This window comes from Prunus avium, chromosome 1 (genome assembly GCF_965620075.1).
Source record: "Prunus avium chromosome 1, drPruAviu1.hap1.1, whole genome shotgun sequence".
In the NCBI taxonomy this organism is placed as follows: Eukaryota; Viridiplantae; Streptophyta; class Magnoliopsida; order Rosales; family Rosaceae; genus Prunus; species Prunus avium.
In genome coordinates, this window is record NC_142284.1 from 17,753,374 (window position 1) to 17,814,321 (window position 60,948).

General features: G+C 37.2%; 2 protein-coding genes and 2 long non-coding RNA genes across 7 annotated transcripts; 3 read left to right on the forward strand and 1 right to left on the reverse strand.

The window, feature by feature from the left end:
• The first annotated feature begins 5,452 nt into the window (after positions 1-5,452).
• Positions 5,453-7,122, forward strand: LOC110746673 (uncharacterized). Its single transcript, XM_088246026.1, has 2 exons — positions 5,453-5,759; positions 6,275-7,122. The coding sequence occupies exon 2, from the start codon at positions 6,281-6,283 to the stop codon at positions 6,980-6,982; it is 702 nt and encodes a 233-aa protein (XP_088102152.1). The 5' UTR covers positions 5,453-5,759; positions 6,275-6,280; the 3' UTR covers positions 6,983-7,122.
• A 6,558-nt stretch (positions 7,123-13,680) lies between these two features.
• On the forward strand, positions 13,681-48,955 carry LOC148297466 (uncharacterized). 3 transcript variants are annotated; one of them, XM_088246017.1, is made up of 5 exons: positions 13,681-13,905; positions 14,091-14,143; positions 25,847-26,327; positions 48,577-48,753; positions 48,921-48,955. In XM_088246017.1, the coding sequence occupies exons 3-5, from the start codon at positions 25,859-25,861 to the stop codon at positions 48,953-48,955; spliced, it is 681 nt and encodes a 226-aa protein (XP_088102143.1). In that variant the 5' UTR covers positions 13,681-13,905; positions 14,091-14,143; positions 25,847-25,858. The 3 variants fall into 3 exon arrangements, with proteins under 3 accessions (XP_088102143.1, XP_088102147.1, XP_088102138.1); XM_088246021.1 differs by lacking the exons at positions 48,577-48,753; positions 48,921-48,955 and having other exon boundaries at positions 13,694-13,905; positions 25,847-26,736; XM_088246012.1 differs by lacking the exons at positions 13,681-13,905; positions 14,091-14,143; positions 48,577-48,753; positions 48,921-48,955 and adding an exon at positions 24,635-25,340 and having other exon boundaries at positions 25,847-26,736.
• Positions 48,956-56,523: 7,568 nt separating this feature from the next.
• Positions 56,524-57,858, forward strand: LOC148297467 (uncharacterized). The gene is made up of 2 exons (XR_015833149.1): positions 56,524-56,658; positions 57,303-57,858. It is a non-coding gene; the product is annotated as an uncharacterized LOC148297467 (long non-coding RNA).
• Positions 57,859-58,076: 218 nt separating this feature from the next.
• Positions 58,077-60,459, reverse strand: LOC148297468 (uncharacterized). 2 transcript variants are annotated; one of them, XR_015833147.1, is made up of 3 exons: positions 60,204-60,459; positions 59,578-59,638; positions 58,077-58,366 (listed from the first exon to the last, which is right to left on the reverse strand). It is a non-coding gene; the product is annotated as an uncharacterized LOC148297468 (long non-coding RNA). The 2 variants fall into 2 exon arrangements; XR_015833146.1 differs by lacking the exon at positions 59,578-59,638.
• Positions 60,460-60,948: the final 489 nt, after the last annotated feature.

Here is a 60,948-nt window from a genome sequence, read left to right on the forward strand (position 1 = left end):
GAAACTTTCCGTCTTTGTCTGCAAATTTTATCAAACTTGGAAAGAAAAAATGTAAAAAGATTTAAAAAAACGAAAATGATATGCGCATGCAAAACAGGAACAAAAATCCTTCCAGAAATGCTTACCCTTTGCGTGCAATGGAAGCTTTCTCCTGGAGTTTGGTGTTTCAGTTCAGAGACGAAGACGAAGAGGAGAGGAAGACGAAAAGTTTTCTCTCGGAGATAAACTTGAAAGTTTGAAACAGCGCTTTGAGAATGAAAAATGAGAGAAGCTTGAAAGTTTTTCTCGGGTTCGGAAACAGTGCAAGTATGGGTCAGGTAGGCGAAAAGTTAAAAATATTAACAGACCGTTTCATAAAACGACGCTATTAATAGGATGCGCCCTAGTATGCAACATTATACGGCGCTATAGGTTAACACCGCCCTATAACATGACTTTACACGACGCCAAGTTTTAATGAACCGCCGTTTTTATATCGAATTACAGGACGCAATTTTTCTTCAAAAAGATGAATCACGTCATTTTCAAATTTACCCAACGACCTTATACTCAATAATAACGACGTGAAAAATACATACCACGTCGTTTTAATTACGCATACCGACGTGTACCTTTTTTAATTACACAATAAATTAGTTTTCCAAAAAATGACAACGTCGTTTTTTATATAGCGTCGTTGTTAATTTATTTATACGACCTTATTTTAGGTTTAAACGACGTTTATGTTTTCATATAAACGTCGATATTTTAATATAACCGACGTGGTATATAAGATTTGTTTATAAATAAGGGTTTTTCTGTCTTTCTTTCGTCTTCATTTTTCAATTAGGGTTTCAACTTCTTCTTGCCCTTGGCTCTGTCTCACCTCTCTAGAGGCACATCACCTCTCTGTCTCACCTCGCTTTCATTTTTCAGTTTGGATGTTGATGTGTGTGCGCGTTTGTGTATCTGAAAGACACAAACACGCATACATCATCTAAAAAATTGTCTTTCTGCTGCGGCCATCATTTTTCTAAAAGCAAATATTTTGGATGTGGATGTGTGTGCGCCTTTGTGTATCTCAAAGACACAAAGACGCACACATCATCCACTTCTAAAACATTGCCTTTGTGTGTTGGTTCGATTATGATGAGGAACAGAGTTCATTCTGGTAATGATAGACGTATAATGGTAAAAACAATTTACGTCGTTTATTTAACAAACCGTCGTGGTTAGTACAATTATGCGGACAGTAGAGTTATGGATACCGTCATAGTATAGTATAATTAAAAAGTCAATAAATTTATATTTACAGTCGTGGTAACTTAATTTAAATTAGCGAATTTTTTTGTAATTAACCGTCGTAGATTTCTTTGAATTTATGCATCGCTGACTAAGAAAATTGGGTCGTGTTTATTAATTAGTTAACACGGCGTCTTATTTTTATATCGTCGTCTTTACTTTCTACGGCGGTGATTTCATAGCTGCAGTCGTTGTTTTTAGGTTCATATTTTAACTCTGAAAAATACATTTGTAATAAGACGACGCTTTTTTAATTTGGTGCGTCGTGGTTTAAAAATATCTATGCGTGTACCGGTTTTTTAGGTGTTTAAAGTATGTTTCTACGATGGGTTTCCATTACCGTCGTCTTTTAAAAAACAACGACGGTTTTTTGATCTACCGTCGTTGTTTACTGGTCGTCTTTTGCCCTTTTTGTAGTAGTGTGTGCAGCCAAATACTTTTTTTTATTCTGTACAGCAAAATATGTTTTACAAGGAATGGAGCATCTCAAATCATCATGCTTTTGAGCATTTGTCGATGAACTGCTTTGCTCTACTTTGAAGCCTTCTTCCATAATTTGGATTCTCTGAGAGGGATCTGCACTTCTTTTGGTTTAGTTCGCATGGGTTTTGACTCAAACTCTGCATATTTAGATTGTTGTAGCTGACAGCTTTGGGCTTGTTAGCTTTTGTTAGATTTGCCAATTCTTCCTTACTTCTCCTTCTTCTTGCATATGACTTGCTGGAGTGAAAATTTGACAAAACAAATCTTGCAGCAAACCCATTTTCTTTGTTTGCTAAGTCAAACAAACAGACTTTCATAGCCAATAAATCATGTGGCTTTCCTTTTGTTTTGACTCTTCCCATTGTCGTTTGCATAAAGCAATTTTGAGGGTGTCATATTTGAGAATGGCGCAAAGGCACAACACCATGGAGCCCACGACTGTAAATTTTCTTCTACTTGCATTTTTTCGTTTATAGGCTTCCTTTTTCCTTTTTTTTTCAGGATCGCCAGACAGTGGGTCGAACACCCCATCCATTTCTTGTGAGTTGAATACCCAAAGACTTTCTTGTTGAGTATTGAGTGAGCTTCATTCTCGTGGGTTAAATTCCCAATAGTTGATTTATGGGTTTTCCACCAAAATGGATTTGTTATCCAAGAAATTAGATTTGAGGGTTGCCACCCAACATGGATTTATCATCCAATAAATTTGATTCAAAGGGTTGTCACCCCACATGGATTTATCATCCAATAAATTTGATTCAAAGGTTACAAGCCATGATGGATTTTGTATCCAATATTTTTCAGGGTGCAAAACCCAAGCTTGATTGAGAGTGAAACACCTAGACTTTATATTTAGGGTGCAATACCCAAATTTATTTTCAGGGTGCAAACCCATATTTGCTTTCAGGGTGAAATACCCAAGCTTTGTTTTCGGGGTGCAAAACCCAATGCTTTGATTTCAAGGTTTAATACCCAATGATGGATTGAACATCTAAGAAATTTTGATTCAACGGATACCGCCCCAAAATTTGATTTGTGGGTTTTATTCCCAATCACGGGAGACTTCAAGAGAGTAGCCTTGTTGCAGATACAACATGTGTATCTGACTACTTCTGTCTTTGCAAGGAGTAGAGGTGTGTTAAGCCTCATTTTTTCATCTGCAGCCACACAATTGTCCTTCTCTACCTCTGTGGCTTTCCGGGTTTTTTCCTCCCTTTTTGTCAAAATTCTCCAGCAGCCTCCTTTTCTTGGCTTCAGAAAGAATTGATGAGAAAGATCAAACAACTCCCCCTTCCCCCTTTGCTTTTGACTTCATGGTGGGTTCTCCCTCACATCATGGGCTATTTTTCTTTTGCTGTTTGTTTGTGGCTTTGGATGCTCAAGGCATCTGTGAGAGAAACCTCACTGTCTTGTTGCCTTTAAAAACAATGAACAAAGAAATATGTTGCTCTTGGTAGAAATCTGTCGACCCTTTTTTTCTTCTGCAACCTCATGGCCCTCCTCTTTTCTTTTCTCTCCTATTTTTTATAGAGTCCTTGTGAGAGAGATTTGAGATGGAAGAATTCTCATTCAAATTGGATTCCTCCTCCCCTTTATCATATTATCATTTTCCCTTATTTATTAAATCATGATCCCTTCCTTTTCTCTAGGCATAAGATTAGGAATAATTTGACTTCCTGGGTGTTTCAAACTTGTTTTGAAAACAAGCATAGTGTGTGGACCAGACCCACCCTATGTTGTGGGGCTTATCCAAACCCATGTTTGAATTTTTTTTGTTCAACAGGCCTGATTATTGATCTAGAAGATAACCTATTTGTCCACATGGTGCCTTGCAATTGGAGCGCCAAGATATATGCTCCCACACTAGCTTTATCTACTTATTCTGGAAGGACCTTCAAGTATTGTACCTCTGTTGAGAATAGTAACCACTGTGATTAAAGAAAAAACCATAATAATACAAAAAAAAATTGATCTACTTAAGAATAAATATTCAGGGTAACATATTTTCTGATACAGATACAGTTAATTGCATGTCTTTATTTTTAAAGCCAATCTCGTTACATCACAGCCTAATTGCATAGGTCTGCTTGTACATCAAAGCCTCCTAATAAAGCAATTTTTTTTTAAAGAAAAAGAAAAAGAAAAGGAAATCAGAGCCTAAGACAACTAAAAAACTTAATATGAAGAATACTAAAATACTCAATCAAAACAATAGCATTATGTCGTGTAATGGATGGTTTATTTGCAATTTTACCATTAAATTTGACACGCCCTAAGAGAAATATATCACACAAAAACAATTACCAAATTAAATGGAAACTAAGAAATTGGGAAGCTAATTTACCAAATTTCATACAACAATCCTCCACTTTAACTGACTGTTTACAACAATTCTAGGAATATTTGGCTAAATCCATTCCACCAGTAGCCATATATTTAACTAAATAAGCTACGTCTAAAACCAAAAGATGCAAACCTTGTTTCTATTTCAAAAAATAAAAGAAGCGTAATTGGGATTTTTTATAAATTTGTATTTTTTATACAGTGGGAATGCCTCTGATCCAGCCTCCTCGTACAATACGTCCTTGTTCGGTACCGCCTTCAAAAAGAGTGAAACAAAATTAGGAGAAAAAAATAAAGCGAAAGAAATGAGAAAAAAGAGTGACGCTTTGGGGTCAAAGGTGAGACCTTTGGCAACAAATTGGCTTTCGCTAGGAGGATAGTTGAGGAGGTACCACTTTGCTATTTCTTTCTTCTACTACGTAGACCATTTCTCTCTTTCTCGGACAAGAAATTTCTAATGGAGCAACGTAAAGCAACTCATGTTTCATTGAGTCACGTTAATGGGGTGCGAAGAAAAGTGGGTGAAAACTGAAAGGAACTGCTTCTTTTACAAGATGAGGCCAAGTTTTTTAGGTTGCTTTTTTATTTTTATTTTATCTCATTTCTTACGATAATAAGGCCGACTTTTGTGGGTTGCTGTTTAGTTTTGGTTTTTATTATATTCTGTATTTACTAAAATACCCATCTACTAAAGTATGAATAACAAAATTTGCTCAGCCGTTGGTGTTTTTTTTGTTTCAGGGGTGTTTCTTGCTAACCATGGTAATGAAGACAGAGAAAGAAGAGAGTTTGATAGAAGTTTCTAAAGAATAGAGGAGAAGCTGAATGATGTTTTAGTATATATTTCTGACTAACTGTGTATATATATATATATACTCAGTCTCTTTGCTTAATGAGTAAGTAACTGTGCAAACAACTGATAGCTAAGCTAACCACCAGTCTAACCTAACAACTCTAACAACTCTAACCATTGAGTAAACATTTCTGTCCAATTTTTTTTGGTGAAGCATGTGACCCCAGCTATTGTTATGTTGTGAATGAATTTTGGATGCATTTCTGAAGTCCATTTCATATAAGATGTTTTTATAATTTAGGCCCCTGTATTGGATATAATAATAAATCTCCCTTATCTTTTCTTAATATGGAAGATTATAATCTTCTGAGAAGAATTGCCGGCAATGATTGTGATGGGCCGTTGCCTACCACTTGAACACGCTTTTATCTTTCAAGACTTTTGCAAGCCACTAAAAATATCCATGTACTAACTAGAGAAATCTAACAAAATTAGAAAAACTATGGCTAAAAACAACTTTGGAAAAGTCAAACCAACTTTTCCAAATCAAGCTGCCGACATAGCAGCCCATATATATTCAATCATTATTCTATATTTTATAATTGCTTCCACTGTAAACTTAAGGTTTCGGTGTACTTCGTACAAATTTAGGGCTTCGGTGACCACTGAAATTGTTTAGGGTTTGGGGATTTAGAAGCACAGCATCTAAAGAGAGGGTGAGAGAACAATACTAACATCAGCCTGTTTTGAGTAGATTCTTTCAGATTACATACGTGGTTCGAAGTTTAGGCCTGTTTTGTTTGGCTGAGTTGTAATTGACTTCTTTGAATCGAAACTACAGACCCAGAACACACAGTTGGTAAGCCTTTCCAATTTTTCTTAATTTTTCTTTAATTTTTTTTTAAAAAATTTCTGCTTTATTATGGGTTCCACCTTATCAACTTAGGGGCTTGGTGTACAATGAACAAATTTAGGTCTTGGGTCTTCATTGAATAAATTTAGTGTTGGGTATTTAGAAGCAGATCATCCAAAAGAGAAGGTGAGAGAACAAGATTTTGTAAAAAAATTGCTTGAAGATGTCAATTTTATTCTTGTTAATTAATTAAATTGTAAGTAAAATTTTGTCTCGGTTTGATAATTCTTCAAATTTGGAAGATTTCCGCTCAGTTACTCATGGTTTTTATTTTTTATTTTTGAATGATTGGTTTGTCCATGAATTTGTTAGTCCAAGTCATAAGACTTCTGTTAGTCCTTGTTGAATCTGATTCCTGCTTTGTAGGATTTTTGTTATCCGAATATCGTTTCTGATCTTTTAAAATTTAAATAGAATTATGATTAAAATTTATCTTGTTTGTGTACCTGTTCTTCTTCCAGCCAGCAATGGAAGAAGAAGACACCAGCAACAGATATAGTGGCACAGGTAATAGAATTATAAACCCCGATCACGCAGCTAATGTTGGGATTTTTGAGCATCCCAACTCAGATGTCAACTGGAGCAACGCCGCCCAAGGCCAAGGTGGTGAAGGTCACAAGATTTATGAAAAAACAATTACCGCACTAAATGGAGAGTCGAATGTTGGGAAATTCAGCTTTCACAACTTAGTTGTCGACTTCAGCAATGGCGGCCGAGGGCATGGTAGGCGTGAGTTCGAAGATATCTGTCACAACATTCGTGGTAATAAAATTACTGCAGATAAGGGATCCACAAAAGTTGGGTTTGAAAACTTTGGCAACGTCTACTACAACTGCAAGACTACTCGTACTAAAGATCACGGCAAAGCAGCAGGGGGCAAAGCAGCAGGGGGCTCGAGCAGGAGCCAAGCCAATGTTCTCATAAATGAAATTACAGCAAGCAATGGATCCTCAAATGTTGGCATGTTCAACTTTCACAACGTCTACATCAATGCCGCCCGAGGTCAAGCTGGCTTCTTGAAACACAAAGGTATCAGTCACAACATTAAGGGAAATACTATTATAGCAGTTAATTCCCGAGTAGTTGGGATACAAGGCTTTGGCAACATCAAATACAACTGCGGGAGTATTATAAGTGGATTATTGCAATTTTTGGGCTTATCATATTAATTCCTGAATTTCTTTAGCCATGTGTGGATATACCATATGAGAATTTGATGCCATTGGACTCCTCCGCATTTGTATAAACTCTTTGTAGTTATTGTAAAACCTATTAGACGGCGTACATGAGCAAAACTTTCTATTCTCCACCACAGGTCTCATTGTATATTCTGTTTTTGACATGCTGCGGATGTGATTTTGTCTTTTAATTACTTTGTTTGTATACAAGGAATATTTGGGATCAGTCACCAAAAAATAATCGGAATATTAGCTAGGGATTCTTCCAACCCTGATGATTCTGAAAAACAAAATGGACTTTCATGTTTTAATTAGGATATAAAATAAAATTTCATTAAAAGCATTGAAAATATAATTATAAATTCATGTTAAGAAAATTGCTCATTAGTAACATATGCCATAAGACGATCAAGTGGAGATTTTTATATTCCACTACTAGAATTGAAGTCATGCAAAGTGGACATTTTTTGTGAGTGTAAAATAATAAAGTATAATAATTAAATTTTGGAATTTTGTATCAAGTAAAAAATTAGTTCAAATGTCACCGTAAGAAAAATATTTTTTAATATTTGAGGTGCCTCCCCTGTCAAAGTTTCTGGTTCCGTCACTGGTTGCTTGTCTAATGGGTGATGCGTGCGACGGTCAATTTGTGTTAAAATGCATGTCCCCGCCCCCACATCCCAACCTCTCATACTCCAGCACTAGAATATTGGTCCCGGTGCTTAGGGATTATGATATGATTGTCTAATAGGCTAAAGGAGCTCCTATATGTCGATTTAGTTTATAAAGTTATCTAGAGAGTTTGTTGATGGCAAATTCTCAAGGTTGGCTGACTATACTGAGCTTCCTGCTCACGCTATTACGTTCTCAAGGTCGGTGGAATAACTTTGGTTCATGTGTGTTTAAACCTGATGGTTTCCGTACAATTTTGATTTGGTTTGAGGAGATTAGGAGAGAAATTCCATTGATCCCTAAGATATCATAAGTACCCAAGTGCCCAAAGCAAGCCATAAACTCTTTTGACTCCACGGCCAACCAAAAAAATAAGGTCCAAGTTAATGTATTTGAATATTGTCATCATTACATTTACCAACCAGTCTCCATTTACCAACCAGTAAACTATTTACGTACCCATGAAAACTCCTTACCCCAGCACTCTCTCTCCTACTTAAAGTCCAAAGATTCACACTCTCCTCGTGCAAAAAAAGCAAATAGGCCCGTGATGCTTGGGACCCTTTTTTTTTTTTTTCTTCTTTTAACTGAATTTTTATTTTAGTTTTTTTAATTTGGCATATTATTTTGACTCTTCAATTTCTTTTTAGGTTAGTTAACATGTCGGTACTATATGAGATATATTTCTTAGAATGAACAAGAATTCTTTGCAAAGATTCGCAACTTTCTTTTTTGTTTTATTATGGTACTAGAAATGACTTTCAAGATATCAATATGGAAATATACATGTGATTCCTATACATTTCAAGATATCAATCATTAATCGAACGAAAATGCGCATATGATGACTACAATTTGTGTTTTATCCACTTTCCTTGATTGGGTTTCTATTCAAGCAATGCAGGTAAGGTACCGTAACATGCCTACACCTTTTCCTTTTATAATTACACTACAGATTTTCTTACACGAATTAATGATGTGTTTCACAATAATGCTATTTGAACACACTTAATAAAAACCTTTATCTGTGCTTGGTTGCTCAAAACCATGGTTCTTCATTGACATGACACAAAATAGTACTTGTGGACAAGAAGACATAATTCTTACTCAGCATTAACAATATACTTATGACATGTAGAAGAAGAAGAAGAAGAAATACAGAAATATAAGAGAAATAAGATCAGATTCAGAGAGAAAGGAAACTCCAAACCAAGCCTCTCTATTCTTTCTCACTCTTTTTTTCTTCCTGGTCGTGCCTTCTTTTTCACTCGAGCCGCTTGCTTCATCTTATTTAGTTTTGCTTACTCCCCTTAAAATTATATAGAAGGAGTAAAAGAAGAAGAACAAGAACAAGAAGAAATAAGATGGTCGACTTTTTGTAGTTCATGTTGCCAAAGCAGGTAATCCCACAACTAGTGCTTCCGACTGAAACAATTAAATTGTCATCATTGTTGAAGTTTGCACCCGAATCTCCATCCCCGAATCTGGATATCCCAGACTCTGTGCTAGCTTCTGAGAAGATTCTATTCTCAGTATTGTTGAAGCTCGTGCGTTGTGCGCCGCGGCGGGTTCTTGCCCTCCCCTCCTTGAGCGGTTCTTCAGCTTGATCTCGATTCCAATCTTATATATATGTTAAGAAAAAAATGGAAAGGATGTTCAAATAAGTGGACTTCGGGCAAATGCTCCAAAATCTGTTAAAAGAAATCTTTCAATAAATGGAACTTCATTTGAATCAAATAAAAATATTAATCATAATAGTACTAGTGCATACCTGCCATTGATGAAAGCTCAAAAGAACGCCTTCTACTCTCTGTAGGGTTCTTATGTTTTGAAGGTGTGTTTCTAAGAGAGGATGGATATCTTTAAAAACAGTTGAAACCCAGTTGAAAGCTTGTGTGGAGAAGGTGAGGATAAAAATGGAAATAACAAATAAAAAAAAGTCCTGATAATAATCAACTTGGATTAGTGTAGTCAAGCTCAAGACTCAAAAGGTATTTTATGTGGGTGGAAAATTTTCGTTTTTTCTATGGGTAATATTAGGCTTACCACATTTTTCATACCACATTCATACCACCTCTCTAATAGAGGTAGAGCCCACCAATACAATGGCATTTCAGTACATATCATAAGTATAGAAAATATTTTTATAGAATATTAAGGGCATTTCAGTAGGTTTTGAAAAATAAAATAAACTATACTTTCTTCAAGGGCATTTTAGTAATCAAACATTTCTAAATTCTGAAATATATTAGGGGTTCAAGTTGGACTAGTTTCATGTTGAATTTGATATGACTTAATGACCAAAATAGACTTAGACAGACTAGCTATTTCATAAAGGATAACGACATATAAATTATATCATATAATAGTTTTTTGAGCTTTTCCATATGATTTTTTAATTTTGAGCCAACTTTAACCGTTCAAATCGTTAGACATGTTTAAAACTTCCAATGATTTTATGAAATTTTCCAAAAGAATTCCGAAATATATAAGTTTCTAATTTGAATGTATGTTGAAATTCTTAAATTTTTGGAACATAATTAAAAAAGAATTTTCATTCCGAATTTTTTTGGAATGGAATTGGAATCCGCTTATTCTGATCTAATCTGTCTGAAAATCAACCCTAAATCACTCTGATTCATGGTTAGTAAATATGCCCTTAAGGTGTAGTTGTATTCTTTCCAACAATAAAAGGGGTCTCAAATTCAAGCCGCATAATAATAATAGAAAATGACCCTAATTGAATAAACAGAGACCTCCATTGTCAATAGAGCACCAAATGACGAAGCACACAAGGATTGTCATCAGGGTCGTGGATTGACATGTGATGTGAAGACACAGGATAAAACATGGAGACGGCCAAGGTGGTGGTCACGACATTCAATATAAAATTTTTGCAAGTGACCAGCCAGGAATATGTTGGCGCTAGTGTACAGATCAAATGGAACTCCAGAAGTTTATATAAAATTGTTCATATTTATATATTTATAAAATATATAAATATGAACAATGGACTGGCTAAAAATAAAACAAAGGAGCTCTTTGTGTTAGGAGCTAACTGGGCATATAGTACGTACACTCTGTGAAACAGGGTAGGTCATCTTCTTGTTGGATTGTGGGTAAATTAAAAGCCGTTGTTATTGCCATTCATTATTTATTTATTAGTTTCATTCATTTGACTCTGATGGAATTTTCATCAGTTGAACTGAGGCACCATATTCAGCAATCAGCACCATAATGAAGGTTGAGGGTACCACTCCGATTAAGCCTACTTAAAACATAATTCCCATCAATGACCCAGGCTTGTTGGCCTCTTTTTTATGTAATAATGCTCTTCTTGACCATATGGGTATGTTGGGACATTCGTTCTTCTATGACTATACCCGTTTGAAAAACTGGATTATATAGTTGAATAAGATTCATAATTCTAGTCAAGTGTTTGGTGACCTAAAATCAATATGACAGATAATGTCTGATCCTACTAGGCTTAAATGTAGTAGGATTATGAATTCTACCATAGGGTTGATTGGATTATGTGTAATTCTACTAGGGCGTGTAATAGTACATTTCAATTCATCTAACTGCTTAATCATGTGTAGAACATCATGTGAGAGTATTATTCTCTCCAATCCAATATAATCCAATGCAATCTAATTCTATCACATAATCCAATTCAGTTCAAATCATCAAACATGTTTTGTGTATATATGTATTTAAGATGCAATTACCTTTTGAGATATTTAGTCATATACCTATTCTTAGCACTAATAATATAAATAAACTCTACATCATTTAATTTCTATAAACAAACCCAAAAATACCCAAAAAATGACAGCTAGTCCTATTGAATTTAATTTTGATTATTAAATTACTTTGATGCCCAATTGAGCAAGGTCTAAAATATCGAGAGTTTCGAAAATATCGGTGGTCCAAAAACACGGATATATCGATGGAAATATCGATATCGATAAAAATCAAGGAAATTGTGAGAAAAATTTGGAAATTTTTATTGAAACTTTAGAGGATGTTTACTTAGTCAATTGTCTATTATTTTTTTACAAAAAATTAGAAGGAAATGCATGGCATGGTGGCTTTAGAAAAACACTGTGACTTTAGAAAATAGGACAAACCACAATAAAACCCCCAACCTATAGGGTCATTTACGATTCCATACCCGATTTTGGGGACATTTACGAGTACATACTCAACGTCGCAGAAAACCTACAATTTGCCCCCTCTGACTGCCAAACCATTAGTGAATCTGTTAAATGCTGACGTGGCGAATGTGAGTTCCATTTTTTAATGACGTGGACTTACAAGTGGACAAAATATATGATAAACAATTCTTTTGTTTTTTCAAATATTAGAAAAGGATAAATTATATTAAATAAATAAAAATTCAAAATTCAAAACAAAAAAATCCCTCGCAGTCTCTTCCACACCCAGCCAACCCCATCACGACCTCAGCCACCCCTTCCCATCCCCTTTCCGTCTCTGTCCCCTGCTTTCATCCCCAGCCACCATCCCTCCTCCTCCCTTTACCTTTTAAAATGATTAAAACAATTCCCACAACCAACAAACTGATCTTCTTACCTAAACCCAGTCCCCCTCTCTAATTCTGATATGTAGCCATCATTCTCGATCTGCCGTTGAAAGCCAAGAAGGTACTCTAACAACCCCACCTTATTCTCTCTCTCTATTTTTTTGATCTTGACTCTCTCTTTGGTTCACCATAGAATGAAAAGGAAAAATCGTGTTGAAGAAGATTAACATTGGATAGCATTGAAGGTTGAGCAGACAAACGCTGCATCAACACAAACCCAATTGAAAAAGCAAAAATCAGTTTTAGATCCATTTTTCTTCATATCAATGTTCATTTTTATTTGTTAGATTGGTTGAATGGATCTCACAGGGAAGCTATGGCTGGGTTGGGGTTTCGATATGGATCTCACCATTTCACCTCATCACACTCTGCAAGATTCAAACTTTTCATGGTTTTTGAGGAAGACCCATTTGCCAAAAACCCCAATCCACGATCTGTAATCAATGAACAACCTTGCAAACTCAAAATGCTAATCGAATTTGCAGACCCAATTGGCATGAAAGATCAATACTTATCAAATTGGTATGAAATTTTACATGGGGTTTTAAGACTGAGGTTGAAAACCTCGATTTTGGGGGATGTTTGGGCCAAGAATGCGAGGTCGGTGTCGGTGATGAACTTTGATGTTTCAAATGTGACTAAATTTGGGAATCTGGGTAAGACTTGAAGGGGAGAGAGAGAGAGAGAGAGAGAGAGAGAGAACAAGAGTGAGGGGAGGAGGTGGCAGACATTGGTCTGCAAATTTTCCCCTCCAATTCGTCTTCATCGTCTGAAGGGAGGTGGCTGGGTGGCTGAGAGATGGGGTTGAGTCGGGAGGGAGAGAGGTTGGCTGGATTGGAGAAGAGAGATGAGAAATTTTTTTTTTTTTTTTCATTTTTTTAATGATTTTAATATGATTAAAATTTTTTTTTTAACATATGCAGAATTTTTTATTATTTACTTGTCCACGTGTAAGTCCACATCATCAAAAAAAGGGGTCCCACTTTTGACACATAAGTATTTAACAAACTCACTAATAGTTTGGCTAACATAGGGGGCAATTTGTAGGTTTTCCGCGACGTTGTATATGTACTCGTAAATGTCCTCAAAATTGGGTATGAAATCGTAAATGACCCTATAGGTTGGGGGGTTTACTGTAGTTTGTCCTAGAAAATATGTAGTTATTAGTGAAAGAAAATTAAACACACCATAATTTTTTTAGTTATAATAATTTACTACAACATATTACACTTGATACATAACGCCGATAATATCGATATTTAATACTTTGATGTTGTCTTTGGGTTTTTGTCCACCTATTTCATTATTTTTTTTATAAAAAAAGAAAAAAAGAAAAAAAAAAGTGGTGATGTTGTCTAACCAATAGAATTGAATTGAGCCCTATTAACTTTACTATTTGCGCATTTTAGCGGACAACTGCTTGTTCATCTTTATTCTATTTCCTCCTCTCCCCTTTTTTTATTCTATTTCTTCTCTCTCTTTCTTCCCGATTGTTTATCATCTCCTCTCTCTCTCTCTCTCTCTCTCTCTCTCTCTCTCTATTCATCTTCCTCTCTTCCTTTTTCTTTCTTTCATCTTCGTCTGTTCTTTCTTCTGCATCAGTCTCGCAGTTTCTCTCTCTCGCTCTCGCTCGCTCTCTGTAAGCCTCGACGCTATTAAATCCGTTTGGTGTCCGAGAAACCCAAGGAAAAGAAAAGAAAATGAAGAATTAGGGCTCGATTTTCATTTTCTCTTCTTGTCTTTCTCTCGCAATCCAATTGGAGCTCCAGATTCGCTGTCTGTTCATTCTAATTCGGTAAACTGATCATAATCTCTCTTCTACAGGTTCTTGTAAGATCTTCGTCAACTCGTGTTTGCTTGCCTCAGGTTTATTCAAGGTATGAGTTTCATATCGCGATATTATCGATAATATCACGATATATTGCCCAAATATTACATGAACTTAAAGGAAATTATCGTCCCCGATATTATCGCCATAATATCGACAAAAATATCGATATATTGACGATAATCAAGTGGATATGTGTTAAAATATCTCCACCTTAAAAAAAAACGATATTATCGGCGATAATATCCATATTTAATACCTTGCTATTGAGTATTTTGAGTTTTTTTTATGAGGTTTTGAGGTTGGACTTGTTTTAAGAAATTGATTGCAGTTTTGTAATTTATAAGAAGTTAAAAGTCTCTTTGTTATGTTGTAAATGGGTTTTGGGTGTGTTTCTAAAATCTATTTCATATATGGTATTTTTATAATTTAGGCCCCTATATTAGGTATAATAATGAATCTTCCTTATCTTTTCTTAATACGGATAATCTTCTAGAATAATTGTTGTACGCTTTTATCTTTTAAGACTTTTGCAAGCCACTAAAAATATCCACTTAATAACTAGAGAAATCTAAAAAAATTAGAAAAATTGTGGTTAATGTTTGTGCAAATAATCTCGCGGGAGAATATTCGCTTCTAGATCCTTCAACCTTCGATCTTCCTTCTCTCTCTTCCTCGCAAAGTCATTGCAAACACCTTGCACATTAGCGCGTCTTCGGCTTTGTAGAGAATCATAAGGCTCTTGAAATGCTTCAGATGGCTTTCGGGATCGGAATCCCCTTTGAAGCAGGTGAAAGAGGGCGTTGAGAATCGTTTCGGAGGAGTAGCCTGCTCGATTTCGGCAGTGAAAGGTGAGGAATTTGCTCGGTCTACTTCCATGCGTAGTGTATCTTCGAAATTTCCGCCAATCTTTAAGTCTCGAAGTCGGTTATTTACAAGCTTCTCAACGTCTTCCACACGCATGGTTAGTCGGTCACGTGGGCGACCTCGGCGATTTGGACGACGCTGACTGACTTCCTCGTTGGTTTGCGAGGGTTGACCTTCTCGGCTGCGCTGCCTTGGCGGCGTGTTGGTAGACTGCGCTTGCGAGGTATTCTCCGCTTGGCGGTGAGAATTGGTTCTTCGAGAGTGAGCAGCGGAGCGCCTTTCTTCACGGTCCTCATTGTGAGGGTTATCTGGTTGACCTCCCTGAGAGCCTAGCCTTTCCAGAATGTTTCCCTGCGGGCCCAGGCGAGCTCGGATGCCAGGTTGTGGGCCTAGCCTTTCACGCACATTGGCCCTTAGATTCAATCTAGATGGGAGACTTCGTCTGCTCTGAGTGTGGCTCGCGGATGCTTGCGACATGTCGACAAGCTGACCACGTTGTTGTCCATCTCCTTGTCTGCCTATTCCTGCTTGACCTGCTCGGTACCCATCGAACTGCATGTCGGCGTGTCCGTCCATCCTTCTCTCTTCACCCCGTTGTCCAAGGCCAAGGTTTTGAGCCATGCTTATGTGGTTGATGAGTTGGTCAACTTTCTGAGCTAGCTGGTCGACTCTCAGATTGAGGTCTACTTGACTTCGTGGATCGGGAGGAGAGAAGTGCGTGGAGCCCAATTGCACACGGGCTAGGGCTTCATTAGAGGTGTGAGCGAGAGCATGCGTCGGGCGCGGAGGCAATGGAGGGAATGGATGAAGTTGCTCCAAGATTGGGCCAAAGTCGGCGGTGGTAGTGAGCCCACCTTGATGAGAGGTTCCCCCATGCTCGGCGGCGGTGCTATGACGGTGGCCAGATCCGGCCACGGGGCCTTGAGATGGTATGACGACGGCTAGCGCTGTGGTCCCAGCTGCGGGTCCGGCAAGTGGCGCGGTGGTTTGTTGCGGGTTCATGGCGGCTAAAGGTGGTGGTGCCACCATGTCGACAGCGGGATCGTGGGAGGAGTAGCTTTGGGCCGTCACGGATTTTGCAATCGCGGCGGTCTTGCCCCTCGTCTTCATGCTTCCAACCATGGTTGTTTGGAAGGCTTCGGTGGATTGGAAAATAGGAGGAACGGATTCCTTGAGCACGCGTTGAGTATAACTCGTGCTCTCAATGAAAGCACCAAATGTTTGTGCAAATAATCTCGCGGGAGAATATTCGCTTCTAGATCCTCGAACCTTCGATCTTCCTTCTCTCTCCTTCTCGATTCCTGTAAAACAGATTGGAGTAAATAGACCACACCCGGGGGGTGTTGGCCAAAGGCCCTCCGATGCCTAAGTTAGTTCAAGTGTTTGTGGGAAAACAATAGCTAAGCGAAGGGTACGGAGTTTGTATGGTGTGAACCGGGTGGCCGGAGCCGTGTGTGGTGGTCGGAGCCGTGTGGAGAAAATATGGAGAGTGGAGAGTGGAGAGGGAGAGAGAGCTTCGGGTATTTTCTCGGGTTCTTAGATGTGAATTTAGATGTACCTTGAATGATGAATAAACCCATCTATTTATAGGAGCCTCGGGGCTAGGGTTTCGTAGAGATCGAGTCGGACTTGATAATATTTGAATTATCTCGTTAATTATAAGATAATATCTAATAATTAGGATATTATCCCTTTAATAAGATAATAACCAGATTATTGATATTATCTCATTAATTATAAGATAATATCCCTTTATCATGATAATATCCCAATTAATGATATTATCTTTATTAATTATGAGATAATACCATATAACTAAGATATTATCCTGATTAATTAATTATCCCAATAAATGGTTTAATTAATTAATTTAAGGGATAATCTTCTTTTCCACGTGGCGTGCTCTGATTGGAGACGAAAATATTTGCTCCCACAAATGCCCCCCAGCTTCTGCATGGCGCTTGTGTGGCATGTAGGATAAGAAGTGTACTCTTTGGTGAAGACATAAGCAAGCTCCTTGAAGCTGTTGATCCGGATAAGAGGGATACCAGAAAGTATTGTGCCTTCCATGCGACGCACGGGCACAATACGAATAATTGCTTTGCTTGGAAAGCGCACCTAGAAGAACTCGTGGGAGAAGGTCACTGCACGGAGTTCATCGCGAAGCAGGCCATCCAACGAATCGAGGACCGCGATGCCGCCAAGGAGCCACCTCAAAAAGTCATAAGGATTAACACAATCCTGGCTGATTCCGAAGAGTCTGGGCTGACCAGCAAGGAAAAGAAGAGGAAAATCAAACAGGCCACTGTCATCTCCCAGATCTCCACTAGTCTCCCACCGGCGGAAGACGATCCAGTGATCGGCTTCCAAAAGAAAGATCTAGTCAGCCTCGATCTGCCACACAACGACGCTCTTGTCATTAGCATTCAAATCGCTCAGGCCATGGTCGATCGAATCCATGCAGACGAGGGCAGTGCAGCCAATATCCTACAATTGGCAGTCATCCAGCAGATGGGCTTAGAGACAAAGATCAACAAATTAGCTAGGTCACTAACCGGCTTCAATGGCGCAACAACGGTTACCGTGGGCACTATAGATCTCGACGTCTACTCCCCACCTGTAATCAGCTCGCAAACATTCATGGTCATTGATGAAGTCTCGCCCTACAATGGCATTCTGGGCAGACCATGGATCAGCAAGATCAACGCCATCACCTCCGCCACACATCAGAAAATCCGCTACCCTATCCCTGGGGGCGGTATCAGTCAGATCAACAGTGATCAGGCAATGGCGAGGAAATGCTCAGCTCAAGGGCTGAAGAGAAGCAAGCAAACACAGTTCCTCCCTGTAAATCAGGCAGATATGAAGGGAGTAGAGCAACCAGAGGAGAAGGCAAATCCCGTTCCTGACAGTCGAGCAGACCAGAAAGGAAAGGGAATAGCTACTCCCCAATAGCAATCAAAGAATCAGGACCAAGTCGAGGAAATCCGTCCGGAGGTCTCTCCTGAAGAAGGATGGAAGCCCGAAGAGGACGTCGAGCTAGTACCCCTTGATCCTGACAAGCCAGAGAGAAAAGCGCAGATCGGCTCGCGCCTAAGCCAGGAGGAAAAGGCAGAGCTTGCAGCCTTCCTCCAAAACAACAAAGACGTATTCGCATGGTCGCCATCCGACATGCCAGGCATTGATCCCCAGATCATCTGCCATCGCCTACACGTCAACCCAGCAATTAAGCCTGTAGCGCAGAAGAGACGCAACTTTGCCCCCGAGCGAGTTGCCATCATTGAAGCCGAGATCGACAAGCTCCTAGCTGCTGGTTTCATTGAAGAAGTCTCCTATGCAGAATGGTTGGCGAACGTTGTTCTAGTAGCAAAGAAAGATAAAGGCCTGTGGAGAGTGTGTGTCGACTACACCGACCTCAATAAGGCGTGCCCTAAAGACAACTTTCCACTGCCACAAATTGATCAGCTCGTTGATTCAACTTCCGGCAATCAACTGCTAAGCTTCATGGACGCCTACTCCGGCTACAATCAAATCATGATGCATGAAAACGACAAAGCAAAGACCTCTTTCATCATCGAAAGAGGTACATACTGCTACAAAGTCATGCCCTTCGGGCTGAAGAACGCCGGAGCAATCTACCAAAGGCTGGTAAAAAAAAATTTCAAGGAGCAAATCGGTAAAACTATGGAGGTCTACGTAGACGACATGTTAGTCAAAGCTCCCCAGCGAGCAGACCACATCACAAACCTCGCCGAGGCATTCAGCCTGCTCCGAAAATACAACATGAAGTTGAACCCGAGCAAATGCACATTCGGAGTCTCGTCTGGCCGATTCCTAGGATACTTAGTCACCCAAAGAGGAATTGAGGCACATCCGAATCAAATCAAGGCTGTACTCAACATGAAGTCACCTGCCACAACAAAGGAGATACAAAGTCTAACGGGTAGAGCAGCAGCTCTCAACCGATTCCTCTCGAGATCTACCGACAAGTGCAGGCCATTCTTCAAAGCCTTGAAGAAAGGACACAAGGACAAGTGGGATGACGAGTGCGAAGTAGCTTTTCAAAACTTGAAAACCTATCTCACTACACCTCCCCTACCCTCAAAACCGATACCAGGCGAAGACTTATACATCTACCTGGCGGTGTCCGACTCAGCCGTCAGCTCAGCTCTCATCCGAGAAGAGCTGGGGGCACAACATCCGGTATTCTACACTTCAAAAGCTCTCCTCGACGCAGAGACTCGCTATCCGAAAATGGAGAAGCTCATTTTTTCGCTTGTAGTTTCCGCAAGAAAGCTAAGGCCCTACTATCAAGCGCACCGGATAATTGTCATGTCAGAATTTCCTTTGAGATCGATCCTCCATAGCCCCGACGCCTCTCAGCGACTCATGAAATGGGCTATCGAACTCAGTCAATACGACCTCCTCTACCGGCCGAGAACCGCTATAAAAGCTCAGGCTTTAGCAGATTTTGTTGTAGAGTTTACTCCAACAGCCGAAAAAGAGAAGCTGGTCACGAAAGTCAAGGAAAAAGCAGACGATACCTCCCCCAACGATTCAAACCTACCTAACGACATGTGGCAGTTACATGTAGACGGAGCGTCAAACCACAAAGGAGCAGGGGCAGGCGTCGTCATAATCACCCCAGATGGAACTTTATTGGAACAAGCCATCACACTAGGCTTTCCTGCTTCAAACAACGAGGCAGAGTATGAGGCATTGCTCGCCGGACTGCGCCTAGCAAAAGAACTGTCGATCAAGAGATTACCCATCTACTCAGACTCCCAGCTGATCACGAATCAAGCCTCAGGCGAGTACATGGCAAAACATCCGAGAATGATCCAGTACCTCGACAAAGTCCAAGGACTTTTGAAGGAATTCCCTACTTTCACCATCCAACAAGTTCCACGGACAGAGAACACCCATGCAGATGCGCTGGCAAGCCTAGGATCAGCGCTGGACACCCAGTTCAAACGCTCCATCCCGGTAGAACACCTTGACCGGCCAAGCATCGAAGAAATAGAGCTAATCGACTCAATGCAGATCGATGAAGACCCCATCATCGACTACTTGGTGAATGGAAATCTTCCAACGGATAAGTCCGAAGCTAGGAAGGTCCAACAGAAAGCCGCGAGATACTACATGCAAGGCGACAAGCTCATTCGTAGATCATACTCCGGCCCTCATCTCACCTGCATAAAATACCCTCAAACACTTGAGGTCCTCTACAAAATTCACGACGGCGAGTGTGGCAACCACTCTGGGGGCAGGTCACTCGCCCAGAAGGCTCTAAACATAGGCTATTTCTGGCCTACAATGCGCCACGACTCGACCGAGTATGTCAAAAGATGTGATCGCTGCCAACGGTACAAACCGGTTCCTAACCTGCCTGCCGAAGTCTACCATCCGCAGAACAGTCCGTGGCCTTTCATGCAATGGGCCATCGACTTAGTAGGCCCCATGCCAACGGCACCAGCTAATAAAGAAATGATGATCGTCGCCACTGATTACTTTACTAAATGGATCGAGGCCGAAGCTCTATCCTCTACTAAAGAAGCTGACGTGGAACGATTCATCTGGAGAAACATCATCTGCCGATTTGGCTGCCCACAATCACCAGTTACTGACAATGGCTTACTATTCATCGACAAGCAGATGACTGAACCCAGCACATTTCTGAAGAAGAGAAGCAAACTACTACAAATTCCAAAATGTGCCACAACAAAAGACAGTTGCCCATAAGCAGCGTCCTTCGGGAGACGCAGGGCAACGACCAGAAGCGTCCTTCGGGAGACGCAGCCCGCAAAGAAGCGTCCTAAGGGAGACGCAGGGTGCGCCAGGAATTTCCTAAGGGAAGTATCCAGGTTCTTATCTGTTTCCTAAGGGAGGCAGGATAAATCATACAGTTGCCCATAAAAAACGTCCTAAGGGAGACGCAGGGCGACGACCAGAAGCGTCCTTCGGGAGACGCAGCCCGCAAAGCAGCGTCCTAAGGGAGACGCAGGGTGCGCCAGGAATTTCTTAAAAGGAGGTCTCCATGCTTTCTGCGGGAAATATCCAGGTTCCTATCCGTTTCCTAAGGGGGGCAGGATAGCCAAACAGTTGCCCATAAAAAGCGTCCTAAGGGAGACGCAGGGCGACGACCAGAAGCGTCCTTCGGGAGACGCAGCCCGCAAAGCAGCATCCTAAGGGCGTTGCAGGGTGCGCCAGGAATTTCCTAAGGGAGGTATCCAGGTTCCTATCCGTTTCCTAAGGGGAGCAGGATAGTCATACAGTTGTCCATAAGTAGCGTCCTAAGGGAGACGCAGGGCAACGATCAGAAGCATCCTTCGGGATACGCAGCCCACAAAAAGCGTCCTAAGGGAGACGCAGGGTGCGCCAAGAATTTCCTAAGGGAGGTATCCAGGTTCCTATCCGTTTCCTAAGGGAGGCAGGATAGTCATACAGTTGCCCATAAAAAGTGTCCTAAGGGAGACGCAGGGCGACGACCAGAAGCGTCCTAAGCTTTCTCCGGAAAAATGCAGAAGATGCCCGGAATCCCTCAAGAGGGACCCTGGCTTTTGCAAAAATCCTAAGGGGAAATGTACAGCCAAGACACTAGCCGATTACTCAAGCAGTTCACAAGTCAATATGCAAATTGAAGTCGAAAAAATAATAACTGAAATTTCCATAGCAAAGTGACCAACCGGCCGAGTTCAAACAAAAAAGAAGATAGGTCAAACAAGACCAGTTGTTCTAAACAAAAGCAGACTACAAAAGCTGAAAAGAAATAAAGGAGTCTTCATCTACTCCAAAGCGCCGGTAGGGGAACCTTGATCTGCAGCCTCTTCGGCGTTCACCTAATCAGCCATGCTCTCAACAGCTTCACATGCCTGATCTATGACGTCTGCCACTGCCTCATCGGCTGCATCCTCTCCTGCTCCTTCGGCTACTGCCTCTTCAGCCACCTGCTCTTCAACCCCTTCCATGTCCACAGCATTAACCTGCTCAGGACAAAGCGTCTCAATGTCTTCATCCCCAATGGCAAAGAATGGATCTTTTCTATTTGTGCAGTCCAGGTAGCCCAACTTGTACGCATCCACGGTAGCTTCAGACCTAGATTCTTCAGCAGACTCATGATAGGCACGAAATCTAGCCAAAAGCTTGTCATAGCTGTGAGAGATGTCGGCATTCTTACGCTCAAGATGGAAGTAAGCATCTTTTCGACTAGCCAAGTCAGCAATAGAAGAGTTAAGCTCGGAATCCTTCTCAGCAAGGGAACTCTTCAGCTCGGATATCATCGCCCTCAAGTCAGACGTCTTCTTCTCATAGCGAGCCTGCTCAGCAGAAAGCTTGCAAACTAACTCGGCATTCTTCTTCTCGAACTCACTGAGCTGAGCAGAAGAGGGGGCAACAGCAGACGAATTTCGAATGGTCTCAGCAGCAAAAACAACTCCTTTTTGAAGCAGATGAAGTGTTGCTTCCCTTTGTTTTTCCAAGGAAAGACTTGAAAAGGTACCAAGATCACCAGCTTGACGGATTTGATCAACCAGCCCAGCACAAGCGGATGGACTTGATAGAAAGTGCGTCTTGAGCAGATCAGACACGCCTACATCCCCTGCAGGACTGGACTTGTCCACCTTGGGATCAGCCGCTGACGTTGCAGAAAAACCTTTCGCCCGAGCAGATGACTCTTTCGCTTTCTTAGCCTCTGCCAACCTCACTTCCAAAGGAATTGGTGGCGACGAATCAACTCCACGTTTGACTGCTCGTGACTCAACAGCAGGATCATGGTGGTTGGGTGGATGAGCAGACCTCCCAGATCGACCTCCACTCTTCGACTGGGACAAACGACCCGAACTTCGGATATGAACATCTGCATCTCTTTGCCTCTCAACAGGTGAACTAGATCGCGCACGGACTATTTCATGGAGCAGATCACGATCTCCACACTCATCAGCAAGAGGCTTAAGGGGGACATCCTTAATGTTGCGCATACCACCAATCTTCTTGCTATCTGCACCAACAAGATGTTTGACCCTTGCAGATGACGCTAGAGTAGCTCCTACTCGGGTCTTCTCAGCAGAAGGGAGCTTTGACTTCCTACCATCTTCAGAAGACATGATCAATAGACAACTGCAAGAAGAGAAGAAAATTCTACAAGTTAGAATACACAAGAAAAAAGAAAAAAGAAATAAATAAAAGCTGGCAGAAAAAAAAAAAAAAAAAAAGGAAATGGCCCAGCTTGGAGCAGCCCAGCGCACCCTCCAACTCGAGCCCATCTCGCCAGCAGTGCATTTGGCCCAGCACCGTCGCAGCCCACCTGGCGCACCCATGCGGCCCATGACACGCCAGCGCGCGCCTCCTGGCCCAGCTCCCGCATGCGTGGCCTGCTTCCCAGCTCAAGCCCACGACTCGCAAGCCCAACGCCTCTTGGCCACTGCTCCGAAGCCCAGCGCCTCCATTTTTCTGCCTTGGGCTTGGCTCCTCCATGCTCTCTCCTTGAGCCCAGCACTTGCACCATGGCTTATTGCGTTAGCTCCAACCCATGCTGGACCACAACCTTGCTGCCAAAAAAAGACAAAAAATATATACGAATATATATTTTTATGGGCTCGACTTACTTTGGATGCACGGCAACTCCTATCTTCGACAAGCAATACAAATTCTCCAAGATCTTTCTCAAGCTAGAAAGTAGAGAAGTTAAGTTTGCGATGTGAGAAAGAGTGAAGAGAAGCCCTGTATTTATACAAGCTGGACAACCCAGGTCAAGAAGGAATCGCAAGCTCATTCCTACTGAGAATCCAACTCCAAGAACAGTCAGAAGCCTACTCTAATTGGGAACCTGATCTGCAAAAGAAGTCCAACTCGCAGAAGAAAGCCCAGATACAGTTGGAGAGTCCGAAAAATAATTTCATCTCCTACATGCCACACAAGCGCCATGCAGAAGCTGGGGGGCATTTGTGGGAGCAAATATTTTCGTCTCCAATCAGAGCACGCCACGTGGAAAAGAAGATTATCCCTTAAATTAATTAATTAAACCATTTATTGGGATAATTAATTAATCAGGATAATATCTTAGTTATATGGTATTATCTCATAATTAATAAAGATAATATCATTAATTGGGATATTATCATGATAAAGGGATATTATCTTATAATTAATGAGATAATATCAATAATCTGGTTATTATCTTATTAAAGGGATAATATCCTAATTATTAGATATTATCTTATAATTAACGAGATAATTCAAATATTATCAAGTCCGACTCGATCTCTACGAAACCCTAGCCCCGAGGCTCCTATAAATAGATGGGTTTATTCATCATTCAAGGTACATCTAAATTCACATCTAAGAACCCGAGAAAATACCCGAAGCTCTCTCTCCCTCTCCACTCTCCACTCTCCATATTTTCTCCACACGGCTCCGGCCACCACACACGGCTCCGGCCACCCGGTTCACACCATACAAACTCCGTACCCTTCGCTTAGCTATTGTTTTCCCACAAACACTTGAACTAACTTAGGCATCGGAGGGCCTTTGGCCAACACCCCCCGGGTGTGGTCTATTTACTCCAATCTGTTTTACAGGAATCGAGAAGGAGAGAGAAGGAAGATCGAAGGTTCGAGGATCTAGAAGCGAATATTCTCCCGCGAGATTATTTGCACAAACAGTTAAAAACAACTTTGGAAAAGTCAAACCAAACTATGAGAATTTGAGTAAGTAACTGTGCAAACAACTGACAGCTAAGCTAACCACCAGTCTAACCTAACAACTCTAACAACTCTAACCATTGAGTAAACATTTCTGTCCAATTTTTTTTGGTGAAGCATGTGACCCCAGCTATTGTTATGTTGTGAATGGACTTTGGATGTGTTTCTGAAGTCCATTTCATATATAATATTTTTATAATTTAGGCCCCTATATTTGGTATAATAGTGAATCTCCCTTATCTGGGAAGAATTGCCGGCAATGATTGTGATGGCCGTTGCCTACCACTTGAACACGCTTTTATCTTTCATGACCTTTGCAAGCCACTAAAAATACCCATGTACTAACTAGAGAAATCTAAAAAAATTAGAAAAATTGTGGCTAAAACCAACTTTGGAAAAGTCAAACCAACTTTTCCAAATCAAGCTGCCGACATAGCAGCCCATATTTATTCAATCAAGGATAGGGCTTCAGTGGTCACTGAAATTTTTTAGGGTTTGGGGATTTAGAAGCACAGCATCTAAAGAGAGGGTGAGAGAACAATACTAACATCAGCCAGATTCGCATTTAGAGTAGATTCTTTTAGATTACATACGTGGTTCGAAGTTATAGGCTTGTTTTGTTTTGGCTGAGTTGTAATTGACTTCTTTGAATCGAAACTACAGACCCAGAACACACAGTTGGTGAGCCTTTCCAATTTTTCTTTAATTTTTTTTAAAAAAATTTCTGCTTTATTATGGGTTCCACCTTATCAAATTAGGGGCTTGGTGTACAATGAACAAATTTAGGTCTTGGGTCTTCATTGAATAAATTTAGTGTTGGGTATTTAGAAGCAGATAATCCAGAAGAGAGGGTGAGAGAACAAGATTTTGTAAAAAAATTGCTTGAAGATGTCAATTTTATTCTTGTTAATTAATTAAATTGTAAGTAAAATTTTGTCTCGGTTTGATAATTCTTCAAATTTGGAAGATTTCCGCTCAGTTACTCATGGTTTTTATTTTTAATTTTTGAATGATTGGTTTGTCCATGAATTTGTTAGTCCAAGTCATAAGACTTCTGTTAGTCCTTGTTGAATCTGATTCCTGCTTTGTATGATTTTTGTAATCCGAATATCGTTTCTGTTCTTTTAAAATTTAAATAGAATTATGATTAAAATTTATCTTGTTTGTGTACCTGTTGCCTATTAAAGCTCCAGCCAGTAATGGAAAAAAAAGACACCAGCAACAGATATAGTGCCACAAATGACATCATCAAACCCAATAGCCCTGATACTGGGGTCGAGCCCTCTCGCATCTCTGATGTCCACTGGAGCAACACCGCAAAAGGCCAAGGTGCCAGTGGAGGAACGAAACTGAAAGGTGACGGTCACAACTTGGGCAACATCAATATTAATGGTAATACAATTACCGCAACAAAAGGAGAGTCAGATGTTGGGATGTTCATCTTTCACAACATCAACTACAACTGCAAGACTACTAGTACTAAAGATCACGGCAAAGCAGCAGGTGGCTCGAGTTCCGCCCAAGGCCAAGGTGGCGGTGGAGGAACCAAACCCAAAGGTGATGGTTACAACATTCGTGGCAATAACATTAAAGGAGATGGAGTTCCGAAAGCGTATCACAACTTCGACAACTTCGAATGCAACTTGAAGACAACTAATACTGAAGATGGTGGCAGCACCAACCAATTCATAATTTATAAAAATGAAATTACAGCACGCAATAAAGCCTCATATGTTGGGATGTTCAACTTTCACAACGTCTACATCAATGCCGCCCGAAAAGTTGGGTTCTTGAAACCCGAAAAGTTGAGTATCCGTCACAACATTGAGGATAATACTATTGTAGCAGTTAATTCCCGAAAAGTGGGGATACAAGACTTTGGCAACATAAAATACAACTGCGGGAGTTTTATAAGTAGATTATTGGATTTTTTGGGCTGATGATATTAATTCCAGAATTTCTTTAGCCATGTGTGGATATACCATATGAGAATTTGATGTTGCCATTTGTATAAACTCTTTGTAGTTATTGTAAAACCTATTAGACGGCGTACATGAGTAAAACTTTCTATTCTCCACCACAGGTCTCATTGTATATTCTGTTTTTGACATGCTGCAGATGTGATTTTGTATGGCAGTTTTAATTACTTTGTTTGTATACAAGGAATATTAGGGATCACACTACTACAAAAAAGGCAAAAAACGACGGGAATTCACCGTCGTGAATTTGGTTTTCAAACCGTCGTAAAATCGATCGACGTCTTTTGCAAAGTAAAACCACGACGCGAAATCACCGTCGTTGTTATAACAAACAACGTCATTAACAACCAAACAACCGACGTCTGTATACTGAAAAATGAACCAAAAAATTATCCTGGAGAAGAATAGACGACCTATTTTATACAACCTCCGTCGTGTAAAAGAATACAATACGTCTTTAAATAAATAAAATACGACGTTATTAAATCATACGACGTCCAATGTATTTATATAACCGTCGTGCAATAGTAATGCCACTTCGTTTTTTACATTAATATTGACGTGGAAATAGCGGTTAGGGTAAATCACCGTCGTTGTTATAACAAATAACGTCATTTACAAAAAAAAACCGACGTCTGTACACTGAAAAATGAACCAAAAAATTGTCATGGAGAAGAATAGACGACTTATTTTATACAACATTCGTCGTGTAAAAGAAAACACTACGTCTTTAAATAAATAAAATATGACGTTATTAAATCATATGACGTCGAATATATTTATATAACCGTCGTGAAATAGTATTGTTACTTCACTTTTTCCATTAATATTGACGTGGAAATAGCGGTTAAGGTAAATCACCGTCGTTGTTATAATAAACAACGTCATTTACAAAAACAACCGACGTCTGTATACTGAAAAATGAACGAAAAAATTTTCATTTAGAAGAATAGACGACCTATTTTATACAAACGCAGTCGTGTGTATGTATATACTACGTCTTTAAATAAATAAAATACGACGTTATTAATATTTACTACGTCTTATATATTTACATAACCGACGTGGAAAATATGTTAGGCTCTTGACTTACGACATATTTATTTCTATAAACGACGTAGTATGTGATATACAACGTCGTGATCATGTAAAAGACAGCCGTGTTTCTCTGTTTATACGTCGTCTTTAGTAAAATAATAGTCGTCTAATCCATCCAAGACGTCGGTATTATTGTACTGAAGTCATGTTATTTGTAATTACATGTCGGCTCTTTATCCTTTTCCGACGTGATATCGTTAATAACTGTTTCACAATAACGTCGTCTTTTTTCACTTTTAGTTCGCTTTTAGACGTCGGTTAATTCAATGCCGTCGTTGAATGCTCCAAAACGTCATTTTTGATTGACAATTTTATGGCAACAGACGTCTGTTTTTCACAGTTTTATAAGGACCGTCGTTTTATAATACTGAACCAGTATTTTATGTACTGATTGTTTTGTGTCCAAAACCTGCATAATGAAAGTGAAGAAAACACATTACAATTTATTGCAAAATTAATGTCATACAGTAGTGCTGTTTAGGGCATAAATAATTTCATAAATTACAAGAGCATCATTCAATCCATATATCTTCACACCCATCTCAAATATTTTGACTCCCAAACTCACCCACTAGTTCATCAAATGTGTCAACATTTGGCATCCCTCTAGTAAATGGCTCACACTCAATTCTCACATCACCTAAGACATCATCACCAATAACATCATCATTATATTCTCTATTAGGCGCTGATAACACTACCGACCAACCATGATGCATCGGGTCGTCAACAAAAAATACTTGTTTGACTTGAGAAGCCAAAACAAATTGGTCATTCCTATGTCCAATTTTACTCAAATCTACAGGGGTAAATCCAAGTTCGTCGACTACAAGGCCGGAAGTACTATCTATCCAATCGCACCTAAAGACTGGGATTGTAAACTTTTGGTAGTCAAGGTCCCAAATTTCTTGAATGACACCATAAAAACCCATATTTGAGAGAATTGGGTTTTTATCCTTGGCACTAGCAACTTGCATGGTATGTGCAAGTAAATAAACTCCACTATTTTGAACTGTCCGCACATCATCTTGTGCCTTGATGTTAAATTTAACACCTTTAATAAGATAGCTCCTATATAATGGCACTGCCATGTTTGGACCAGCTGCTAGCCACCTTAAATTTTCTGATACCCCATGATTGCCTCCCTCATCAAGTTCACTTTGAACCTGCAAATTAATCATATCTTAATTCAATCTAACATAGAAAGAAGAAAATTAAAAGTCCAATATGTTATTGAATAACATATACCTTGAAGTGTAGCCATTGAATGAAAGTGCTATTGTGCTTATCTTGCAGCCACTTTGTTCTCTTTCTAAATTTTGGATAAGCGGCCTTGATGTGGATCATATGTTCCCTACATGACACGAAAAATTCAAGCATTACGGTCCCAAACATATAAGATAAACATAAGGAATAATTTAAAATGGAAACTTAAGGAATAAAACTCATACTCGATATAAGGTAGAACTTCCTCCGTATTCTCCAAGACATATAGATGTGCTTGGTTCAACAGGTCCCGATCAACTAAGCTCACTGTGCAACCTGATAATGGCTTTGAAACTCCTATCTTCTGACTTGATGGCACTCCAATTGTACTAATATCAGATAAATGTTCAGTGCAATATTCTACAGCTTCTTCAGCTATATAACGCTCCGCAATGCAACCTTCGGGATGAGTACGGTTCTGAACATACCCCTTTAGAACTTTCATATATCTTTCGAACGGATACATCCATCTAAAATAAACTAGCCCACATAGACGAACTTCTCTAACAAGATGTACTACTAGATGAACCATGATATCGAAGAATGAAGGTGGAAAGTATTTTTCAAGCAAACACAAAGTAACTACTACATCTTCTTCCAACTTATCTAGCTTGGAAACATCAACCATCTTTGCACATATAGCATTGAAGAAGAAGCACAAACGAGTTATTGCATACCTTGCAGGCTTCTCCAAAACAGAACGAATTGCCACAGGGAGCAATTGCTGCATTAAGGTATGACAATCATGTGATTTAAGGCCAAGAAGTCTTGAATCTTGTAAAGATACAAGATTTTTTATATTTGAATAATAACCTTCAGGGACCTTCATACCATAGAAAGAATTGCAAACCGCTCTCTTCTCTGCTCTTGACAAATTCCAAGGCCCTGGAGGCAAACGAGTACTTCTTTCTCCATACTCGGGTTGCAAATCAGTTTTGACCCCCATGTTCAATAAATCTAACCGAGCAGCAATCCCATCTTTATTTTTTCCAGGGATCTCCAGCAATGTACCAATGATACTATCACAAACATTCTTCTCAATGTGCATAACATCGAGGACATGCCTCACTGGAAGGTATTTCCAATACTCAAGATCAAAGAATTTTGACTTCTTCTTCCAACAAATTCTGTCACCATCATTTTCACCTCCACCTCCCCCTTTTTTCGATCCCCATATGTAATTAATATCTTCAACCATATGCAGCACTTCTTCTCCCCTTAATGGCTCCAAAGGCGTGCCATATTCAGGTTTCCCATTAAAAGCTGCACGTTGCCTTCTATATGGATGATTAATTGGTAACCATTTTCTATGCCCAATGTAACAAATTTTGTGGCCATTTTTCAACCTATGACTAGGTGTATCATCGCCGCATATTGGACAAGCTTTATATCCTTTAACAACACAACCAGATAAGTTTCCATAGGCGGGAAAATCATTAATGGTCCACAGTAATGCAGCTCTGAGTGTAAAATATTCTCCTATGTGTGCATCATACACTCCTCTAATCCCATCCCACAAAGATTTTAAATCATCAATCAAAGGCTCCAAGTAGACGTCTATATCATTTCCGGGTTGTTTAGGACCGGAAATCAATAAAGTCAACATCATGAACTTTCATTTCATGCACAGCCATGGTGGGAGATTATATGTAACTAAGATAACTGGCCAGCAACTATATCTGCTACTTAGAGAACTGTGGGGATTGAATCCATCAGATGAAAGAGCCAATCTCAAGTTTCTCGGCTCATTACCAAACTCGGGCCATTTATCATCAACAAGTTTCCAAGACGGGGAATCCGCCGGATGAGACATCTGACCGTCAATTGATTTTCTAGCAGCATGCCAAGTCAAATTCTTAGCTGTCTCATGTGATTGAAACATCCTTTTAAACCTTGGAATTGGAGGAAAATACCACAACACCTTCGCTGCCACACCCTCTTTCAAGAATCCATCTTTGGTTTCCTTCCACCTTGAGATACCACAAGTAGGACAATTAGTTGAATCTTCATACTCCTTCCTATACAAGATGCAATCATTGGGGCATGCGTGGATTTTCTCATAACTCAGCCCCAATGCACACAAAGTCTTTTTTGCCTCATACAAAGAGGCCGGTATTGTATTTCCTTCTGGAAGCAACTCGCCCTGAAGTATCAATAATTCTGTAAAACATACATCACTCATCCCATGTTTTGCCTTCAAATTATACAACTTCACTAATGCCGATAACTTGGTGTACTTTCTACAACCAGGGTACAATGGTTGATCTCCATCCCCAATCACATTAGCAAACTCATAAGGATCGGATCCAAAATCACCAAAATCATTATCATCCATCTCTATTTCTTCAGACACAAAACTGTACCTACTATGGTCATCATCTTCTTCAACATTTCTACTAGCATTACTAGTTGCAATTGGTTCCCAAGGTTCTCCATGAAATGTCCAATTCTTATAGCTTTGGTCAACTCCATTAAAGTATAAGTGATCCCTTATAATTCCAACCCCAAACAATTTCAAATTCGCACATTTAACACATGGACAACGGATATGCGTTGTAGTTAGAAGATTTTCTACAGAAAATTGCAAAAATGCTTCCACCCCTAACTCATATGCCTTCGATCTTCTATCCGAGTGCATCCATGACTTATCCATCTCCGACACTATATCCTATTATCTATAATAAGGTGAAAAGACAAGCAATGACTATCACTTATAGCATATTATATAAGGTTTTAATAGCAAATAATAGAGTAAACAGACGACGGTTTTTAAACAACAACAGACGTATTACACATATATAGACGACGGTTTTGAAAAGAAACGTCGTCTAATGCTAGCAAGAAACGACGCCAGCGAACTTGAACCACGACGGTAGTTAAAAACTGCGTCGTGGTATATATTTACAAACGACGGTTTGTTAAAAAAAACCGTCGTCGTATGCATAAAAAGATATCGAAATCCCAGTTTATTTTCAAGAACCCAAAATATATTCAAAACACAACATATATAAGGTGAAAAGACAAGCAATGACTATCACTATAGCAGATTATATAAGGTTTTAATAGCAAATAATATAGTAAACAGACGACGGTTTTTTAACAACAACAGACGTTTTACACATATATAGACGACGGGTTTTAAAAAAACGCCGTCTAATGCTAGCAAGAAACAGACGCCCGCGAACTTGAACCACGACGGTAGTTAAAACAAGCGTCGTGGTATATTTTTATAGACGACGGTTTTTTAAAACAAGCGTCGTCGTATGCATAAAAAAGATTTCGAAATCCCAGTTTATTTTCAAGAACCCAGAATATATTCAGAACACAACATATACATTAATACTAAGCACGAAACCAACATATACTAAGCATGAAAACATTAAATCCAGTCCCGATTCATAATAACAGAGAGTATTAAAAGATCCGACAACATTAAACCCTAAACCCGATTCATGAAAACAATAAACATTAAATCCATTAACCCATACCGTCGACAACATTAAAACATCACAAAACCCTTTACCACAGAACTGAATATCATTCAATGAATTTACAAGCATGAGATTAGGGTTTGCACTTACAGGTAGGCAGAGCTCACAGCTTATGACCAACTTGGATTCGACGGAGTTGTAAACTTGGCCAACTTGGATTCGACGGAGAGACCAACTTTGAATTAGAGTTGAAGTGAGAGAGCGGAGCGAAATGTTTTAGGACACAGAAATTTTGGCAACTTGTATAAGAGTTAGAGCGAAATCTGAAAATTTTAGGTCGAGGTGAAATTTTTAGAAAGCGCGCTATTTTAAAAACATCGACGGAAACAAAAACACAATCGTCGTTAAAAGTTCAACCTAAACATGACGCTTATTTTAAAAATGACGTCGTTGTAAATATACTTACGACGCAAAACCAAAATACCGTCGTTAAAACCTAATAGACAAATATAACCTAAACCCTAAACCCTAATAAATAAAACAACAATTATATATATATATATATATATTTTTTTTAAATAATTTCTCCAAAGGGATTAGGGTTTTATGTCCTAAAATATCTCGTCCATAAAACCCTAAACCCTAATCCCTTTTCTAAATTTATATAAACCCTAAACCATGAAAGTATAAGTGATGTTGTGACTCATGAAAACATTTCTCTTTTTGGTTTTAATTTTAAATTTGTATAACTCAAACTTAATTTTTTAAAGCTTAAGGGGGAAGAAAATATCTCAATGACTTCATAGGAGTTGACGTTGCATTTTTTGGATTTATTTTCAATTTATTATAATTATTTTGAATTAAATAGAATAAAATATTATTAATAAAACCCACAAACCACGTCGGCGTTAATAAATTAACGACGTTTTAAATTATAATAAACGACGTAATTTTTAAACAAACGTCGTTTAAAGTTAAAACCATGGCCATTTTTACACAGAAAACGACGTACAAACCATTTTCCACAACCTAAACGTGTATATGTAATTAATACACGTCGGTATATTACAAAAAACGACGTGTTAAATAATATACCATGACGCGAGAGATTAATTTATCGACTTATTATTTTGGAGCATACTACGACGGTACCTACAACACTACCGTCGTGTTTATTTACCACGTCCTAAGTTCAAATTACCGTCGTATTTTTTCAATTTATACGTCGGTCTTCTCTGTAAACCGCCGTCTTATTTTTATAGCTTTTTAAAATTAATTAATTTTTCTTTTATTTTGGTAATATCTTTCTTAACACAAAACAAAATTTAATTCTCAATCCTCAACAACATTTTCATCTTAAAAGGCAAATCTCTTCGTGTTAAATATTGATCAATATTTACACAATATATGTACACAAATTTGGCAAATACATCGTGGTTTCTTTTCTGCCTTCACCCTCAGCTTGTTCAACTGTTTCTTCCTCTCATATGCAAGCTGGGCCCTCTCCTTCCTCTTGTTCTCAAGCTCCTGCACAGCCACAGATGAATATCTAATAATTTCAGAAAATCAAAATCAACAAAGTGTGAAAAGCTCACTCCTCGATTCCTGGTTACATTGTAGTCCCCTTTTCCACAGTGATCAACTTCAATCCTCCTGTGTAGCAGGGGGGAACCAGCCTTAGATCCTGTTGTGGGTTGTGCGTCTGCAAACCCATGCAGGTTCTAAAGCTGGTTCCACCCTTGCTACACAGGAGGATGTAGCAAACCCATGCTTGGTCTTGTGAGGAATCATTCTGCAAACCCATTTGCTTTCAGAAAGACAATTTCTTGTGAGGAATCATTCTGCAACCCTAATTGAAAACTGAGAGTTAAAAAACGCGTGAAAAAAATCATATTTAAACAAATTATATAAGTACAACGTCGGTTCTAATATACATAGCGACGTCATATTTTAATAATCAACGTCCGTTTAGATAAACAAGCGCCGTCATAACTACATCGGAAATCCAAAAGTCACTTGGCGAGTATTAAAAAGAGAACGACGTCGTTTTCAGAACCCCAAAGTAACCACGTCGGTTTATTAAAATACAGTCGTTCGGCAGTTGTGATAACTACGTCAGTTATGAATTATTTACCGTCGTTATAAATTTATAATACGACGGTTTGTAAACCCTTTTACGTCGCTTGGTAAAAACTATGACGTTGTTATGTGTGTACAATGTCATTTTAAAGAAACCAAGGTTTAGAAATGCGCTCTTCGTAAATCATCGACGGAAAACAATAAAACCGTCGTTAAATATGACATCTATACCCTAAACCCTAAACCCTAAACCCTAAACCCTAAACCATAAAATATAAACCATAAATTATATATATATTTTTAAATAATTATAGAAAAGGATTTATGGTTTTAGGGCCTAATATATATTAACCATAAACCCTAAACCCCAAAAATAAACCTTCATCCCCCTAAACCCTAAACCCTAGACCCTAAACCCTAAACCCTAAACCATTAAAGTATAAGTGATGTTGTGACTCGTGAAAACATTTTTCTTTTTGGTGGTAATTTTAAATTTGTATAACTCAAACTTAATTTTTTAAAGCTTAAGGGGGAAGAAAATATCTCAATGACTTCATAGGAGTTGACGTTGCATTTTTTGGATTTATTTTCAATTTATTATGAATATTTGAATGAAATGGAATAAAATATTATGAATAAAACCCACAAACCACGTCGGCGTTAATAAATTAACGACGTTTTAAATTATTATAAACGACTTAATTTTAAAACAAAACGTCGTTTAAATTCTAAACCATGACCATTTTTGCACATAAAACGACGTACAAAATATTTTCCACGACCACAACTCTTAACTTCTCGCCGTCTAATATCAAAAAAACAACGTCGTCTATAGAACCAAGAGCGTCGTTTGAAAAACCTCTTACGTCGCTTTTTTAAAAACTGTGACGTTGTTATGTGTATACAATGTCTTTTTGAACAAACTACGGTTTTTCACAACATGAAAACCTCAACAAATTTACAGGGACGTTGATTTCAACAAAAACTTGGGAATTCTAACCAATTTTGTACAAAAACTTGTCTAATTCTAACAAAATTTGTACATTTTATAAAAATGTTTAAGTATGCTAAAATTCCTCTACTCCATATGAACACACACAAACTCTGCCCATTCTTTCCTAACTTCTTCAATGGCAGCTTGGGGGTATGGCGCTTGATCCTTTCCTTTGGCAAACTGCAGTCCATAAACAAAGATTAATCTCACAGACGACGCTATTATTCATTCACCGACATAGTATATATATTCAACGACGGTATTTTTAATTTACCGTCGTTGATAATATAAAAACCCACATAAAAATAAATCTGAAAATTGTCTTCTTACCATCTTCTCAAATTCCAGGGAAGTATCCTTTATGATGTCTCTCATAAAGCGCATGACATAATACCCGCATTCTACACTGCTTGGTTGCTTTGGAGTGCCGGGCAGAGTTTTCCAGAGAGGTGTTTTACGGCCTACTCTGCCTATGTGTGTATTATACATTTTTAGAGCAGAGTTCACAATGTTTTTCCCGTCCTCATCCACAAACCGATTTCCAGGCAGTGGATCCAGAAAATATACGGTTTCCTTCTTTGCTCTTACAATGATCAAGACCCAATGACGGCTGCACAAAATAAATATAAAGGTTAAATAGTGTTATATGCAGAGCATCATACAAACAAAATCCTGTTTTTTGTTTTGGAGACTAACCCTGGATTGTAAGGCATCAGGAATATCTGTTCACCATCTGTTTTTTGAAGACGATTGGCTACGAGACGTGATCTTTCAGTTAATGAACCAGCGTCAGCACTAACTAGAGCAGGGTCTATAAAGCCAACCATATTCACCATATTTGCAGCTTTCAGATGATCAAACAGGCACCTAAATATATGAATTGAAACCATGAGTGTTTTTTTTTTTAAACAAAAGGAGAGTGTCAAATGAATATTTGATAAGGACAAACCTCATATATATTGCAACGACAGTAGCCCCAATTTCTTCCATGGCAGCAAATTGGGTAATATCTTCATGCAAGACGAAGGTGTTACGATCTATGCCAAACACCTCCTTCTCAATCATAAAGCTCATAGCCTTCTCCTGAGGCTTTAGTGTCGATTCAACATAACTACAAAGGGATTGTAAAGAAGATGGCAACTCCAGCTTTGTATAATCTGGTACTTCAGTACTCTGTTTGAACAAATAAAGCAACATAAGTGACGTGGTAAATAAATAACAACGACGGTTTAAATAACAAAACGTCGTCTTAAAATGAGTTACACGACGGTAAAAAAATACCGTCGTAATGAATACTTTATTACGTCGTTTAAATAAAACCGACGTCTAATTCAAATGCAAAATTCATAATTAATGAATTTACCTTTTCAATTTTCTTTTCTCCAACACTGGATTGCTGTTTTAATAAATAAAGAGATATATATATAAGAAAGATTGTACAATAATTTAAACATTCAATTAAAACAAACGACGGTTGAAAGAAAATATAGACGTCTGAAACTTGAAAAAGAAATGAAAAAGGCAAAGTTAAGAGAATTTACCTTTTCATCTTTCTTTTCTTCAATCTTTTCACGATCCCCAGATTTCTGTTATAAGAAATAAACTCAATATATATAAGACATAGTACAAAAAGGGCAAAAAAAAAAGAGTAAAACAATTAAATTAAACCGTCGTGGTAATAATAACAAACGACGGTATTTAATAATTACAGACGTGTATATTTAATCACACGACGGTAAATAATAAACGTCGTGGTATTTCATATACTACGACGGTATCTAAGCTTGTACAACAATTTAAACATTCAATTAAATAATTGCAGACGTGTAACATTCATTAAATGTTGTGGTAATTCCTTTATTGAAAAAAAAAATTGAAAAAAGCAAAGTTATGAGAATTTACCTGTTCAACTATCTCAAGTATCTTTCCTTCTACTCTCTTTCCAACTTCCCCTGATTTCTGTTATAAGAAATAAAGAAATATATAAATGACATTGTAGAAAAATTAAAACAAATAAATAAACCGTCGTGGTAAACATTAACAGACGACGGTAAATATAAACAGAGAAACAGAAAATTCAAAGTTCAAAGACGTTACCATTTCCTCCTGCTGTTCCCCATTCTTGGCAGTATCCTCCTCATATTGTAGGGCTCTAACATCAAGTGCCCCAGAACAGCTTGCTTTGTCAGACATTGGATTTTTGGGACTTTGCCCTTGGATTTGGGACAATGTATTCAGTTTCAGCAGGCTTGGATCAAAATTGGGGATGATTTTTGAAAGCTGACTCAGCAAATTTTCCCTCTCAGCTTCTACCAATTGCTTCGTCCTAGCCTCCATCTTTAAACTCTCTTCCCTTGATCTAGCCTCCATTTTCAAAGTCTCTTCTTGAAGGACAAGTCTTACACTTTCCTTCAATTGATCAGCAAACCTAACCTTCTGTTGTCTAGGTAAGTTGAAGTATTGCTTAGGGGAAACCCCAGCCCCTACACCTCTAACTCTTCCTGGATGCTCGGGACCCAAAGCCATTGTCAAAACATCATTGGATCCTGACAGAGAAATTGTGCCTTCAGAGACTTGCTTTTGCAAATCATCCTAACAAAAAGACATAATAAAAAGTCAGAATAAGGAAACAAACGACGGTTATTTATAAAAAATAGACGTAATATAATATTTCACACGACTCAATAACATAACAATCGACGTAATATAATATTTAAGACGACGCTAACTAAATACCGACGTTATTAATATATTAACACGACGTCAATAATAATACACCGACGTCTTATGTTATAATTACAAAAAACAGAGCATGGATTCCAGATTAAGACCTTTAACGTCGCCTTTTAAAATATTTCGACGTAGTAAAACTTTTCACACGACGGAAAAATATAACAGCAGACGTAATAAAATTTTTAAAACAGAGTGAGTAGGCTTACAATTAATTTTGCTTTCTCTGCAGTCTTTGGATCCGGGATGTTACCATGTTTGTCTTCTCTTGCTTTTTTCCATAAGGTAGATCGATCAATATCTACCCCAGGCATGATTTCCTTCAAGTCCTCCTTAAAACCAACATATCCTTTTCGAGACAATCGATGATTGTACTCGAGTTTCTCCCTCCTCTGTGATTGTTCTTCATGCACAGCCTCAAATTCTTTAGATAACCTTGAAGCTACAAAGGCATCCCATTGAGCTTTCTCAATGAATTTGTATGTTTCAGGGGGCTGCCTTAATCTATCCTGCTCCTTGATGAATGGAAGGATATGAAACCTCGTTAGTGTGGACTTGAAATCTTTCCATTTCTTGGCGGCAGAAGATAGCACCATTTGCTTGCCCCCTTTACCAACCACAAAAGCCATGTCAACGGCTTCCCAAATCTGCTCTTTTATATCCTTGGATATTTGAACCCATTTCTTGTCCACAAGTGGGACTCTGGAGCGTGCCAACACACCAATGTAGGACTGCATCTCATTATGTGCACGGCCATAAGGTTTCCCCTCTTCATTGTACTCAACAACAGGCTTGATTTTCTGAATTTTTCTCTGCACAACACGGGGCATTGTGCTCATACCCCGACCTGACTTTGCCTCCTCAGAAATAGTTGCCGTGCTGGCTGGTTCTGTCTCAGAAGATGAAACAAGCTTCATCTTCTTCGAGGCCTTGGTTTGAGGATTTACAACTCTAAGCTCCTTCTTCGAGGATTCATTTTTTTTCAAACCAGACTCCTTACTTTGGGATTGAGAAACCATGGTTACAGACAAATTAAACCTGCAAGTGAAAATATATCAGTGAAATTAAGAAAAACCACGACGATTATTTATAAACTACGACGTATTATAATATTTCAAACGACGTAAGAACAAAACAAACGACGTAATAATAATTTTACACGACGGTAATTAATCACCGACGTGATAAAATATTACAACGACGTCAATAATAAACAACCGACGTCTTATGATATAATAAAAACAGAGTATTGAATATTACAACGACGTTAATAATAAACATTCGCCGTGGTATTGAAAATAAAACGACGTAAATATTAATATACCGTCGTCTATACCACAAAAACAAATTAGGAACAACGTAAAATATTTTCAGCAGAAAAATAATTAAAAAGATTTTCGAAACAAAAACCATTGTTCAGAGAAATCAAACATGCGATGAAAGCTTGGAAACTTAAAATGATATCCTTAAAAATCAAAAACAAAAAAAGGATATCATTTTAAAAAACAACGACGAACACTTTCACACGACGCTAGGGTGACTGACGAACCGTCGTGGTCTATAAATCTAACCACGTAAATAATAAGCCACCGTCGTCTTATTTAGTTGAAGTAAAAGAACCAGAGTAGTGTTCAAACTTGGAAACTTTTCGTCTTTGTCTGCAAATTTTATCAAACTTGGAAAGAAAAAATGTAAAAAGATTTAAAAAAAAGAAAATGATATGCGCATGCAAAACAGGAACAAAAATCCTTCCAGAAATGCTTACCCTTTGCTTGCGATGAAAGCTTTCTTCTGGAGTTTGGTGTTTCAGTTCAGAGATGAAGACGAAGAGGAGATAAGCTTGAAAGTTTGAAACAGTTCTTGGAGAATGAAAAATGAGAAAAGCTTGAAAGTTTTTCTCGGGTTTGGAACCAATGCAAGTATGGGTCAGGAAGGCGAAAAGTTTAAAATAATAAAAAAAAACCTTTTCATAACAACGACGCTATTAATAGTATGCGCCCTAGTATGATACATTATACGGTGCTATTGTTAACACTGCCCTATAATATTACTTTCAACGACGGTATGTTTTAATGAAACGACGTTTTGAAATCGAATTACACGACGCATGTTTCTTCAAAAAAGATGAATCGTCATTTTCCAATTTACCAAACGACCTTATATTCAATAATAACGACGTTAAAAATTAATACCACGTCGTTTTAATTACTCATACCGACGTGTAATTTTTTTAATTACACAATAAATTAATTTTCCAAAAAATTACAACGTCGTTTTTATATAGCGCCGTTGTTAAATAATTTATACGACCTTATTTTAAATTCAAAGGACGTGTATGTTATATATAAACGTCTATATTTTAAAAAACCGACGTGGTATATAAGATTTGTTTATAAATAATGGGTTTTCTGTCTTTCTGTCGTCTTCATTTTTCAATTAGGGTTTCAACTTTTTCTCAATTCTCTGGAGGCACATCACCTCTCTGTCTCATCTCGCTTTCATTTTTCAGTTTGGATGTTGATGTGTGGGCGCGTTTGTGTATCTGAAAGACACAAACACGCACACATCATCTAAATATTGTCTTTCTGCACAGAAGGAGAACAAGGTCTGCATCAGCCCTCTTTCTCAGCTCCTCCATGATGGGGTTCTCTGGGTTGATCTCCATGGTCTTCTTGCTCGACATGTACCCAGCCGCTCTGTTATCCCTCAAGGCCTGAGCCTTCATGATTCTTTCCATGTTGGCAGTCCAGCACGGTCAGACGGTCAGACACCACAACCTTCTCCACTCTGTCACCCAAAACATCCTTCACAACCTTGCAGAGTCCCTCAAACTTCTCCTTCAACTCTTCCTTCTTCTTTGCCTCGTCTTCACTCTCATCAAGCTTGAGACCTTCCTTGGCGGCTGAGACAAGCTTCTTGCCCTCAAACTCCTTGTGAGAGTAATTGGCACATCATCCACTTCTAAAACATTGCCTTTGTTCATTCTGGTTCGATTATGATGAGGAACAGAGTTCATTCTGGTAATGATAGACGAATAATTGCATAAAATTTGTACGTCGTTAATTTAACAAACCGTCGTGGTTAGTACAATTATGCGACAGTAGAGTTATGGATACCGTCGTAGTATATTATAATTAAAAAGTCGATAAATTTATATTTACAGTCGTGGTAACTTAATTTAAAGCGGCGATTTTTTTTGTAATTAACCGTCGTAGATTCCTTTGAATTTATGCGTCGCTGACTAAGAAAATTGGGTCGTGTTTATTAATTAATTAACACGGCGTCTTATTTTTATATCGTCGTCTTTACTTTCTACAGCGGTGATTTCATAGATGCAGTCGTTGTTTTTAGGTTCAGATTTTAACTCTGAAAATACCTTTGTAATAAGACGACGCTTTTTTAATTTGGTGCGTCGTGGTTTCAAAATATCTATACGTGTGCCGTTTTTTAGGTGTTTAAAGTTTCTACGACGGGTTTCTATTACCGTCGTCTTTTAAAAAACAACGACGGTTTTTTGATCTACCGTCGTTGTTTACTGGTCGTCTTTTGCCCTTTTTGTAGTAGTGTCAGTCACCAAAGAATAATCGGAATATTAGGGATTCTTCCAACCCTGATGATTCTGAAAAACACAATGGACTTTCATGTTCACATCCTTCACATCATGCTCAAGCATGTTTTAATTAGGATTTTTTTACATTGCATGTAAATATATCAAACAAGAAAGTGGGTGAAAACCGATTTCTCTCTTTCTCAGACAAGAAATTTCTAATGGAGCAACGTAAAGCAACTCATGTTTCATCGAGTCACGTTAATGGGGGTGCGAAGAAAGTGGGTGAAAACCGAAAGGAACTGCTTCTTTCACACGATGAGGCCAAGTTTTTTAGGTTGCTTTTTTATTTGTTTTTATTTTTATTTTATCTCATTTCTTACGATAATAAGGCCGACTTTTGTGGGTTGCTGTTTAGTTTTGGTTTTTATTATATTATGTATTTACTAAAATACCCATTTACTAAAGTATGAATAACAAAATTTGCTCAGCCGTTGGTTTTTTTTTGTTTCATGGGTGTTTCTTGCTAACCATGGTTTGCTAGAAGTTTCTAAAGCTAGAAACACCCCTGAAACAAAAAAAACCAACGGCTGAGCAAATTTTGTTATTCATACTTTAGATGGGTATTTTAGTAAATACAGAGAGAGAAGACAAAGAAAGAAGAAAGTTTGCTAGAAGTTTGCAAGGGCTATAAGAGTTGGGCAACTTCTTTCGGATAGCTAATGGTCAACTTAATGGACACACGTGCTCTCTACCAATTGGTTGCTTTATCTTTTGCCAAAGAATAATGTATCACCGTAACCGAAGGAGAGAGCTTGATTCATTATTTTCTCACATTGTCTATATATATATATATATAAAGAAAAAGAGTTTTGTTTGGCTTCCCCTTACAATTAGAAACTATAGTAACTTTTCCTGGCACAAAGCAGCCAATTATCGATATACCTCCAGAAAAAGGATCCCAGGCAGTGAAAATGAATACCGGCTGGCTATATCTGAAGCCTCCACTTGGTGATCAGAAACAAGGTTTTGAGGATTCTTCTAAGGCGAACACCGACCAACAAAACAGCAACAGCTCGAAATCCCCATCAGTGAGCACCAAAACTCTCCAACCCAAGAAAAAAGACAAGGGCGGAAGAGGCAATGACTTCAACATCGTTGGGAATAATATTACGGGGATAAAATCGGAGAGAGTAGGAATTTTCGAGTTTGGCAACACCCACATCTATAAAGGCCAAGGGAAAGAGAAACCAGTCGACTCCGGTGCTGATGAAGACGAAGCAGTGAACTGATGACTCACTGAGATCTGTAGCTAGCTTGAGTGTGATCAATCATATTTTTAGTTTCTTTATTGCTATTGCCTCTAACTTGTTGGGGGTGATTGTTTAGATTTTTATTGTCATTAGTGCTAAAATATGAATATGGTTTTGAATATGTTAGGTTCTTATTTTATTCTTCTCCATAATGAGGTATATATAAGAGTTTACATGAGTGCTTTATAAGGAATTAGATACATTAAAGGATTAGGAAAGTATCTCCTAATTAAACAATGATTTGACAACTAAATAAAATAGGAAAGTAAATCCTTTAATTAATCAAGGAAATAAATCTCCTTGATTAATTAGGAGACTCACTTCAACACTCCTTCTCAAGTTGGTGCATATACGTCACAAATACCCAACTTGGTAAGTGAGTCATGAAATACTCTGACACAAACAGCTTTGGTTAAGATATCTCCCAGTTGATCTTCTGATTTTACGAATGGTAGGCGGATGATCTTCTTCTCAATTTTTTCTTTGATAAAATGTCTATCCACCTCAACATGTTTGGTTCGATCATGTTGAACTGGATTATGAGCAATATCAATGGCTGACTTGTTGTCACAATTCAACTCCATTGTCTTTTCTGGCTTGAAGCCCAATTCTTTCAAGAGTCTCCTGATCCACAGGGGAGGGGTACCATTAGCATTAGACACCACCGACGGAGTGGATGATTTGCGATTAATAAGTTGGCCAGGATCAAATGTCATGTGATCCGTAGCACCCGAGTCGATAATCCATGCAGATTTTTTAGAGGGCGTATGAAAAGTAGAACCTTTGGTGGTGGCGATAGAAGCACAAATTCGGGTAGCCAGGTCAGCAGGATTGACCACATGCTTCTGTGTGTCTGCAATAAGGGGAGGATCATAGGGATTCCTGACAACATAATGGTGAACCACTTTGTCCAAGAATTTAAGAGGAAGCACAAGAAAGACATCGCAGCGAAAGTAAGATGTGATATGAGAATCTGAGGGATTTTGATTGGAGGAATTTGATGTATGAATTTGATGTAGGAATTGGATTTGAGGGTATGAGAATTTGATTTGAGGAATTTGGGTTTGAATATGAGAAATTTGAGATAAGGCATTTGAGGACTTTAGATTTGAGGGATTTGGGGAAAAATATGATAAATTTGATATGAGGAGTTTAAAGAACACAGAAACCCTGTGAACACGGCTAAGGACACAGAAATCTTGTGAACACGGCTTAAGAACATAGAAACTTCTCTTCAGTCCTCTTCTCCCCCTGAAGAGAAGGATATGTCGGAGTCAAGAAAGAGGCAAAATCTCCATGAGAAAGAAAAATAGATCCTTTTTCACTCCCTCTCCCCCCCCTCTTCAGGGGGGGGGGGTGGAGGAGAAATTTTGATATGAGAATTTAGAGACAACCGAGGATTGATTGCTCTAATATGATCGGTTCATAATTGTATATCATTTTGTACCCTTCTAGCTTATGATTTGGTTATGTTTTTGAGTTAAACTTGTGCTTTTAATCCTTTTTGTGTTTATCTTTCAGTTAATTGACATTTAGGTAACAATGATGACTTTGGATAGGAAATGATGCAATCCATGCATGTTAGGGCTGATTGGCAAAGAGCAAGAGCTTAAAGACAAAACCAAAGTTGGGCCACACTTCTTGTCAGTCCAGTTTCGTAAGTCACCTTGCAGGTCTCATTTCAGCAATCTTCACAACTCGGATGAGGAGACATTCTTCATAGAAGTTGTTCAATTGGGTGTCTAGTATAACATATCCAAAATGCAGCCCAATTGAACATATGTGGAGTCCTTAGCTCGTCCAACACTGAACCATGCTCAAGAGGATTTGCAGCTGCCAGCTTTGAGCCTTGTCTCCTCCTTTAAGCCATGTGCCTCACCCATGCTGCAACTGACTTTGGATCCAACATAATGAGTGAAGTGGGGAGGCATTCCAGCTATGAAATTCTAAAGGAGAAAGTTGGTACATGCTGGAGTTATTATAGAGAAAGCATGTGCATGCATGTAAAGCAAAGAAATGAAATGAAGTCAATTCCAGTCTCTGTTCGGCAGCCAAATTGTAAGGCCCAAAACGCACACTTCTACTGCTCCGATGGGAATACTTTCTTCATAGAAGTTGTTCCAATGGGTGTCTAGTATAACATATCCAAATTTGAGCCCCATTGGATAAGTTTTGAAACCTCTGGCCTTCCTACACCAAGTCTGGTTCAGAAGACTCGTTTTTATTCAACAACCAAAAGAAGACCACATGGGTTGGCAGCAAAAGGCAGCCACAATTGATCACCTTTGATCCCATGTGAAGAAAGCTTGAGGTGCAGCAAAAGAAGTAAGAGATGAGATTGATTCCAACCACACTAACATAGACAAGATGAAGTGTGAGTTATGGGTTGTATTAAAAGAGGAATGGTGGTGTTGGATTTCATCATGTTGTTCCTCCCTCTTAGCCCTATAAATAGAGAAGCCTTCAAGCTTCAAAACACACCCCAAGGGGGGGAGCTCTCAAACACTTCTCTAGAGCTCCCTTCCCTTCTCTCCCTCAAATTCTCTTAGTTTCCTTTCAAGTTGTCAATTGTTGTAACAAAATGAGTTTACTAAATTTTCCTTCAAGTTTTCTTAGTTCTACTTTACTTTTATTTGTAATGTACATTCTTTCTTAAGTATTCAAGTTTAATTAGTTTCCAAGTTTCAATTATGGTTTTTGTTCTTATTCATTATTCTTATAAGTTAATATGCTAGTTTGAATGATTGATCACCATTTAGGCTTGCATGTTAGCTATCTTGGTTTGAATTAAGAGTAGACACCATGCTTTAATTCGAATTGAACTATGAATAGGAAGAGTATGTATGGACATTCGACAACAAGGATTAGATACATGCTTGGTTGTTTAAATTGTTCTTCTATGCTTAATGGGTTCCTAATGCTTAATTTTAGGTTAGACAACAAATGATCAAATTAGGGAATTAGGAACACAAGGTTATGACCACACACCATGGCTTAATCATACTTTAGCTAGAATCAATCCATTAATCTAATTGAACTTGGGAACTTATTTGCTTGAGTTATTTCCCTTTTTCTTGTTTTATTTATTTTCTTTTTCATTTCTATTTTGTGTAGGGGAAACAAATTGGATCATTCAATCACCAATCCTCGTGGGATCGACCTCGCACTTACATATGCTATACTACCAAACGGCTCATGCACTTGCGAGTATCACAAGTTGAGGATGCAGCTGAATCCATTTTGGTGCAGCTAAATCGAAGCAACATGATACCATGCTAAAATATGAAAATGGGTTTTGAATATGTTAGGTTCTTATTTTTGTTCTTCTACATAAGGAGGTATATATAAGAGTTTACATGAGTGCTTTATAAGGAATTAGATACATTAAAGGATTATGAAAGTATCTCCTAATTAAACAATGATTTGACAACTATATAAAATAGGAAAGTAAATCCCTTAATTAATCAAGGAAATAAATCTCTTTGATTAATTAGGAGACTCACTTCAACAATTAGTTCTATTTAATATAAAATTTAAAACTCTGGAAATCTTAAAAGGACAAAAAAGAAAAATAAGACATATGCATAGCTCAAAGTCTAAAAAAGATCTTTAGAAAAATATTTTCTTAAAAAAATCAATGCTTAGTTTATTAAAAAAAAAACTATAGTTTTAGTTATTAACGCTAGTAAAAAAAAAACCCTTGCGCGACCAAATTTTGCGCGACGAAACACAATTCGTCGCTCAAAGTGACTTTGCGCGACGCAAATTAAACTTCGTCGCTCAAAGTCTTACGCGACTAAATTTTGCGCAACGAAACACAAATCATCGCACAAAGTCACTTTGCGCGACGACAAAACATCGTCGCTCAAAGTAATTTTGCGCGACGAAACAATAAAATTCGGTGCACAAAGTCTTGCGCGACAAAGAGTGGCTTGTCTCGTAAAGTCTTTACAAAAATAAAGAAAATAAAAAAATTATTTGTAAAAATCTTTGCATGACTTTGCGCGACGAAACAATAAAATTTGGTGCACAAAGTCTTGCGCGACGAAGTGTGTTTCGTCTTGCAAAGTCTTTAGAAAAATAAATAAAATAATTTTTTTTATACATGACTTTGCACGACGAATTTATAAACTTCGTCTTGCAAAGTCTTTACAAAAATAAAAATAAATTTAAAAAAAAATTATTTTGTTAGAAAAATATAATATTTTAAATGTATTATATTTTAAATTGACGATCAAATTGGTTCATTGTATTCATATAGGGTCAAGGAGTGTAGCTATAAAAAATCATCAAAATTGAAATTGAAATAACCGTTAAATCGTGATTTTTCGTTTATAACCGTCGAAAAGTTTTGTCCTATTACTTGATCTCTGAATGTTTATTTTTTCCGATTTTTGGCGTATATGATCTTGAAGTATAAACAAACAAGTTTGACGGTTGGATCTTTGAAACTAGTTTCGTAGAATGCGTATGCCATCAAAACAATATATTCACTAACAATTAAGAGTTTATTCATACTTTCATTAAATACAACATAAGATTTTGTGGTATCCACTAGTGTAAATATTTTAAATTGAAGATCAAATTGAGTCATTGTATTCATATAGGTTCAAAGAGTGTAGCTGTAAAAAATCATCAAAATCGGAGTTAAAATAACCGTTAAATCGTGATTTTTGTTTATAACCATCGAAAAGTTTTGTCCCATTACGTGATCTCTGAATGTTTATTTTTTCCGATTTTTAGGGTATGCGATCTCGAAGTATAAACAAACAAGTTTGACGGTTGGATCGTTGAAACTAGTTTCATAGAATACATATGCCATCAAAACAATATATTCACTAATAATTAAGAGTTTATTTATACTTTTATTAAATATAACATAAGATTTTGTGGTATCCACTAGTGTAAATATTTTAAATTGACGATCGAATGCAGTCATTGTATTCATATAGGGTCAAGGAGTGTAGCTGTAAAAAAATCATCAAAATCAGAGTTGAAATAACCGTTAAATCGTGATTTTTCGTTTATAACCGTCAAAAAGTTTTGTCCTATTACTTAATCTCTGAATGTTTATTTTTTCCGATTTTTGGCGTATATGATCTCGAAGTGTAAACAAACAAGTTTAACGGTTGGATCGTTGAAACTAGTTTCGTAGAATGCGTATGCCATCAAAACAATATATTCACTAACAATTAAGAGTTTATTTATACTTTTATTAAATATAACATAAGATTTTGTGGTATCCACTAGTGTAAATATTTTAAATTGACGATCGAATGCAGTCATTGTATTCATATAGGGTCAAGGAGTGTAGCTGTAAAAAATCATCAAAATCAGAGTTGAAATAACCGTTATTAAATCTTGACTTTTCGTTTATAACCGTCAAAATGTTTTGTCCCGTTACTTGATCTCTGAAATTTGTTTTTTCCCAATTTTTGGCGTATATGATCTCGATGTGTTTAAGACAACTAATACTGAAGATGGCGGGAGCACCAACCAATCCAGAATTTCTAAAAATAAAATTACAGCACGAAATGGATCCTCAAATGCCGGGATATTCAACTTTCACAACGTCTATGTCGACTGGAGCAATGCCGGCCAAGGTCAAGGTGGCTGTGAAGGAAACGAGGGCTTCCTCAAACGCAAAGGTATCAGTCACAACATTTATAAGAACACAATTATAGCAGTTAATTCCCGAAAAGTTGGGTTACAAAACTTTGGCAACATCAAATACAACTGCCAGAGTATTATAAGTCGATTATTCAATTTTTTAGGCTTATCATATTAATTCCAGAATTTCTTTAGCCATGTGTGGCTGAGAATTTCATGTTGTCATTGAACTCCTCCGCATTTGTATAAACTCTTTCTAGTTATTGTAAAACATATTAGACGGCGTACATGAGTAAAACTTTCTCTTTTGTTTGCTGTATGTATGTGTTTTTGACATGCTGCCGATGTGATTTTGTCTGGCAGTTTTAATTACTTTGTTTGTATACAAGGAGTAGGGATCAGTCACCGAAGAACAATTGGAATATTAGGGATTCTTCCAACCGTGATGATTCTGAAAAACACAATGGACTTTCATGTTCACATCCTTCACATCATGCTCAAGCATGTTTTAATTAGGAGTTTTTTTACATTGCATGTAAATATATCAAATAGAAATGCATTAAAAGCATTGAAAATATAATTATAAATTCACGTTAAGAAAATTGCTAATCAGTAACAGATGCCATAAGACGATCAAAAGATTCAAAATCTCAAGGGGAGGGCTTTATTCCACTACTAGAATTGAAGTCATTCAAAGTGGGCGGCCATCATTTTTTGTGAGTGTTGTGAGAGCAAATATTTTCATCTCTAATCACAAAACGCCACAAGAAGAATATTCTCTAGGTTAATTAATTGAGCCCATTTATTTGGCAATTAATTAATACTAAAAATAGGGATAATATCTTAAACATGGGATATTATCTTTATTTAATATGATAATACCACCAATTTAGATATGGGAGCTTTCATTTTAAGACACTATATAGTTACTAATTTGGAATATATGGATACAATTTCACCTAATTAGCATTAGCGGTGGGCATTGGGACTAGAAAACCAGAACACCGAACCGGACCAAATAGAAAAAACCGGAAAAAAAAACCAGTTATACTAAAAAAGTCAACAGACTGGCACTGAACAGGACTGAAAGCGGGTGAAAACCTAAAGACAATAGGGCCGACTTTTGTGGGTTGTTGTTTAGTTTTGGTTTTTATTATATTGTGCATTTACTAAAATACCCATCTAAAGAATGAATAACAAAATTTGCTGAGCCGTTGGTTTTTTTGTTTCAGAGGTGTTTCTGTCCAATTTTTTTTGGTGAAGCCTATGACGCCAACTACTTTGCACCTCCCTTTATAATAGTAGAGATAAACAACTAAAACACGAACCCCATCAAATTTCTATTGTTATCTTGAAGTGCAATTATTAAACAGGTTCACACCCACATGAGCAAAAGACTTTTACTCACTTATATTCTTTTTTCAATACCACCTTCCCCGCCCTCTCAAATTTTACTAGCCGACCACCTCACCCACTCTCATCTTCTTGTAGCACACCACCTCCCCCACCATGTAGCCTTACAATAGTTTAATAATGTATTTTTATTTTATTTTAATACGTATCATAAGTATAGAAAATATTTTTATAGAATATTAAGGTAGTTAGGCTTTACTTTTATTATCAATGAAATAATTATTTCCACTTGAAAAGTTGTAGTAGTAGGTTCTGAAAAAATAAAATAAACTATACTTTCTTCAAGGGCATTTCAGTAATCAAATATTTCTGAATTCCGAAATATATTAGGGGTTCAAGCTTGTACAGAATGACTAGTTTCATGTTGAATTTGATATGACTTAATGACCAAAATAGACATAGATGGACGAGCTATTTCATAAAGGATAACGACATATAAAATTATATCATATAATAATTTTTTGAGCTTTTCCATATGCTTTTTTTAATTTTGAGCCAACTTTAACTGTTCAAATCGTTAGACATGTTTAAAACTTCCATTGATTTTCTGAAATTTTCCAAAAGAATTCCGAAATATATAAGTTCCGAATTTGAATGGATGTTGAAATTCTGAAATTTTTGGAATGGAATTGGAATAGCTAGGGCATTTGTTCTTCTATGACTATACCGATTTGAAGAGCTGGATTATATAGTTCAATAAGATTCATAATTCTACTCAAGTGTTTGGTGACCTAAAAACAATATGGATTGGATAATGTCTAATCCTACTAGGCTTAAATGTAGTAGGATTATGAATTCTACCATAGGGTTGATTGGATTATGTGTAATTCTACTAGGCCGTGTAATAGTACATTTCAATTAATCTAACTGCTTAATCATGTGTAGTACCAAATACATCATGTGATATAGTGTTATTCTCTCCAATCCAATATAATCCAATGCAAATCTAATTCTATCACATAATCCAATCCAGTTCAAATCATCAAACATGTTTTGTGTATATATGTATTTAAGATGCAATTACCTTTTGAGATATTTAGTCATATACCCATTTTTAGCACTAATAATATGGATAAACCCTACATCATTTAATTTCTATAAACAAACCCAAAAAAACCCAAAAAATGACCGCTGGCCCTATTGAATATAATTTTGATTATTAAATTACTTTGATACCCTATTGAGTATTTTGGGTTTTTTTATGAGGTTTTGAGGTTGGACTTGTTTTAAGAAATTGATGGCAGTTTTGTAATTTATAAGAAGTTAAAAGCCTCTTTGTTATGTTGTAAATGAGTTTTGGTTGTGTTTCTAAAGTCCATTTCATATAGGGTATTTTTATAATTTAGGCCCCTATATTGGGTATAATAGTAAATCTCCCTTATCTTTTCTTAATATGGAATATTATAATTTTCTGAGAAGAATTGCCGGCAATGATTGTGATGGGCTCCGTTGCCTACTACTTGAACACGCTTTTATCTTTCAAGACTTTTGCAGGCTCTACTTGAACACGCTTATATTCATAATTTCATTAATTAATTGTGGGTGCTTTGCCCCTTCTACTATTCCTCTATTATCTTTAGTAAACTAATAAGTTCTGTTCAAGTTGGAAGAAGGAAGGACCATATTTCCATCATTTCATCATCTTCTCTAGTCGAATCGAAACTACAGACTCAGCCAGAACACACAGTTGGTATGCCTTTTCAATTATTTTCTTCTAATTAATTGTTTCATTTTTGAGTTTATTACCTAGGTCGATTTTCCTTGTTCTTTTTTGTTATTTTTATTCTGTGTTTTATTACTTAGGGTTTCGGTGTACTTCGTACAAATTTAGGGCTTCGGTGGTCACTGAAAATTTTTAGGGTTTGGGGATTAGAAGCACAGCATCTAAAGAGAGGGTGAGAGAACAATACTAACATTTGCCAGATTCGCATTTCGAGTAGATTCTTTTAGATTACATATGTGGTTCGAAGTTATAGACCTGTTTTGTTTTGGCTGAGTTGTAATTACAGTTGGTAAGCCTTTCCAATTTTTCTTTCATTTTTTTAAAAAAAATTTCTGCTTTATTATGGGTTCCACCTTATCAAATTAGGGGCTTGGTGTACAATGAACAAATTTAGGGCTTGGGTCTTCATTGAATAAATTTAGTGTTGGGTATTTAGAAGCAGATCATCCAAAAGAGAGGGTGAGAGAACAAGATTTTGTAAAAAAATTGCTTGAAGATGTCAATTTTATTCTTGTTAATTAATTAAATTGTAAGTAAAATTTTGTCTCGGTTTGATAATTCTTCAAATTTGGAAGATTTCCGCTCAGTTACTCATGGTTTTTATTTTTTATTTTTGAATGATTGGTTTGTCCATGAATTTGTTAGTCCAAGTCAAGAGAACAAGATATAAGACTTCTGTTGGTCCTTGTTGAATCTGATTCCTGCTTTGTAGGATTTTTGTAATCCGAATATCGTTTCTGATCTTTTAAAATTTAAATAGAATTATGATTAAAATTTATCTTGTTTGTGTACCTGTTGCCTATTAAAGCTCCAGCCAGTAATGGAAGGATATAGTGCCACAAATGATATAAGAGGCCTCGATGGCGCAGCTGATTTTGGGATTATTGAGTCTCCCAACTCAGACGATGTCAACTGGAGCAACGCGGCCCAAGGCCAAGGTGGTGAAAGAGGAAAGAAACCCCAAGGTGAAGGTCACAAGATTTATAACAAAACAATTACCGCACTAAATGGAGAGTCATATGTTGGGAGTTTCGGCTTTCACAACTTAGTTGTCGACTTCAGCAATGGCGGCCAAGGGCAAGGTAGCCGTGAGTTCGAAGATATCTGTCACAACATTCGTCATAATAAAATTACTGCAGATAATAGATCCACAAAAGTTGGGTTTGAAAACTTTGGCAACGTCAACTACAACTGCAAGACTACTAGTACTAAAGATCACGGCAAAGCAGCAGGGGGCAAAGCAGTAGGGGGCTCGAGCAGGAGCCAAGCCAATATTCTCAAAAATAATATTACAGCACGCAATGGATCCTCAAATGTTGGGATGTTCAACTTTCACAACGTCTACATCAATGGCGACCAAGGTCAAGGTGGCTTCTTGAAACACAAAGGTATCAGTCACAACATTAAGGAAAATACTATTATAGCAGTTAATTCCCGAAGAGTTGGGATACAAGACTTTGGCAGCATCAAATACAACTGCGGGAGTATTATAAGTAGATTCTTGCATTTTTTCGGCATATGATATTAATTCCAGAATTTCTTTAGCCATGTGTGGATATACCATATGAGAATTTGATGTTGCCATTGGACTCCTCCGCATTTGTATAAATTCTTTGTAGTTATTGTAAAACCTATTAGACGGCGTACATGAGTAAAACTTTCTATTCTCCACCACAGGTCTCATTGTATATTCTGTTTTTGACATGCTGCGGATGTGATTTTGTCCGGCAGTTTTAATTACTTTGTATACAATGAATATTTGGGATCAGTCACCAAAGAATAATCGGAATATTAGGGATTCTGAAAAACACAATGGACTTTCATGTTCAGATCCTTCACATCGTGCTCATGCATGTTTTAATTAAGATTTTTTACATTGCATGTAAATATATCAAATAGAATTGCATTAAAAGCATTGAAAATATAATTATAAATTCACAAGAAGAATATTCTCTAGGTTAATTAATTGAGCCCATTTATTTGGCCAATTAATTAATACTAAAAATAGGGATAATATCTTAAATATGGGAGATAATACCACCAATTTAGATATGGGTGCTTTCATTTTAAGACACTATATAGTTTACTAATTTGGAATATATGAATACAATTTCACCTAATTAGCATTAGGGGTGGGCATCGAGACTGAAAAACCGGAACACCAAACCAGACCAAATAGAAAAAACCGGAAAAAAAAACCGGTTAACTAAAAAAGTCAACAAACTGGCATCAAACCGGATCGAAAGCGAGTGAAAACCGAAAGGAACTGCTCCTTTCACACGATGAGGCCGATTTGGGTTGCTTATTTATTTATTATTTATTTTATCTCCTTTCACAAGATAATAGGACCGAGTTTTGTGGGTTGTTGTTTAGTTTTGGTTTTTATTATATTGTGCATTTACCAAAATACCCATCTAAAGTATGAACAACAAAATTTGCTGAGCCGTTGGTTTTTTTGTTTCAGAGGTGTTTCTGTCCAATTTTTTTTGGTGAAGCCTATGACGCCAACTACTTTGCACCTCCCTTTATAATAGTAGAGATAAACAACTAAAACACGAACCCCATCAAATTTCTATTGTTATCTTGAAGTGCAATTATTAAACAGGTTCACACCCACATGAGCAAAAGACTTTTACTCACTTCTATTCTTTATTCAATACCACCTTCCCCGCCCTCTCATATTTTACTAGCCGACCACATCACCTACTCTCATCCATAGTCTGAAATATCGATAATATCGACGAAATATCGAGGATATTTCAGAACATATCAACGTACATATCGTATAAATATCAACAATATCGACGATAATATCGGAAAATATCGATGTCGATAATTTCGCTCACACTTCATCAATATTTTGTCAAAATATCGGTGTAATATCGCTAAAATATCGAAAATATCGATGCAAAGAAAAAAAAAAGGAAAAAAAAGAGAAAAAAAAAGGGGGAAAAAAGGGAGAAAAAAAACACAAAGGGGATTTGAACCCCTCCCATTTTACTCCTCCAATACCTTAACCACTATATTACTTATGTTTTTGTGATAATATGCTAAATTATTTATATTTATATTGTTTTGTTTTGAATTCTTTTTGCAAGAATCAAATTTGGAAGATAACGTAATTTGGGTCAATCTTGCCCTTCTTTTGGTTTGAGCTCTGCTTTGTTTGAATCGTCATTTGCCCTGAATTTGGGTCTTTGGCTTTTCCTTTGTTGGGTTTATGGAATTTCAGTTTCAAACCAAAAATAACTATTAAAAAGAAAAAAGTCGTTTACCCCTTAAAAATTACAAATATTTGTGATCCAGAAACTAAAAATCTCTGTATATTGTAATATTTTCATCATTATGTTATAAAAAAGCTCTGATATAAAAAGCAATTTATGCCCCACTTGTAAAAAAGCTCTGCTAACGTGACTTTTAACTTTTCATTTTGGTCGTCGCAATACAAGATTAATATCATAACTACTACTACTAATCCCCTTTGTCTCATCTCTCCAAACCAAGCTATCATTCAAGCTTCAAAGGAATTGTTTTTTTTTCTTCTCATTTTTATATGATAAATAAATAGTATTTTGTAACGCCTATTTCTTTCTTATTTGCCATATGAAATGAAAGAGAAGGCCAAGGTGGCCGTCAAGGAAACAAGGGCTTCCCCAAACCCAAAGGTATCAGTCACAACATTTGTATAATAAAATTAGCGCATACAAATCTACAAAAGTTGGGTTACAAAACTTTGGCAACATCAGATACAACTGCTAGACTACTAGTATATATGGTTGGTTGGGTTTTGTAGGCTTTTGGTATTTAAAATTATAGATATTTATAAAAATACCCAATCCTAGACATGTATTTATAAAAATACCCAAGTACTATTTAAACATAGAAACATACCCAAAATGGGTTTTGGGTATGTGTGTAATGATGGGTTTTGGGTATGTTTATAAATGGGTTTTGAGTGTGTGTAATGATGAGTTTTGGGTATGTTTATAAAGTGTTTTGGGTGTTGGGTATTTTTATAATTTCAGCCTCCATTTTGGGTATTTTAGTGAAACTCCCTGTTAAACTCTCCGTATTAATTTGTATTAACATTTTATGATTATGGTTAGTAGTACGGTAGACATGAGTAAAACCTTGCCAGTGACTTGAGTTAACAGATTCTTATTTTCTCCACTGTTCCTGTTTGTGTTTTTTGACAGGTTCAAAAAAAATTAAATTAAATTATTTTTTTGGTCAAATTAAATAATTAATTGGGGATGTGCTTTTGTCTGGCAGTATGAAATTAATCTATATACCAGGAATATTAGGGATTAGTACCAAAGAATATTATGAAATTAATCTGTTGCAAATTAACCTGGGGATCTTAATGACCAAAAAGAAAAAAACATGAAGTAGGGATTCTTCCAATCTTGTGGACTTTGAGAAACACACAACGGACTTTCATGTTCACATCCTTCACATATGCTCATTCATGTTAATTAGGGTTTTTTAAATTACATGTAAACTGTATCAAATAGAGTTGCATTAAAAGCATTATATATATATATATATATATATAGTCCCCTTCAGTTGAGGGATCCCTCAAATAGTGTTATTTGAGGAATGGGGCGCTTAGCCGTTGGATCTCTTTTAATGACATCTTGCGGCTGTGATTCTTTTAAATGTTTTAACCCATTTTAACACTCCTGACCCGAAAAAAAACACACGCGATGGCTGAAGAACCTAAGGCACGCACGAAGAAGAGGAAGAGCCCACCCTTCCAAGACGAAGGAAGAGCTGCCATCGCAAGTTGAGCTTGCGAGAATTCTATGCCAATCAGGTAGGCGTATCCATAGTGTCGTTATGTTTCGTTCTAAATCTGGGTTGTGATTTTCGAATTGGGGTTCTGCGATGGGTTTTTAATTTTGAAAATTTCTGGGCAAGGTTGAGATTACACCTGATTTCTTGTGGGTTTGTTGATTTCGAATGAATGACAATGGGTTGGTTCTAGGACTCGCTATTCAGAGAATGAGTTTGTAAAATTTTCATTATTGACTTATTGTTGTTGTTGTTGTTGTTATGATATCTGAATTGAGTTCTAATGGGCATGAAGAGAAAAACAAAATACAGGGACAATTTTATATTCTGATATTAAATAGTGCATGGGCTGTATGCCTCATAGAATTATTTAGTTTTTTGTTCCTTAAGATGTGAAATTTGGTTTACAGATCTAAACCTGTCAGCCTTCAACTTTAAAGTCTTAACTTTCATGATAATGGAAAGCTTTCATTAGCTATGAAATCCTTCTTCTATAGCTTTAGGCATAATGCCTACTAATGTGTTGAGCTGACATCCTTCCTATGGGATTCACACTTTGATTTGTGAATTTTTTTTCATAGCAGGTTCCATTACAAGGTTTAATCACTACTAAAGTTTGCTATTCGTTAATGCTTACATTTTCTATTGATTTGTTTTCATATGTAGCTCTTGAGAATTTGCTGAAGGATTTTGTTAGTAGACATGCCACATGAGATGAAGTGTATATGGTCTCTCGTCTGAATGAGATGAAGTGTATATGGTATCTATTCTGTTAGCAGTTGGTATTTAGCATTATGTCTGGAATTTGTGCCTGAGATAATAGAAATCTGCTTCTGCTGCTGCTGCATAAGGATGAGGCTTAATGAAACTGTGAAATCAGTTGTTGAATTACCTACTGATGTTGCTGCTGCCCTCATAAGGATGAAGCTTCCTTGGATTGCACTCGAGTCTCTACCAAGGGAAGCAGCAGAGGTGGCGACACCATTGCAGCATATGTACCATTTTTAGCCAGCAATATGGCATCTTCTATTCTAATTTTTCTTTTCTTTTCTTCTCTGTAATAGGATGGTTTTTTTTTTTTTGGTGGGTTGGTGATCTGTATAGGGATGACGAGCTCACTTTCTATAATGGGTGCTGTACATAATTGTTTTTCCCTTTTGTAATGAATACTCGATGTTATCAAGTTTATTTTATCTTAGTAATGAAAACTTAATTCAGTTCATAGTGTGGTAGTTTCCCTGTGTTTTCTTTCACAGATATGAATTAGAATGTTTTGATTTGAAATGCTCGTACGGTTGTGGCAAATTTCTGTAGAAGAGCTTCGAAGGAGCAAACACGATTTGGTTGTTTTCATTAAAATGTTTGTAATACTTTTGGGGTTGTATGTAAACTTCTCTGTGAATTATGCAGAAATTTGAAGTTGTAAGGCTAACAAATGAATAGCTCTAAACTGCCATGAACCTCTTTCAACTATCAAACGTTGATAATTACAGGTCCCAAGTGACATTACCTTGATACAACAAACAAACGTTAGATTTACATCACCTAATCTAATCTAAGGCATTGAGATATCTATTGCGCATACAATTTACACTCTTAACAGAAGAAGTATCACTAAAACATAAATGATCATGATTTCATAGAAACTCTGAGCCACGGCCTCCATCTACTAAAGCCAAACTTAACATTTCCGTGCAAAATGATCATCTTGTTCGTTTTAGCCATATAGCCTGCAAGGAAATAAAAACAAAAGAAACATATAAATACCTTCAATTATCATGTTTTCTTTTCTAATAACTCAAACACCATAAGCATCTGACAAAGAGATACACTCTAGGTACTTCAAAGAATTTATAGTAATTTTAATGGCTTCATGAATGACAAAGCATTTAAAGTTTATTATCACTGTCATGCATAAGCGAAATAAGTATTATGAACATCAACAAATCAGTTAAGAGATTCTATTATATTTATCTTTTATTGAAGTAAAAGAAGCAAGTTACCGAACTGAACAGAATTGTAATATCTTCTGACTCCAAAAAAAAAAAAAAAGGAACTGAATTCTATTATCTCTTGCATCCAATCGAATTCGATATCAGAAGTTGGAACTATAATGGACATATATAAAAACTTAAACACTTTGTAGTTCCAATAAAAGAACCATCATGGAAACTGAAGAGGAAGCAACATGATAAGCAACAAGGCTTATTGCAGAACAAAAATATTAAATCCTTAGGCTTCACTTGCACACATTGAAACATATGCTTCAGAGACAATGAAGGAAAGTGACCTTTTTCTTTCTGTTTACCATAACAAACAGTTACATTTTATTTAAGGTACTAAAGCCACTTTTATAGTAATCTGTACTTGGCTTACAACAATAAGTAAATGACATGAATTTACACAAACTCATTCTCTATTTGTTGCAGATTAGTGAGTCCTAAAACTAACCCACAACAATTCATTTTTTTCCTTTAAAAAAAACACATAAAAACCCAATCGAAATCAACAGAAAGTAGAGGAAATTGACATGAATGTGGAAAAAAAATGAAAATTCACAAATCAAAGTGTGAATCCCACAGGAAGGATGTCAGCTCAACACACTAGTAGGCATGTATGCCTAAAGCTTAAGAAGGATGTCATAGCTAATGAAAGCTTTCCATTATTATGAAAGTTAAGACTTTAAAGTTGAAGGCTGACAGGTTTGGCTTTGTAAACCAAATTTCACATCATAAGGAACAAAAACCTAAATAATTCTAAGGCATACAGCCCATGCACTATTTAATATCAGAATATGAAATTTTCCCTGTATTTTTTTTGCTCTTCATGCCCGTTAGAACTCAATTCAGATATCATAACAACAACAACAAAAACAACAACAATAAGTCAATAATGAAAATTTTACAAACTCATTCTCTGAATAGCGAGTCCTAGAACCAACCCATTGTCATTCACAGCCGCAAGATGTCATTAAAAGTAGTGATTAAACCTTGTAATGGAACCTGCTATGAAAAAAAATTCACAAATCAAAGTGTGAATCCCATAGGAAGGATGTCAGCTCAACACATTAGTAGGCATTATGCCTAAAGCTATAGAAGAAGGATTTCATAGCTAATGAAAGCTTTCCATTATCATGAAAGTTAAGACTTTAAAGTTGAAGGCTGACAGGTTTAGATCTGTAAACCAAATTTCACATCTTAAGGAACAAAAAACTAAATAATTCTATGACGCATACAGCCCATGCACTATTTAATATCAGAATATAAAATTGTCCCTGTATTTTTTTTTTCTCTTCATGACCATTAGAACTCAATTCAGATATCATAACAACAACAACAACAACAACAATAAGTCAATAATGAAAATTTTACAAACTCATTCTCTGAATAGCGAGTCCTAGAACCAACCCATTGTCATTCATTCGAAATCAACAAACCCACAAGAAATCAGGTGTAATCTCAACCTTGCCCAGAAATTTTCAAAATTAAAAACCCATCGCAGAACCCCAATTCGAAAATCACAACCCAGATTTAGAACGAAACATAACGACACTATGGATACGCCTACCTGATTGGCATAGAATGCTCGCAAGCTCAACTTGCGATGGCAGCTCTTCCTTCGTCTTGGAAGGGTGGGCTCTTCCTCTTCTTCGTGCGTGCCTTAGGTTCTTCAGCCATCGCGTGTTTTTTTTTCGGGTCAGGAGTGTTAAAATGGGTTAAAACATTTAAAAGAATCACAGCCGCAAGATGTCATTAAAAGAGATCCAACGGCTAAGCGCCCCATCCCTCAAATAACACTATTTGAGGGATCCCTCAACTGAAGGGGACTATATATATATATATATATATATATATATATATATATATATATATATATATACTAGCCTCTTCGCACGCGCTTTCGCGCATATGAGAGGCTTTTTTAAAACAAATTAAAATTTTATTTTAGAATTAAAAAAGATAATGGGTAGTTGTGTTCCATAAAAATAGGATCCATTATCCGATTTTTCTTTTAATTTTAATTTTTTTAAATAAGAAAAGTGTGAATTTACCATATTATCCTTATTTAATTAATAATTTCAATTCTTAATGTTTGCATTAACCAAGGGCATTTTCTGGTATTTTGAATGTTTCACCATTCTCTGCCTTTTGCTTTACATATATAGATATATATATATATATATAAATTCATTTTAAGGAAGCTGCTAATAACTCGGTCATGCATTGCAAAGTGGGCTTTCCCAGCCCGGCAAAATGAAAAAGGGAAATACTCAATACGGTTTGAAGCCCTAATTTCCAAACTCCACCAGTTC

Excerpts from the sequence above, each read along its gene's own strand:
- LOC110746673 (XM_088246026.1), top strand. The coding sequence starts at position 6,281 with ATGGAAGAAGAAGACACCAGCAACAGATATAGTGGCACAGGTAATAGA.
- LOC148297466 (XM_088246021.1), top strand. The coding sequence starts at position 25,859 with ATGGAAAAAAAAGACACCAGCAACAGATATAGTGCCACAAATGACATC.